Source organism: Hibiscus syriacus, unplaced genomic scaffold (genome assembly GCF_006381635.1).
Source record: "Hibiscus syriacus cultivar Baekdansim isolate YM2019G1 unplaced genomic scaffold, ASM638163v2 tig00016004_pilon, whole genome shotgun sequence".
Lineage (NCBI taxonomy): Eukaryota > Viridiplantae > Streptophyta > Magnoliopsida > Malvales > Malvaceae > Hibiscus > Hibiscus syriacus.
In genome coordinates, this window is record NW_024062379.1 from 279,604 (window position 1) to 351,692 (window position 72,089).

Sequence of the window (72,089 nt, forward strand, 5' to 3'; positions counted from 1 at the left end):
GTTATTGTTGGTCTTCTAAGAAGGATTGAAACCATGGAACAAGAAATGAAGAAACAAAAATTTACTTGGATTTTAACCTTTTTTTCTTTTGGTTCTTTGTGGAATTGATAGTAGAAATTATCATCTCTTAACTTAGCAAAAAGAATCAATGACTGAAGTTTTAGAGATATTTGTGTTTAGGATATTGTGTGGTGTTGAAATTGAAGATTTAGAGAAGTATTAAGTTACTTAATGTAATGTGTTTAGGATGTTGTGTCATCTGGATGTAGACACTCATTTTCATTTTACCGTCTCAAATTTTATTTCAATTTTATATTATATTAGTATTAATTTATTATTACTATTTTTATTTTGTTATTTATTATATTAATTAGGTTTTTTATTGTAATTGTTATAAAGGTTTGTTATTGTTCATATTATAATACACGTATAAGTTTAGTTAAAATTATAAATTAAAGATATATATATTAAAATCAATTAAGCTTTATTATACTATAGCTATTATAAATATTATATACATATTAGATATTTAAATAAAACAGTAACACTATCCTTTTTTTTAATTTACAAACCCAAACCAAATTACATCCTATTTTACAAGTGGATTCAACCTAAATATTTAGGGTTTTTTGAAACCCTAGGAAGCCAACATTTCAGCGTCGCCAGCATCAGGAGGCCAGCAGTCAGCAAGCTGCCACCGGTGGTCCCCGTTCCGCCTCAGATGCCCTTATCGTTCGCCACATCGTTCGAAGACAAAACAAACGAGCATGGACCACTTTCGGCCAACATCTTTGGCACCATCTCACGATGCTTGATATATTACATGCATCATCAACACAACAGAAGCATGAGGATTCATCAACAAAAATCACCAAACGATAATCACAAAAGAATGAAAACAGAAGAGAAAAAGAATCATTTTTTCTCATCATCCACAAACAAAAAACGGGAGGAAAAAAGGAACGATTTTTAGAAAAGCAACCATTATCCTCCAAAAAACGCAGCAAATCACAAAAAGAAAAGAGCTTTCTTTCGAATAAAGGAGTAACCAAAATAGGGGTTCAACAGCCACGAAAAAAGAAAAAAGAAACCATCATAGTACTAAATTGCGCCCGCAACGCCACACCATAACGTTTTTTAAGGTTACAACGTAATATTGGCGCAACGCGATAAGAGAACCGCATCACGATTGTTGCGGTCAAAAAACGTTACGTAACACTGCAACACACTATAAATTGCGCCGCAACACCGCAACAAACTTTAAATTATCTGAAATATAAAATTACATAGATGAATAGTTTTAATTTAATTCTTAAAACTGAATTATAAATATATATCATTAAAAATATCATAATAGTTACGTTTAAAATTAATTACTTAAATTTGAATTAATTAAATTATTTATTAACATTATTTTAAAATTAAATTAATTTAAATTTAAATTAAATTTTTCTCATATCTAAAATTAACGTGATTACTTTTAAATTAATTTTTTTATATTAACATTAGGTATCATAATTATATGTTTATTTATTATTATATAAATTTTTTATAAAAGAAGAATTCACTTTATAATACTATAATAGTATATGTATTTTATCTATTTACAATGAAACTATAAGATTTTATCTAATCTATAATATAAAGAATATATAAATAAATAATATTATAAATAAAATAAAAAAGAATATATTCCTTGACAGAATAAAAAAGTGATAGTGTGTGTGTACAGAGACAGAGACTCAGAAAAGTAAATTATTGATAGGCATTGTTACATAATTTAAGATCAGACAAATGCAAATAAATAAATAAATAAATAAATAATATTATAAATAAAATAAAAATATATATATTCTTTGATGTGTGTAAAAGACATGAATAAGTAATTGTGTGTGTGATGATGATGACGACGAAAACGATGATGATTGTGATGATCATAGTGGTGAATGGTGATAATAAAGGTACGTACCAATCAGAATATGAACACATTTATTCTACTGTTTTTCATGGAGATTAAAGTACATCCATATATCCTTACGATGATAATTCATGTTTGTATAGAACAAATGCATCACAAAATAGAAGAGATGATGATGATAAAACTCATAAGAGGATGGGAGAACACTTTTATGATTATTTGCAGGTTCATCATCATATAATTCAGCTACAAATAATAATGAAATTAGTGAATCGTCTCATGGTTCTCATTCTTACCAGTCAAATTCATGTAAGTTATCCACCTTACCTTAAACAAAATCCAAGTTATGAATTTTTTAGTTATTATTTATTATACATGTTTTCTACCAATGATGCATATTATGATGCACATAATGTGATGTATTCTTCACATGAAATAAGAATGAATTAAAACTAAAACAATGACAAATATAAAAATGCTTTAAATCTGTCACGCCATTTATTTTGGTAGTAAATTGTAAGATATATTTTTTTTATTTTTAGTTATGTATTTTTTTTCTTTCTAAATTATATAAAATAAATATTTTTATGTTACAATATAAAAATTTTGATATGATTTTAGTGATATTGTTTATATGTTATTCATTAACATTATAATTGTTATTACCCATTATCCAATATGACATCACTTCTATAGTTTAAATTTATTTTTAATAATTTTTTATTTAAGAAATTAAATTTTTATTTTTAAAATAAAATATTATAAGAGTATATTAATATTAATATATTAAAAGATAACTGTAAAATATATAAATATAGTATTTTAGATGTATTGTAGTTTTTAAGGAAGAGTTCACGCCTGCGATAGTTACAACACTTACGTAACATCCGCAGCATCTGCAACCACGACACCACAACCGTATCTGCAACAAAATTCCCAATCGCAATTTGATATTATGACAACTACTAAAAAATAGAGAGAGAGAACGATACTTAAAAAGCGTATATTTTTTTCTTTAAGAACCATCTCTGTCGCTTCATCGGAGCCGAAACTGTCACCCCTTTCGTCGGAAGTTGAAACCATTGAAAACCAAAGATTTCCCTTTCAAAACCTTTAGATCTTGAGCTGTGGGGATTCTTTTAGATTTTTTGAAGGCCATTTTCAGGTTGTGGGTAAGGAGAGGGTTCATTTGAGGTAGATCTTCCCTAGTCAGCGTCGGTTCACGGTGGCAGAAGAGGGTCTTCACCGTAGCGTTTGAGATTTGAGGGGGAGAGTTCTCTTAGAACTCTTATTGTTCTTTTACCGAGCGGCAGTGGGAAATTATAAGGAAAAATGCGTTTAGGTTACAAATGCGTTAATCACCTTTTAAGGGCTTGATTTCTTGTTTCCTTGTGTTGTAGTCAACTACTATTAATGAAGTTCTGACTTTGCCTTTTCATTTTACCCATATTATGTTTTAGTCCTTTTTCTTGTTTATTTATATTTTGTGTTGTTTATACATTTGGTGCATGATTTTAATAATTTATGTTTTAGTCCTAAATATTATTTGTGGCTTTATTTCCATTCCAGTGCTCCTGCTATATGGTATTTGTATCTTTATCATGATTCTTGCTATGTTAATTGTTACGCTTTTAAAGTTTTCATTTTCTCTATTTAGTCACATGTTTATAAAGCTTACTTAGTTTGTGTTATTTTCATTATGATCTACCATGTTTGTATATTTACATTTCAATCTATGTTATAATATTATGTATATATTATATTATAAATTGTACATACATATATATAATAATTATTTTTTTATTTTCTATTTGTTTCATTACATGTATACATTAGATCATATATATTTATTAAATCTATTTTACCCTTGTTATATTTGTGTTTATATTTTTTTCTACTTTTTAATTAATATTTGTAAGATTATGAATATTTTTATATTTAATGCTCTTTACTCGAATATTTCAAGAATATTTTTTTGTAGAATGAGGGTGAAAAGAGCTACTTGATAGAAGTAGTGCGATTCGATAAAACATTCGAACGAAAAGTGAATTTGAAATAAATCGAATCTATTTTGAGTAAAACTTGTATATTTGCATATTCTTTTGATGATTCTTTTTCAAATTTACTTTAAATAAAATAAATTTATTTTTTTAATTTTTCTACCTTCTTTGATTAGACCGATAATGTAAATTTCTTAGGGTTGTTCAAATAAGTTGGTAATTAATTATTCCTTTCTTTGAGTTTAAATAATAACAACGCGTATGATTTCTTTAATCACATGTTTTGTTATTTTATTCGATATTTTATTGCATTTATATTCGATTTGAGTAATTTTGTGATTATAAATAAAGAGGGGACATTCTAGAGCAGAGAAGAAATAGATAGGATAGACTTCCTATTGGTGGATGTGTAAATCCCGTGGTTCCTTCTTAAAATAGGGAATGTCTCTTAACAAATAATTTAAAATAAATTAATCAATTTGCAAAGGAAAAGAATCATATTTTAAATATCGATTCGAGTCTTTAAATTCCACTACTAACAATGTATAAGTGACTAAGTACCAAATTTAGGCATCGTGGGGTGCTTACCCTTCCCCATGCGTAATTGACTCCCGAACTCTTTAAAATGAATCTTTGGTAAACGAATACCAACTTTTGTCTTTTAAATGATTTTTTCTTAAAATTGTTTTTAAAAGATGTTTTTAGACATTTGACTCATCTAATCCAAAGGTCAACGGCGACTCCAAATCAACTTAATCCAAAATCCAAAATTTCTAAAATAAGTCATAATTTAGTGTATTCTTTTAAAATTGAAACCTTTCGTTTTAAAAAACGTTACGACATCTTGACGACTTCACTTGGGACCTTAGAAAGTCAAGCTTTCAATCGCTTATATATTGTCATAGTGGTGGAAATTATGAGTTCGTGATAAGGAAGCGGTGGCGGATTGATGAACGTTGCTCTTGTTGAAGAATCAAACCTAGAAAAGCTCTAGACTCGATGAAGAACAATAAGGAATGAATGAGGAAGGTGGCTGCAATAGCTAGGGTTCTTTAGGGTTTCAAGAAAAGAAACAAGATTAAAATAAGAAAACAAAAGATAAAGGAATTAAGAATAGAGAAAATAACCAAGAAATCAAAGATCTCCCTTATGAAAGTGAACGGTAAAGATGATTGATGGCGTGGATGGATGTGGAAAATCGATGGATAATGTCCTATCGAGCCCTCCTAGTCGCAATGAAAAGGCAAACACGATAATATGGCTCTAACCAACCCTCCTAGTCGCGATGAAAAGGCAAATTGGAGTGTGAAGATTAATCTCCCTCACAAGAACTTGAAAGAACTCTAGGAGAAGAAGCTTCGAAGGCACAAGGCAATCAGCACTTGCAAAAACAAACTCTTGTTGTATTATTGATCAAAGAAATCTGATTTACAAAGTTGAATGAAGCCTCCTTTATATAGGGGCTGAATTCTAAAGGTTCTAAATAACTAAAGAATAAAATATTAATAAACTAAACATGTTTTAACTCTAATTCCTAATAAAATAATAATAACTAAAAATATTGTTTTAACCCAACCTTAATTCCTAATAAAATAATAAATCTGATCCTAAAAGATAATTTATCATCCTATATTAAATTATATTACAAATAATCAATATAAATATTGAAAATTCGTAATATTTACAAAATAACGTATTAATCCCGTATAAGATTTCCTGCATGCATCGTCTTCAGTAAAATGACTATATCTTGAGTTCTCGATATGGATTGATGCGATTCAAGAACCGTTGGAAAGATAAGAGACAGACGGTTGTATCTCCAGAAGACATGTCGACCGGATAACAACTGGATCCCCTTCAAAAAGTTGTTGCAAATCTGCTGCTATTAGACCCTTCCGGATGAATGCTTGAACTGCGATTTGAAGCTTGTCTTTAAGAAGTTTGGTCCGGCCTCGTGTGATAGGGCCAAGTGGTATAGTAAATTCATCATCCTTAGCTTTAGGGCATGTGGTGCATGTATCAGTTCGAGTCTATAATTAGCTTATCATCTTTTTATTGAATTTTTCATTATTATACATTCTTTATGTAAATAGTTATATTGATGTTTAAATTCATGTTTTCAGCTTCGTTGATTTTTTTTCTTTTTTTGAAAGTGCTTCTATCTTTATTTTGTTTTGTCGAAGGTTTGCAAGCTTCTACTCACACGTATCACATGTATTCGAATGACATAAGCTTTAAACCCAATCTTCTTCTCGAACGCTTTGCTCTCGTAAGAATTTATTCTTCGTGTGAGCCTTAACAAATAACCTCTGGGGTACACATGTCTTATACTTTTGTGGGAATTTATTCCTCGTATGGGTATAGAGAAATGAATCCCCTTGGATTGAACTCGATTCATTTAAGCCTAAAATGGGTGAGGATTGAGGGTTTGGCAGCCCAAAAGGACACTGATATGAAGGACAATTCGAGTACCCTTCCAAATAGAGTTGAAACCATGTATATAGTGAACCATAGAATGGTCACCCTAGATAGAGCCATACTGAACATCTATCCATTAGTAGGTACCTAAATAAGTGTACACGAAGAAGGAACGAATCTGAACCTTTACATTTTGCTTTAAATTTATAGAATAATTTTTTTCCAAATGAAAGCATGTGAACTAAATATCATGCGGTTAGGATTAATTTATTGAAATAAATCATGTTGGGTAGAAAGAATGTCTGGGTAGGATTGCCATTTAATAAAAGTATGTTTGTGTAGATATCATGATTGGATACGTGTTATATTTATCTTTAAATAGCATTTTTTTATCTCTATCGATTATCTCACTTTTACTAACTCATTTCTTCTTATTTTTGTGTCATTTCTTGCCTTTTGCATTGCATTTTCATGACATAATACAAAAATGGTTGATCTATAATTGACTATCTAATTGAAATTTTTCATAAAGGGAGAAAAACGTTTTCAATCAAGTAGTTGCTTGAAAATCATGCACCAAAGTTGACTGCTATAATACGTTCACTGTTGGCTAAGGGAAGTTTAAAGAAAACAAGGAAGAAGCTCACTTGAAAATCATGCACCAGAGTTTACTAATAAAATGACATCCAAGATTTGAAATATGACCCCTTGATCTAAGAAATGGTGTAGTTGCAGAATCTTACCTACGACTATTCCACATTTAATCCTCAAGGCTTGAAGTACAACTTTGACGTCATAGGGGCATAGAGATCATATATGAATGGAGCCTCTACACAATCCAAAGGAGTCATGGAGCACTTGAAAGACAAAGTGTATGAAGACGAAACCCAAAGATAAAACATCAACCTACTTTAGACCAAGAGAGAGCATGTCTGTAAAGATGAACTATATTATAATATTGAAAACTTATATCTAATGAAACTTGTTCTTTGATATTCATCTTTAGGATTAAAATCTTTTGCATTTACATTTGCATCTTTCATTCTGTATTGAATTTAGTTAAGCATTTTTGCATGCATTAATTATGGAAACATGGATTTAATTCGTTGATGACTCTATGGAAATGTTTCTAACTGAGTAACTTCATTCACACAATACTAAGAATGGAAGCAAAATTTGAACAATTGAAGAAAGAACTGCAAGAGAATTTGCGAATAATTTAAACAAATTGGGAAGCCAAAATGGAGCAAACGCAAAAGACCACCGTGGATCGCATCCTACAAAACCAGGACAATGTGATTGGCCAGGATTGTAGCAAAATTGACTAAGCTTAACCAATAAAAATGAAAAGAGAAGATTTTCTCGACCATTGAGACCTCCGTGTTGTGGCACAAACTAATCCACCATTAATTATTTCACCCGAGAGGCTTCCAAACCACCAAGTAGGTTTCTCCGTCATTAAGAATCAAGAGGTCATGACAAATGATCAACATCCCTACTGACTACAACATGCTTGATCCTGAGATCCATGAGAACTTAAAAGACTGGTGAAAAAACTACTTCAAAGGAATGAGATGACAGAGCTCTCAAGATGAAATGGATGCAAGTGAGTTAGTATTGGTTCTTGACTTGGTGCTCCCACCCAAATTCAAAATGTCCATTTTGAAAAATACAATGAAATCAGTTACCCTACCGCCCATCTCACGATGTGTATTCAAATAATGATTGGTTACACCAACAATGATCAAATGTTGATCCGCTACTTCCAAGACAATTTGATTAGACTCGCTTCTAAGTGACATAGTCAAATGAGCCATACTCAAATCCGCTCCTTGTAACACCCCCAACCCGTATCCGACCCGGATTCGAGTCCGAGGTATCACATTAACTTTTCAAAACTTTTGCTTGTACAAAATTAATGAATAATTTAAAACTTTTATAACATATAACTTATTCAAAATGTTTACAAAACTATTCAGAGCTTATACAATACATTATTTTGAATACATGCCAACTAAAACTTTAGTTGTTAACATACATATTATTCATCTTTCTTCAGATCTGACCTTCGGTAAGGAGAACTGACATGTCTTGCATCACATTGCTCTTTACACTTCTCACTTCTATAACCTACGTGTGAAACAATCACACGCTAAGTCTATGACTTAGTGAGACAATAAACATATACTGTAAACATTTACTAGTAATCATTTCTTACAACTCATATACTGTTATATGTAACAAATACATACATACATATATGTCATTATCATTCATATCTCTGTCTCCTGTTCCTATGATCTTTTATGTCCATATTATATATCTGATATACTTGTTATTATAGCATCATGTATCACACATAACATTTTATAAGGAAACAAACATATCATCATATCCAGTTTATTAATATTATCTCTTTATTAGCCCATGGTACACATGTGAGAATTGTAGATACGTGAGTCTATTGAGGTTGTGCACCACTATGCTGTCACCACAGCTCGTATAAATGTCCTGAATGACCTATCCAGAGGTCACAAAGACCCCGAAAACTATCCAGAGGTCATAAAGAACCTCGACAACTATTCATAGGTCTCGAAAAATCTAGGTAAACTGTCCATATATCTCGAAATACATAGGTAAACCCTCGACTCTTGACATGTCAACTATACCCCTAACTCTCATATCACATAACATGGGCATTATCATTTATAACATTTCATATCACTTGTTATTTCTCTTCTGTCACATACCACATGTATGTGTAACCATATATCTCATATCATATCACATGTATCACAAGTGCATATATTCACGTAGATCGTTTCATATGATTATATCATTTCTAATTTGTTCATGTAACTCGCATGTCATATCATGTAACATATAACACATAATCATATAGGCTTACGGTTTTATCACCTATCATGTTATTTCACATATACAATTTTATTACATTAAAAGATGGACATGTAGTCTTATGTGCCCTATCAATACTATTTGTTCATATAATCTCCTTTTACCTTATAAGTAAATATTACTTATTTTATCTCACCTTTCCATTTATTCTCCTAATTATTTATATTAATTCACATGGTTTATTACACAACTTATATCACCTTTTCATGTACTACAGATATCTCGTCACATATCTTATATCTTGTCATCATATCATTACATATAAATAAAATGTTAACACATATAATTAAACATACATACATTTCATGTCATTCACATACTTATAATCAAGACTTCATGCACTATAACTATCGGAAATAGACTTATCACAAGTCCAATTTCCATATAATTCTATAAAATAAGATGCACTCATCTTGGCCTCACTAAGTTTCAATCCACTTTATAATTTCCTCTCTTTCGATCGAATCTTAACTTGATACACAACCCAGAACTTGTTCGTGTTCGATATCTACATAATTATACATTGATACATATCAGTATCCATTGTTATAATCTAATCTATCATTTCTTAGACCAGAAGAAATGTCTATTTCAATTTCCTCTTGAAGTGCATCGATGAACTACCCATGTATCGATACACAAATTACCTTCGATGTTTTCATTTTAAAGGGATGCATCGATGCACTCCTTATGCATCGATGCACCATTTGCATTCGATGTTTCTTCTTTAAAGAGTGCATCGATGCACATTGAATATGCATCGATACACCTTGCCCAGAATTTGCATTTTAAGCCCGAAAATCCATTTAATTCAACTCAAATGCTTAATATTTCATCCCCTTTCGTATTCCTTACTTACATATACATATTTTCCCTTATTTCTACTCAATAATCACTTCTTTAACCTCCATATCCTATTCTCCTTAAGAAATTCAAGAATCATACCCAAATTTTAACATGTTACAAATTCAATTCTAATACTTCATACATATTAATTAGATTGATGACAAGTCAAATTCACTCTAAAACCTCATTAAAGAACCCTCTTTCAAGATTTCACTTATTCCTCTCTTATCTTTAATCCCCTCTATTCTCTTCATCTTATTGCTTCAAGATAATTTAAGCTCTTCTTATGCTTAATTATTACCTAATAATCAAAACTCAACCTTAAATTTCAGATAATAATCAACAAATAAAGAAACTCACCTTTACCTAACTTGGGCACGTTGGAGAAGAAGAAAACAAGTGAAGAAGAAAAGAGTTTTCATCTTCCTCTCCCCCACGTGTTAATCTCCTATTAAAGGGGAAAAATATATTTCCTTGTCAATTGACTATTTTACCCTTTACTTCATTTAATAATTACCAATAACTTTTATGATTTATTTCCAAATAAATCATTGAACTAATCCACGGTTCTACTCTAGTCACCAAATTCTAAAACTTTACAATTTGATCACTAACCCAGTATTGAGGATGTTACAAATCTCCCCTCCTTTAAAGAAAATTCGTCCTCGAATTTCACTGAACATATCAGTAAGAACATATCTTCTAATGTTCTCATGCTACTTCCTTTACTTAATCTTTCCTTCCTTTATTCCATTATTCCTTTATTTGTTCCAAATTGAAATCTCCTTATACATAAATCATATATTTCCTTTCATATTCATATACTCTCGTCTTATCACCTATACTCATCTCTATGTACCAATATCCATTGCATCTTCATAACTTTGATCACCCATTTCTTATACAGAGCTTCATTCTTTATCATTTCTTATACTTGTATTTTTTCTTCCCTAAGGTTTCATGCAAATACTTATCTCCTTTCTACATCATAGTGATCTGATCAGAATACACAACTATATTCAGTTTCACATCATAATTGATTAACTCAACTTTATCTTTTCCTCCAATCTGATAACTCTATCACTTTTACTCTAATATATAGTCAATAACATGTTCAATCTAGGGCACAAACCCTAGTCAACCAATCATATACATCCTACCTTTCATCATTTCTTAATCATTATATGTACTTTAATACACATGATCTTTTCATATTACTTTATACTTCTCTTTCAATCCTTACTTTCCCGCAACCATAATATCGTTATTTCCTTCACTATATCTCATTCATATGATGTATTTTGCAGCATGTAATCTCGCCAACGCTAACTCTTCTTCTAGAGTACAAACCCTTATCATATCCACACTCTTGCTTATACACTATATTATTTCTTTGTTTCAAATCCATAACTCTGATTTCATTCATTTTATAAACATATCATTGATGCACTTATTGTTAAACTCTTCTATAATTCTAACCACATCATTTGATCTTTTAACGTTCTTATGGTGACATTTGTCCACCATACTCTAGTTTTCTCTCATAATAACAAAACTTCTCAATTTAACTTCTCCACTTTGGAGAAATAACAATCATCTAACATTATCTTCAGGTCTATCGCCTTGTGCTTCACTTTGGAAGCTCTCATATATTCATGTGCTCATATTATTTCTTCTATCACATATCACGTGTGCATATGATCATCCAATTCATATCATATAACATATATATCTCCTAAATCATTCTCAAGTATTCACTTATCTTATATAACATAACAATTTAACTCTCTTAACAAGACAACACACTCCTTACACTATCAGATCAGAAATTTTCACTCTATGTTGACATGTACACATTTTTAAAACTCATTTGACTTCGGTTTAAGCCTAGAATCGGCTAAACCTTAGCTCTGATACCATTAAATGTAACACCCCCAACCCGTATCCGACCCGGATCCGAGTCCGAGGTATCACATTGACTTTTCAAAACTTTTGCTTGTACAAAATTAATGAATAATTTAAAACTTTTATAACATATAACTTATTTAAAACATTTACAAAACTATTCAGAGCTTATACAATACATTATTTTGAATACATGCCAACTAAAACTTTAGTTGTTAACATACATATTATTCATCTTTCTTCTGATCTGACCTTCGGTAAGGAGAACTGACTTGTCTTGCTCCACATTGCTCTTTACTCTTCTCACTTCTTAACCTACGTGTGAAACAATCACACGCTAAGTCTATGAATTAGTGAGGCAATAAACATATAATGTAAACATTTACTAGTAATCATTTCTTACAACTCATATACTGTATATGTAACCAAATACATACATACATACATACATACATACATACATACATACATACATACATACATACATACATACATACATACATACATACATACATACATACATACATACATACATATATGTCATTATCATTTATATCTCTTATCTCCTGTTGCTATGATCTTTTATGTCCATATTATATATCTGATAGACTTGTTAATATATCATAATGTATCACACATAACATTTTATAAGGAAACAAACATATCATCATATCCAGTTTATTAATATTATCTCTTTATTAGCCTATGGTACACATGTGAGAACTGTAGATACGTGAGTCTATTGAGGTTGTGCACCACTATGATGTCACCACAGCTCGTATAAATGTCCAGAAAGACCTATCCAGAGGTCACAAAGACCCCGGCAACTATCCAGAGGTCATAAAGAACCTCGGCAACTGTCCATAGGTCCCGAAAAACCTAGGTAAACTGTCCATATGTCTCGAAAGACATAGGTAAACCCTCGACTTTTGGCATGCCAACTATACCCCTAACTCTAATATCACATAACATGGGCATTATCATTTATAACATTTCATATCACTTGTTATTTCTCTTCTGTCACATACCACATGTATGTGTAACCATATATCTCATATCATATCACATGTATCACAAGTGCATATATTCACGTAGATCGTTTCATATGATTATACCATTTCTCATTTGTTCATGTAACTCGCATGTCATATCATGTAACATATAACACATAATCATATAGGCTTACGATTTTATCACCTATCATGTTATTTCACATATAAACTTTTATTACATTAAAAGATGAACATGTAGTCTTATGTGCCCTATCAATACTATCTGTTCATATAATCTCATTTTACCTTATAAGTAAATACTACTTATTTTATCTCACCTTTCCATTATTCTCCTAATATTTATATTAATTCACATGGTTTATTACACAACTTATATCACCTTTTCATGTATTACAAATTTCGTCACATATCTTATATCTTGTCATCATATCATTACATATAAATAAAATGTCAACACATATAATCAAGCATACATACATTTCATGTCATTCACATACTTATAATCAAGACTTCATGCACTATAACTATCAGAAATAGACTTATCACAAGTCCAATTTCCATATAATTCTATAAAATAAGATGCACTCACCTTGGTCTCACTAAGTTTCAATCCACTTTATGATTTTCTCTCTTTCGATCGAATCTTAACTTGATATACAACCCGGAACTTGTTCGTGTTCGATATCTACATAATTATACATTGATACATATCAGTATCCCATTTTTATAATCTAATCTATCATTTCTTAGACCAGAAGAAATGTCTATTTCAATTTCCCCTTGAAGTGCATCAATGCATGCTAAAGTGCATCGATGCATTCGTTAACGTGTGCATCGATGCACTACCCATGTATCGATACACAAATTACCTTCGATGTTTTCATTTTAAAGGGATGCAACGATGTACTCTTTATGCATCGATGCACCATTTGCATTCGATGTTTCTTCTTTAAAGAGTGCATCGATGCACATTCAATGTGCATCGATACACCTTGCCCAGAATTTGCATTTTAAGCCCGAAAATCCATTTAATTCAACTCAAATGATTAATATTTCATCCCCTTTTGTATTCCTTACTTACATATACATATTTGCCCTTATTTCTACTCAATAATCACTTCTTTAACCTCCATATCCTATTCTCCTTAAGAAATTCAAGAATCATACCCAAATTTTAACATGTTACAAATTCAATTCTAATACTTCATACATATTAATTAGATTGATGACAAGTCAAATTCACTCTAAAATCTCATTAAAGAACCCTCTTTCAAGATTTCACTTATTTCTCTCTTATCTTTAATCCTCTATTCTCTTCATCTTATTGCTCAAGATAATTTAAGCTCTTCTTATGCTTAATTATCACCTAATAATCAAAACTCAACCTTAAATTTCAACTAATAATCAATAAATAAAGAAACTCACCTTTGCCTAGCTTGGGCACGTTGGAGAAGAAGAAAACAAGTGAAGAAGAAGAGAGTTTTCATCTTCCTCTCCCCTAGTGTTAATCTCCTAATAAAGGGGAGAAAATATATTTCCTTATCAATTGACTATTTTACCCTTTACTTCATTTAATAATTACCAATAACTTTTATGATTTATTTCCAAATAAATCATTGAACTAATCCATGGTTCTACTCTAGTCACCAAATTCTGAAACTTTACAATTTGATCACTAACCCGGTATTGAGGATGTTACATTCCTAGAAGGATTTGACTCATACCTTTTTGGGTCAATACAAGCACATGACTAATATAGTCCCTGACCAAATAACATTGCAAAATTTCAAGATGAAACGTAATGAGAGCTTTCAACAATATGCATACTGATGAGAGATGTTGCATCATAAGTACGTCCACCGATGATTGAAAGAGAGTTCACTACTTTGTTCATCGATACACTAAAATCTCTATGTATTAACCATACGTTAAGGGTTGCCACTTAGAGTTTCTCTGACATCGTCATGTGTAGAGAGATGATTGAAAGAGGTATCAAGAATGGAAAGATAAAGGACATAAATAGTATTGATTTTGAGAAAAGAGATGAGACTAATACAATGGGGTCTTATTCAGCTAATCATGGGACCAACCATCATAAGGTGATCTGAGAAAAGGCTCACATCAATCCAATTCCAATGACATATGAGGAATTGCTCCCAACGCTGGTTGATAAGAACCTTGTGACTCCAGTTCTGTCCAAGCCAAAATGCACCATATCCAAAAAGGCTATGACGTTAACACCATATGTAACTACCATATAGAAAGCTCAGGGCACACTACTGAAAACTGTGGGATATTGAAGCGCAAGGTTCAAAATTTGATTGATTTAGGAGCATGAACCTTTGAATAATGGGGTATTCTTATTTGAATCAAGAAGTCGTTGTATCCATCATAAAGCTTTGTTTCACTTGCATCAGAAAACATTTCATCTTGTTTGAACCTATTTTTTCTTTCTTCCTATGTTTAAAGGTTTGTAAGTCATTTGACATTCGAACATATTAAATAAAACATTACCTTATGAGGTTATGAGCATTGCATAATTTTTAATCTTTAATTTAAATAATTGGGGTTATAAATCTTTGACAAATGACAAGATTAAACCCTTTTAAAACAAGGACCCTTAATCTTACTCCAAAAGATACACCCGAACATCACACCCTTTTCTTGAAGGGACAAAGATAACCTTCTCCTCCCACAAAGAGACAATCAAAGGTCTTGACATTCTGTATGTATTAGGAGCGGACAAAATAGGGCATCTCTTGTATGATATTGCAAAACTGGTTAGAGTATACTTATGTTGATGACGTTCAATGATGATCATGATCTTCACAGATGGAATGGTGGAGCTTATGAATTTAGTTTAGGTCAGTTACTTGGAAATTAAACTCCAAAGATAAAAATTTTATGACTTTTAACGACACCGAGACTATACCAGGTTCTTCTCAATAAGCTTAAAAAATCTTAAATCTGAATACCCAAGAAATTAATTAAGTATCAACACAGTTAACTACAATAAAGCTAGAGCTATTACACTAAAGCAATTGGTTCGAGAGGTAACTCAAGTGCCCTGACTTTATGAATATGTTACATTCAAAACGTGACATTGATTAGAGACCTGACAATTCAGTGTTTGCTCCACTGTGGTTATCATGTTGAAGACTTTGTGACGAGATGAATCCCTAAACTAAGCCCAAATAAAGGTAAACTAAATTAAAACAATAAAATTTAAGGAAACGACAAAGTTCAATGTTGAATTAATAAGTGTCGATGGACGATGGACTAAGAGAGTTGAGAACATTTATTATAGTCAACTTTATACATGCACTCAGAAATTTTATCTTTAGATTGATATTTCTACTCTACATTTTCTAAAAGAGTCTATGAAACATGAACAAATGGAAGATTTAAAAGAACCGAACTAGAAATGTTCTAAAGGCCTAACAATTGAATACGCTAGTTGCATCATTTTTTTCGCATCCATTTGGATTATCCAGCCCAGAAAGAAGGGCATGTCACAATGTTCACACGAACAAAGAAAAGAATGACAACACAACAAATCATAACTTAGAAAATTTAGGAAACTAACTCAAAACTAACCTGTCAACCTAACACTTGTCAAAGAGTTATAATTTTGAAAGATTAAAAGAGCAGTTGATTCTTTTGATAATTAATAAACTCATGTTTTACGATTTGATTTAATTGTGAGCCCAAAGAAGGGGATTATTTGGTTTTTAAAAAATCTATTTTTCAAAATTTCTTCATCAAACCTTTTAAAGGAAAAACATTTTAAGAAAAGATAATCTCTCTGAAATGTATCTTGAAATTCAACAAATGTCTATCATACTCAAAAGCTCAAAATCATAGGTAGGGCAAGAAATGGTGAAATTTTATGGGCAAAATTTGTTGGGGCAAGAAGAACAAATTGTCCACATGTTTCCATTCACTTGCATACTATATGATATTCATGCATAACCTATGTCTACATCTTTACTTAGCTTAATTCATGCATATGTTATATTACACATTCCTTACTTATGTTATCATATCATTTAAGGATTATATAGGCATGGGAAACATGTGTTGCATTAGAATATTGTTTATTTTATTAAGTGCTACATAGTTAAAGAACTTGTGCATGTGTGGCATTCTGATCATAAAACTTATATACATATGCATTTAGTGCAAGGTACACTTCAAAAGACATCAGTTAGATTGTCCACCATTTTCGAATAGGATCCAAGCATATTTGGGTTCTGAAGTCTTCTTGAAATTTAATCCCTTATCTCTTAACTTTCCAACTCACTTTAAATTGCTTCAATCTGATATCGAGAGCAAGAGATATGCCCAGATTACCAAAGACAGTGCATACTGAAAATTCATACGAGATTTGCAACCATTCATCACTTTCCTTGAATTTATTAATGGGTGACATTGATGAAGATGCACAAACCAAAAGTGACCATCCAAATAGCATCACATTCAGCCATATAAGGTGTACATTCTTTCAAGGCAACCCAAGAGTCTTGTTCACACCCAAGAGAGATGAATGTCATCATTCATGAACTACCATTCAAGAACCAAGCATGAATGGTGTGTACATTAAAAGAACGAGGATTAATCCATTTAATTTAAGAACATTCATCAAACATATGCATTCATCCAAAACGTGTGGAGCCAAGTTCATGCAAGGAAGCCAAACCATCTTATTTACACCAAGGAGAATGGATTTGGCTAAGAGATGCATTCACATTAAAAAATGAATATTGATTCATCTAATTCTCCATACATTCACCCTAGGCCATGAATTGTACTTCATTAAGGAGTGAACATTCATTTATTCTTTAAAGTTCACACTATTCGTACAATGTATTTTATGTCAATTGTAATTCAATTTTTGTTCAACCAATATACTTGTGAGATTTTCTCTCTTCCATAGTTCTTTGAGAACTTTATCGACTTATCAAGTGCTCTTTTGTTTGTGGCTTCACCTATCTCTATTCCACATGATACTTTTGTTTCTTATCTCATTATAGGCAATAGGGAAAAGTCCTAAACACCAATCTGCATAATATATATATACATATATATATATATACCATAAATAAAATACCTTCATTTCTTCCATGGAAGATTGAAACTCCATGACATATATTGTTCTGACAGCTTTCTATGGTTGATTCTTTAATGTTTTCCTTTTGTGATGATCATTGGGGTTAAAGTTAGTTTTTTAAGTGTCTGGTACTTGTTCTATGTTTTGTATTGGAGTACATTTATGCCACAACTTCCATAAGCCTCTATACACAACGAAATAAAAAATTAGAAAAAAAATTGAACTAATTTTTAAAAAAATATATAAATATTTTTTTCTATCAATCATGAATGTAAATATGTGAGAATTGTTCATCTCCAAATCATTCCTCAATACTTCTAGAAACCAACACCAATATGACTAATTCTCACTCTCCACATTAAATGCTAATGGATAAATAAATCATCTGCATCCCAACATCAGATAGCAGATGACTCCCAAAGTATCCATTTTAATGACACCCATTAAGACTTATAATGGGCCTACACCATTCATTGTTTGCATATAAACATAAAACCTCTTGAATAATATGTTATCCAAGTGAAAAACCATAGTTGTCCCTGGATTTGAGTGCCTAAGCTCACCTAGGTAATAATACAACCTATTGTATTGTTCTTTGTAGTTACCATGTAGCTTTTAAAGGGCCAACCACTTTTCCCTATAACACTTAGATGATGAGACCACAATGTTATAATCATTATGCACAACTTACTTAAAAGTTAACAGAGTAGTTGGGATCAACATGAAATGCATCTAAGTATTGATTTACCAGCCATTGAGCAGTAATATTATGATACTTAAAATCCTTAAGACATGTATGTTCATTTTTCAGAGATTTAATTTGCCAAGTACCATCATAAGGATCTTTTGAGTCAATCAAGCTACCCATAAAACCCAAGGACACTTTACTTTACAAATACTTGGATTCATTTATTGCAATTTCTTTAACTTGACATTGTACCTATTTTTAATACCATAGGTTCTAACTTTCTTTCTAATATTTTCTTGTCAACAGAGATCAATCCTACCTTTAATATAGGTTTCAAAATGTTTGTAGAACTGTTCAATTTAGGGTATCTTTTCTTCTTATATAGACCACCAGAATTTGACTCATCAACACTATATAATAAGTTAGATTGTACACTTTCAAATCTCATTTGATCACTGTCCAACCCCACATTAACATCACAATCCTTATTTTCTGAATTTACAAAATCAATAAAAGTTGACTGATTACTACTTGACTCTGAAGCTTCATACTCAGATCCTTCTTACTTTATCCTAACCTCAGATGGTTCAACAACATTAACTTCACTTCATTCTGAAACTAATTAGATCTATTTACTTCTTCCAAATACAAGTGAACATAATGATTACTAGGTAATTTTCTAGGCATTTTAACTAGAGTAATTTAAACTTGGTTTCCTAATAAAGATACGAACATGATGTATAACAACTGTAAATTTATTGAGTTCATATGTTAATAAAAATAAAATAAATTGTTATTGTGATTAATTGTCACAAGACAATATAATTACTAAAACAAATAATTACTTAATATGTAAACTAAAACAAAATTAATAAACAATATAAGAAGACGTAACCACAACATATAACTAAAACAATATAACTAAATAATGTATCCATATGTAAATTTCTTAACAAATAATTACTTAATAGGTAACTAAAATAAAATTAACAAACATAGTAACCATATTAGGGTTGTTCATTCGATTTAATTCGATGGCCAACCGAAAACCATATAACCAAATTAACTTTTTTTTCTTTAACCGTTAACCGAACCGAACCTTTTTCGAAAATTAACCGAACCGAATAAATTTCGGTTAATTTTGAATTAACCGAAAATTTTTAAAATTTTCTAATTATATAAAAAAATTAATTCAAAAAATTTCTAATTAATTTAAAAATATAAATTATAAAATAAAATTTTATATTAAAATTTTAATTAATTATATTGATTTAGATTTAAAAGTTATTGAATCTTAAATATTAATTGGGTTTTAAATGATTTGGGCTGAGCCCATATGTTATATATAATATATTTATTTTTTAATCACAAAAACATTTACAATTAATTTAAATATATAATTATAAATAAAATTTTATATAAATTTTTTAATTAATTAATATTGATTAGGTTTAAAAGTTATTGGATCTTAAATTATTATTGGATTTTAAATGGTTTGGACTGAACCCATATTATATATAATATATTTGATATTTAAAATTTAATTTCGGTTAATTAACCGATTTCGAACCGATTAACCGTTAACTGAATTCTAAAATTTTCTTAACCATTAACCGACCAACTAATTCGGTGGTCGAACTAATTCGGTTCGTCGAACTAATTCGGTTCGGTCGGTTAACCGAATTAGTTCAAAAATTTGAATACTCCTAAACCATATTAGAAGACATTAATAGCAAACATTAATCATAATAGAAGACAATAATAAAGTATTCCATTTTTTTACAGCAATACAAAACATGTTAACCCAAAGTTAAACTAACAAACATGTGGAGGGCACAAGCATGTGAAGGACAACACAGTTAAATAAGTGAACAAGTGGAGGCAAGTGAGAACATGTGGATATCACAAGCATTGAATAATCAAAATACTTTCCACAAGTATTTTTCTATTTGACTATACAGAACATACGAAAAAGCAGTAAAGTTCAACTGTTCTAAACATACATAAACAATAATTTTTCTCTATCATACAAATAAAAAATCTTAGTTTTTGTTGTTTTTTTTTCAATTTGTAGCATAACAAATACAAACAAAAATAGTCATATTTATATTCAATTTTTTCTTTTAATAATCAAACAACCCAATCATTAATCGAACAAAAGATATCCCTTAACCATAGCATCACAGTACAAAATAATTCACATACATCAGAAATCTTAAACCCCAAATTTTTTTTGTTCATGTCCAAAACCCTAGAACAAAGAAAACTATAACATAATAACTTTAGAACATAAATCCTAGACATCAGAATCCCAAAACCCAAAATTTTTCATGTCCCTAAATCCATAAACCCTAAAACAAAATAAAACCTTAAAATAATGAATCGTGTCCAAATCAATTAAAAAATAATTGTTTTTTTCAAACACTATAACGGAATAGCAACATAAATCCATAAACAAACATATTTGTTTAAAAAAATACCATTTTTTTTTACTTACCATATCTCACACTTGTATCTATTCCATGTCGATGATTTCTACTAACCATTTTAGTCTGAAAGACCAAACCTCTGAATGAGAACTCCCTTAAGCAAAAGTGCATAATGACTATAACATTGTGGTCTCTTCATCTAGTGTTATAGAGCAAAGTGATTGGCCCTTAAAAGGTTACATAATATTACAAAGAAGAATACAATAGGTTATATGATTACCTAGTAAGCTTAGGCACTCAAATCCAGATACAACATTTTTCACTTAGATAACAGATTGTTCAAGAAGCTTTGTGTTTGTATGCAAGCAATGAAAGATGACTTCAATGTAGGGTGCAGGCCCATTATAGTTTGATGGGTACCATTTAAAGGGATACATTGGGGGTCATTTACTATCTGCTGTTGAGATTGATTGTATATGACTATTTATCCATTAGCATTTATTATTGTGGACAATGAGACTATCATCTTGTGTTGGTTTCTAGAAGTATGAGGAATGATTTGGAGTTATCACATATTGACATTCATAACTGATATGCAAACAAATTTACATTGTATTAAATTTTTAGTGTAATTTAATTTATTAGTTTTCTAATTTTCTATTTTTGTGTGTCTAGGGACTGATGGAAGTGTACCCCAATGCAAAATATAGAACATGGTGTCAAGCACTTATACACTAACTTTTCCAATGATCATCATAAAGGAAAGCATTGAAGGACCGACTATAGAAAGCTATCAATGCAACATATGTCAAGGAGTTACTTATACACTAACTTTAAGTCCAATGATCATCATAAAGGGAAAGCATTGAAGGACCGACTATAGAAAGCTATCAAGGCAACATATGTCAAGGAGTTCTAATCTACCATAGAAGAAATGAACAACACAACAACACAAAACCCAATTCCCATATGCAATGGGGTAAGGGGGAGGTAGGGTAGTAGGCTGCCCCCAACGCTAGGTTGAGAGTAACTTCCGTGGAAGACCTCCGGCAGTCAGAAAATTAAAAATATAGATAAAATGCAAAGCATTTATAAATAAATACATAAATACATAGTTGAACAATATTCATATACAGTCATAAATATTAATATTATACGCGTTTGAAATAGGAAGTAATCCCTGCAAATAAATCCCTGGAAAAAAATATCTGCATATAGACAGAAAACGTAAGACCCGACTAAATTTAAAAGTGAAGAGAATATTACACAGAAGTCCACGATAGTAAGCCCAGTTCTAAGCCTTCATAAATATCAATAACAAAACGTTAAAAAGTAGAATTCATGAAAATTACTACAAAGACATTAAAAGAAGACAGAGATGATACACCCTAGAGATGTGACCCACACTACTCGACTACCCTAGTCTTTAGTCTCCATACTTCCTATCAGAGGTCATGTCCTCGGTAAGGGCTAAATTCATCAAATCAGATCTCAAGCAGTCTTCCCACTTCCGCCTTGGTCGTTCTCTCCTTCTGGCACCGTCGACTGTAATCGACTCTACCCTCCTAACCGCATCCGACGGTAGTCGCCTAAGGACATGCCCAAACCACCGTAGTCTTCCCTCCCTCAATTTTCAGAAACAGGCACCACCCCTAAGGACATCCTAATAGTAGAGTTGTTGTCATATCCCACAGAGTCCTACCGCATGTCCACGAAGCATTCTCATTTCTGTAGCCTCTATCCTCCTTACATGATCCTTCTTGGTTGCCCAACCTTCTGATCCTACAACAACGCTGATCTTATTGCCATTCTATAAATTTTCCCTTAAGTTTAGAGGCACCTTCTTGTCACACAAAACTCCATAGAGCCCTCCACTTTAGCCATCCCGCCTTATACGGTGTGTTACATCATCATCTACACCCCCATCTTTATGTATCATAGACCCTAAGTACTTGAAACAATCTTTTGAGGGGAGAACGTGTCCTTCTATTTTACTTCTACATCTTCATCGTTTTGGTCCCCACTGAAGTTTGAACATAAATACTCTGTCTTTTCAATATTGATCCTTAGACCTTTTCTTCCAAAGCAGTCTTCCAGGTAGTCAGTCTATTATTCAACTCAGATTTTTTTTTTAGCAACTAGGACAATGTCGTCAGCGAAAAGCATACACCATGGTACCACGTCTGGTGTCGCACAATAGATGTCGTCCATAATCAAGGCGAAGATGTAAGGACTAAGAGCCGACCCCTGGTGGAGTCTGATTTCCACCGGGAATGCCTCGGTGTCGCCAACTGTAGTCCTGACGTGTGTAGTAGATCTACAATACATATCACGAATCGCCCGGATATAAGCAGATATGCTACTGAATAATCTTGCGAGTGCTTCATTGCGAGTGTTTCAATAAGGTAAATCTATCAAAAATAAATATATAAATAAACAATGCTTTATAAATGTACATTTGTTTAATTAAAGCTAATAACTTTCTTTTGGTTAGTTAATACTTGAAGTTAAAGACAAACCAATCATTACATTAGTGAAATCAATTAGATCAAGATTGATACACGACTTGCAAAAAGGAAAAATCAAATTGAAAAGTTTTGTGAGTCTTTGTGCCCTAAAATTAAGAAGTTAGACCATGCAATATCACAAGGAAATATGTATTATTTATTTAAAGTGTTAATCAACATGATTTTTTGTTATAGTTATTGTTTATTTGTCAGTTGTTTGGCCTATTTCTGCTGGTGGACCACATGATGTGGACCAACATATCAGGTTTCAAGTGGTCCTTCAAACCAACATTGTGTCAATGGAAACTAAGACTTGCTTCTGTAGAAAATGGGAACTACATATCAATTTAATTTTTGTTGTACTACTGGGTTATTAAGTGGGTTTATTTTTTAATATTTTCATTATTTTTTTGATAAGATTTGAAGGCCTCATTAAAAACCTCATTCTTGATTAATGAAGCTTGAAAACGGCTCCTTAATCAACAAATCTATCCTACCACCTCAACTAAAAAAAGCCACCATACCACATAAGAAAGAAAGAAAGGAGGCTGATGAATCACCCCTCAATCTGATAAGATGACAAAAAGGGGAGTCAAACTTTTCTGTAAAAAATGTGGATGGACATAATGCAAGAATATGTAGGGGTCATGTTAGTGGCAATACTAAACCCTTCCAACAAACATATACATCTGCTGCAAGAACTACCAATGTAAAACTGTATGTATGTTCTACTTGATACATTTTAGTTCTTTGCAGATTAGCTTATCATTGATGTTCTTTGTTGTAGTTTAGAAGAAATGTAACAAGTTTGAACCGCCATCAACAACAACACCTTCTCGGGGCCATACTATTAGATGAATGCCCACCCCTACTATACCTTTGAGCCAAGCTAATTCTTTAAGTCATAATCGTTAACAAGCTCCAACACCAAACCAAGGTTCAATAAGCCTTAATGCTAAATGGATGTCCAACCCCACTGTACCCTTGAGTTAAGATAGTTGTGACAGTCATTCATCTCCAATGATACATGGGGATAATGCTTGATTATGTTTGCACCAGAAACCTTTTGTTTATTTTGTGTAGTAACTTTAGATGGTTGACCAAGTGTTGCACCAAATTTTTATTTATTTATTTTGTGTAGTTCATAACTTTGACCACGTGTTGTGATTAGAAACATCATAACTTTTTTGTTAACCTTAGTTAGGTTGGTTTAAATATTTTTTGACCGTTAGAAAGGAGCCTAGCATTGGTCAGATACATTAATTGTCAAACATTTGATATATGAAATGTTTTTCAAATTTATTTGAATTATGAAATGAATTATGTTTTTTTTTATTTGTCAAACATTACGTTGGCGGTCATTTGAATTATGTTTTGTATGAAAATGTCTTAAATATGTTTTCTTTTTTTCATGCATTTTATCCCACAATTTCAACAATAACAATGTTACAACATCCCAATTTCTAACACAAGCATCCTCAATCGCTACAATTTCAACATTACGTTAATAAGATATTTCCACATTACACAACATCCTAAAACACATTACATTAAGTAACATAATACTTTTCTAAATCTTCAATTTCAACATCACACAATATCCTAAACACAATCATCTTTAAAACTTCAGTCACCGATTCTCTTTACTAAGTTGAGAGATGATAATTCCCTCTATCAATCCCATAAAGAACAAAAAAAATCCAATAAGTTTTGTTTCTTCCTTCTTGTTCCATGGCTCCAATCCTTTTTAGAATACCAACAATTACAACCTTACCGACAACTCACTGGTGGATTATACCAGCAATAGAACTTGTAACCTTAATCCCTTTTCTATAATTTCCACAATCCCAAAATCTCCTACTAGGATTTTCGTCAATCTAGTCGATAGTTATCATTGAATGAGCTCCACAGAAACACACCCGATTTGTGTTTTCTACATCCATAATATCATTGAACAAACTCCTTCACTTGGTTGTTTTTTTTTTTTGCAACTTTTTTAGGGTTTAGAAAGGAGTAAAGGTTGGAATAAGTTAGTTAGGGTTTCTTTAAATAAGACCTTGCCTAAAGTTATTTTTTACGTGGCATTGTGAGGTGGCATTATGTATATCCAACATGGCAAAAGAAAATCATGAAAAATACACATCAGACACGCCGTTAATTTTTTAATGACACATGACCTTGATTCAATGCATTTAAATACTTGGGTGACCCTTAATAGAAATTCAAAAATAATGGTCAAAATGAAAAAGGAAAATAGTTAGATAGTCACTAATATAATTTACCCTAAATATTTCAGTAAAATTGGGTCACAAAAATCAATAAAAAGAACAAATTAATTACAAATCTTATCTCAATCAAATAAATAAACAAGTTTACCCTTAAATCTTGACAGATATCAATTAAAATAAATAATATAATACCAACCTTCAATACCCAGGAAAATATGATGGTAAATTTACCTCCCTACCATATATAAAAAGGTACCCTTGTAAAAGTATGTCCCAAAAACCAAATTAGGGATATAACCGGTCGGATTATGTCAAATTTTAGTCCACCCAAATTTGACCTAATCTAGGTTTAGGAGGATCCCCACCCGACCTGAATTTTAGGTTAAAATCCGACCTAATCTAACCGACCTAAATATATAAAAAAATAAAAAGAAATATTATTGCAATTATCCCTAAATATATAAATGATAATTATATTATATCGAGTTGGATCGAAAAAAAATTCACAATAAATTTGAACCCAACCACATCCTAAAAAAACAGACCCAATCCAAATTTGAATTTTCAAAATAAAAACTGAACCAACCCAATTATAACTACCTCAAGAGTTCACTAAAAGAAACTACTAATTTTTATTTGCAGGTCTCACTAGAAATAAAACATTTATGTTCGGTTATGATTCCATCGTTATCTTTATGCCTACACACAGCAGCTAAGCCACATACAAGCTAAAGGGCAACACACCCTTTACATATCTCTACATAATACCATGAAAAGTTGATATTCTACAATATCTCTACATAATACCATGAAAAGTTGATATTCTTACAAGTTAGAACCATATTCGGGTACATACCATAACTGAACTTGCTTACAATCCCAACTATATAGTTATGGAAAGTAAATCCATAAAATAAAATAAAAATTAGTAGCAGTACCAGATCAACATATTTTTACTCCTAGCACCATAACAATAATGCATACGTACGTATATGTCACTGCAAGAGGTAATAACTTACATCTCTGGTTATTGCTACTGCATCAAGTTGCTTAGTCCCACTCCAATAGAGGATGAATATTCTTGGAACTGCACTCACATCATCATTTAGACCACTTTCAGCTTGAGTTTAAAATTTCAAGCCTTCTTATATTAACTAAACAAAAGAATGTTCAATATAGTGAACTTAGCATGAGATAACACAGATGTGGAAAGCTGAACAGCAACAGCAATAAAAACCAATGAACAATAAAAAGAAAATATTATATGCAGACACGTTAAAGTTAATATAGTGATATAATACCTGTTTTACAAGCTCTTCACACTTACTAATCAACTGTTGAACTTGAGCAGCTCCAGATTCTCTTACCATACTGGTCTTGAATGTAATGGAGTCCACCTATTATTCAAGAAAAACAAAAGGGGAGTTTAGAGGTTGAGCAACTTCTGATAGAAAGTACAGACATCTTCGTACTGTGCAGTAAGGCATGAGGATTACCTCTGTCACCACATCTTCAACCTTCTTTGCCTTGCTTCCAGCTCACGCCGCTTAGACAACACCTCTGACTTCACACTGTTCAAATGTTTAGTAGATTCCTCAAACTTGAGATCTCTTTCTTTCTGTAACTGCCTTAGGTGTTCTTCCAACTGTCCAACTGGTGAAAGAATAAGTAAAGGTTTAAGCATCTATGAAGTGGTTTAAAATGAACCATAATAACAAGACATAGCTTTAATAAGAACCTGCCTTTTCCTTGCCGTTCAATCAGTTTAGCCTCGAGTGACTTGTCTAACACTGCATCATCACCTAACTTAGCTTTCATACTCTTGCATTCTTTTTCAACCGATTTTGCGGAATTCACCTATTAAAATGAACAATGTGATAAAAAAGATACTTAGCATATTCAGTAGTTCCCATGCAAGGTAAAATGGCTATCATTCAAAAATCAAAACCTTTCCTTTTAAGAAGTTATTCAATAATTCAAAGAGTGGCAACTTTATTGCAAGCTAAAACAACTGATATTTAACTAAAAATCCTGGTTTGGGGGGGTGGATTTTGTTCCAAAAGACAAGCCATAGAAAACATAAAAGTAGAGGCCAGAGGGTAGTGGAACCGTATCACATTATTACACAATTTTAGAGAATAGGCACATACGGGGATCTGGTCCATGATCACTCTACCTGTTCATGTATAGCTTGCATCAAGGCAAAGTGCTTTGACATTTTCTTAAGAGCCTGTAGCAACACCCAATATCAAGAATTAGTTATAATCTTCTTCTACCATATAAAGCTCATAATGTATGCATGTTGAATAGATGCCCGTGCATTTCAATGCTTTTCCAGATATTTAGCTTTCTGAATATACATGTATAATTGGCTCTTCTGATTTTTAATTAACTAGTAGTGTTTCTTTCTGATATTCAAGATAAAAAAGAAAAGTGTTGACTGTCTTTCTTCTCATCATGTCAACCAATTATTGTTGAAACGTGAGAAGGAAAAATGTACTTACTTTGATTGCTAATAGAATCACAAAATTCAGATTTAATCACATGAAAGAATACAGAAGCAATCTTTCTAGCGGAAAAATAAAGTTTGATAGCCCAATGATAGATCAATCTGTTCATAACTCAAATGCATGCATGTGGATAAGCGTACATCTCTGTGGAGAACTGACGAGATTAGCAAATCTATTAAGATAAGGAATTTCAGTTTAACCTAAATTTTATTTTCTAATTGTAATTTATTTACATTGTATAATTACTTTATCATTTTAAGAAGATAAAATAAGTTTTTTAGGAGATAAAGATTAGGAAAAGATACCTAGTTGCTTCTACTGTTATTTTCATCCTATTAAAAACTAATTTCTTCTTTTCAGTTTGCAATTAAAACAGATTCTCTTCACACATCTCTTTCTGATTCCTTAGTAATTCTACATGGTACTAGCTAGGTTATCACTATCAATACATCATGGAAAACCAAGCCTCTCCTATTGTAAAGACCCAAATTTTGGGTCAACGTTCTTGTGTTGACTTGAGCGCTTATTAGATTAAAGATTAGGCCTCATTACATGGAAAATGGCCCAAAAGTGTATAAAAAAGAAACTTTTGAATTGCATTGTAAAGTCCAAGGATATAGGGATTAATTTGACCATCTATGCAAGACAAATCTGATTTAAGGTTGTTTATGTGGAAAAACAGGTATAAAAGCTAAGCCATAATTTGGCATCAACCCTTTGCATGCTTATTGTCCCCCCTTAGGCTCTTCTTCTTCCTCTCTTTAAACCCATTTCCCCCCACTTTTCCAAGCCAAAAATCCTCTACCAAAATTTACATCTTTCTACTATAAATTAATTATCCGAGATAGATGTTAATAAGAACCATCTTTCCCAACCTTAGAGCCCCAAGATAAGCTCCCCAACTCCATGGATAATGGTATGAAATTATTTGAGGGTTTTAGTGAGTTTTGGGAGGAGATGCCTCATGATTTTTTTTTTCATTTCTTTCTTAATTACTAAGCATATTTTTTCTCTTTCCTTAACCATTTGATTAAGTTGGAATCATTTTCCATGTGTTGTTGATAGCCAAGAAGAAAGGGGAGACCTCCAAAGCTAAAAGTAAGAGTTTGACCATTAAGAGTTGAGGAAGGAGCATAATTTGCTGAATTTTCTAAACTTGGAAGAAAATACCCATCTATCTCAAAGTTCTTCATAATTTGGCCATTGTGTTTTGTGTTTTCTTGATGCTACAATATGCTTGGAGTCTTTTAATGGTGATTGTGATCTTAAAGTTTCTAAAGTTCGTTCAAAGCCACTAATCTGTGTTTTTTGTGTATGGAGTGTTTGGAGGCATCTTCGTTCTCAACTTTTGAGTTTTTGAGCCTCAGTTTTGAAACCGAGGCTTCTAGTTTCAAATTGATGTTCCAATAGCCCATAATGTAGTCCTAGTTGTGATACACACCCTACTGGTTTCAAAACCGAGGGTTCTGGTTAGGCTTTTCGAGCCATTTTGTGCCCTTACAATCCAAAAGACCCTTTTGGACCTAAAATAGATTATCCAACCCCCTAGAATGATCTTTTAAGTCTAGTTTGAAGTTTTAAGTGCAAATATGTCTAAGATACTCATAAGTTTAATTTAATAGGTCACGAACTTGAAACTTTAAAAAATGACCAAAATACTCCTAATGCTAAATAGTTCGATTAGACTCACTAAAATGTATGAAAACATATGTGATGGCCTCCTATGGACTATTAACTGTATAAAATTTTCTAAAATGACCTTTAAAGCTTAATTTGAAAATTATTTTATAAAAAAACCAAAAATACTTCTAATGCTTAATAAATGGGCTTGAGCCTTGAAGCCTTAAAATTTTAGAATGACTAAAATACTCTTAAGATTAATTAGTAAGAATCAAGACCTTGATTTTTGAGAAATAGTTAAACTTAGAACCCGAACTTTGTAATTTACTAAAATAATTGCAATGCTTAATAAATGAATTTGAAGCCTTAAAAACCTTGTAATTTATCAAAATGATCAAATTGCTCTTAAGTGCAAAAATGACTAAAATACTCATATATTTTAGAAACAACTAAAATCGTCCTAAGACTAATAAGTTCAACTATGAGTACCTGATTCGATTTCCTAAGTATGTTTTAACTTGTGTTTATAGTATTTATAACTGTAAGTAATCATTCAGTGATTATTTTATTGTGTCAACTACTACATGTACTTTGTGTGTTCAAGCAAACAACAAATTCAAACCACTGCAATCAACACAATAATTGGCCCTCTTGGCACAAGACTATGTCGATTCCCGACTTTGATATAGATTGACTACGAGTGTGAGCGTAAATATTCGACTTGATATGGATTGAGGCAATGAGAATGGGTGTGAGTACCAGGGTATCAAATAGCGTTCCGAAAACTATAACGACCGTGATATTGCAGTCGTGCCACCGTCCGAAACCGCTATTCATGGTTTTTGCAGTGGGTCACGAATTCACACCGATATTCAACCGTGATTTGCCACTGCAAGCCTGTAAGACGACTAGCTTCAGTTAAAACACTGCCGTGACTTTCTTTGCTGCAGTTGTAATGGAAGAAGAAGGAAGGAAGGAAGGAAGGAAGGAGAAGAAATAGAAAAAGAGAAACAGTCATTGCTGAACCCACCTTCTGGATCCTTCTGTTTTGAAACCAAAACTTGATCTGCTTGGGTGCCAATCCCAGCTCCCTACTCAACTGTAACATTTGCTTCTCATCTGGGTGTGGGCACTCCTTGAACATTCTTCACGTTTTAACCAACAAAACAAGACGACCAAAATAACAAGAAGCAAAGAAAGTCACGGCAGTGTTCTTAGTAAGGAGAGAAGCAACACACAAAGCTTAAAGGAAGAAAAAAAGGGAAATAGATGAAACATGTGACCGCTCGATTGAAAGCAAAGAAAGAAAAAATAGAGTGAAACAAGATCCAATATAGGAGAAATAGGGCTAGAATTCTTGATAAAATAAAAATGGGTAATTCACATAATAAGTCCATGTATTCTCTAGGATTTTTTTTAAAATGTCCAACACTTTTGCTTTTTTTACAAAATAGTCGCCAAAATTTCTGTAAGTTTCAATCTTGTGACTCGACATGCAGCTTTGCTTTACCTCGATTCACTACACTATCGACCGTGAGATAAACCCAACTGCGTGGAAATATTCTGGAGTTGCCGATTCTAGTGTTTTTGTTATACTTATAATTAGGATTCTGCCTTTATATTTTAATTTGATATAATTTAATTCATCTATTTTATAAAGTAAGTTCAAATAGTTAATATAGTTCATTATTCAAATTAAAATTTTTACTTCATCTTTTCGCTTAGAAAACATTTTAAAGTCTATTTGGTTAAACTATATATATATATATATATATATATATATATATATATATATATATATATCAATTTTGCTTAGAAAATATTTTAAAAATCATTAAAAATGATTCCTTATAATTATAATTATTTTATTATGTTTTAAGATAAGTTGTGCAAAATTTAAAAAATTCACGATCGCGACACTCGCAGTGACTGCGATGGCATCCATTATGTCTGCAACCGCAATAAACGCGACACGACCGAAAACGAGACCGCGAATGCTATTTAAAACCCTGGTGAGTACCTAACTTCTTATATGTACATGCAATCATTTGTCAACTACAACTTGTGCTTATACAACTCTCCATCAAACAACTATTGTGTGAATAACTCAATTTGGTGTGTGATAATTCATTCAACTTGATTTGTTAATAACTTATCAAACTTGTGGTTAACAATATGGAGCTATTAAGCTCATTTGTATACGAATTCAAAAATCAATTTAGGAAGCCTTGAAAATTACAGAATGAATAAAGGCAATTAATATAGAAATCAAAGCCAGTGGGATGCAAGTGGATTTTCACAATCAAATACAAGACAAATTGAAGCATTGAAAGGTTGAAAACAAGATTAGTGACAAAAGGGTTCACTCAATCATATGGGATTGATTATCAGGAGACATTTGCACCTATTGTCAAACTGAACACAATTCAAGTATTACTTTCATTAGCAAAAATTGAATGGCTTTTATATCAACTAGACACCAAGAATGTCTTTCTAAATAATAATCTAGAAGAAAATGTGTCCATATGGAGATACCTCAAGGATTAGAAGTCAGTTGAATGGTTACAAAATGCAAACTGAAGAAATCAATATATTGTCTAAAATTGTCTAAAACAGACTCCAAGTGCATGGTTTGATAGGTTTTCCAAGGTACTGGTTACCTATGAATACAATCAGTGTCAACCTAATCATTCCTTGTTCATGAAAATCTTTTCCAAAGATAAAAAGACCATTCTTATTGTCTATGTTGATATTATTATAACAAGAGATGACACAAACAAATAATCATGCAAAAAGTTTACTTGTTGCTAACTTTGAAATCAAAGACCTTGATGCTCTTAAGTTCTTTCTAGGGATGGAGATTGCTCAATTCAAAGTAGGAAGTGTGGTCTCTCATAAAAAAGTATGTTCTAGACTTGTTAAAAGAGGCAGACATGCTTAATGGTAAACTGACAACATCTCTCATGGATCATAATCTAAAATCAAGGAAGAATAAAGGAATATTGGTTGACAAAGAGCAATACCAAAGATTAGTTGGCCAGCTAATATACCTCACATACAAGATCGGACATTGCATACTCAACAAGCATTGTCAGTTAACATATTAATGATCCAAGCAAAAAACATCTAGATGCTATTAACCGAATTTTAAGATACCCAAATATGACTGCATGACAAAGATTACTCTTTAAAAAGTGTGAAAACCATAAGATAGAAGTACACACTGATGCAAGCTGGAGTGGAGAATTAACTAAAAGAAAATCTACGAATGCCTATTGCTCTATTGTTTGGGGCAATTTAATAATATGGAGAAGCAAGAAACAATATGTAGTCTCAAGTAGTACGGAGGCTAAATTTCGAGCACTTGCTTCAAAAATTTGTGAAGGAATTTGGATACAAATATTGTTGAAAGAGTTAAAGGTTGATTCAAATGATCACTTCATGATTCAAATGATCACTTCAAGATTCAAAGTGACATTTAACCAGCCATAAGTATTGCCAAAAATCATGTTCATCATGATCGGACAATGCATATGGAGATTGACAAACATTTTATTTTTAGAAAAAGTCAACAATGGGACCGTGGAACTAAACTATATTCCTACTCAATAGCACCTTGCCAATATTCTGACCAAAGCCCTTCCAAGGATGAGCTTTTATAGATTCAAGTCTAAGCTAGATTGGCATAACATATACAACCCAACTTGAGGGGAGTGTGGAAAACTGTCGAGACTAGCAAATCTATCAAGATAAGAATTCTAGTTTATCCTAAATTCTATTTTCTACTTGTAATTTACTTATATTTTATGATTAGGTTTTATCTTCTTAAGAAGATGAAAAAACCTTTTTCAGGAGATAAAGATCAGGAAAAAAATACCAAGTTGTATTCTACCATTGTAATTTTCAGCCTACTAAAAATAAGTTGCTTTCTTCTTTTCAATAAGAAATTCAAACAGATTCTCTGCTCTTTCTTCGCATGACATATCTCTTTCTCATTCCTTAGTAATTCTACAATCTCAACTCATATTGTATCAGTATAAAGCTCCAAACAGAATCCATGCTTATGAGAGCAATACATGATTCCAGATGTTTCCAACATCACATGGTACAAAAGCCAAAGAGTAAAGCAAGAAGCGCAGCGAAAACATATGATTGAACACTTTGAGGATGGAGATACAAACAAGTGCTAGATCTTGCACAAAAGGAGGGGTATGCAATTGTTGAATTCCTACATGAAACAGATAGATATAGGTGCATTCTACAAACATTAAGATTAACAAATTATGAACCTTCTCGTGATGCATTCTATACCATAAGTAGGAATGCATTTAATTGAATTCCATCAAGCAAATTAAACTCTCATTCAGTTAGCTTTCAGATGAATGACAATAATTCTAAAGGCAACTGATACTATAGTTTATGAAAGCATACCTTACTATAGACCTCAATAGTAGCAGTTTTCTGTTGAAAAGACTCCATAGCTGACCTTTCTGCATTTTTTGCCTCATCTCGAGCTAATTTCTTCTCCTCTAAAGCCCTCTTTCAATAAAAAAAGAAAGAAAGAAAATACAAAGAACAAAACATAGAGAATAATGTTTTAGTGAAAAGGGCAACCATACCATCCACAGACTGACTAACAAATCAATTCAAACCAACATTAAATACCCCAATCAACAAGGCAAACTAATAGAGAAAAGTGATTGGCATTATATTTACTATGTCAAATAAAGAGATCATGGCACTTTCCTATGCCTGTAAGACTAAAACCAAACTTGAACCAGAATTGAATTTTTGCATAATAGGACATTTAAAAGTATAGACACCTCGACTGATGTATAAAAAATGAAAGGTGCCAAATTTGATATGTAGGTAATTCCATGGTTTTACCAAAGATGAAAATAATGAGTAAATAAAAAGTGTGTGAGGAAACTAATAGCTAATAATAGAGCTTGATAAAAAGTCACCTACAACCAAACAAGGAAAAGAAAATCAAATAAAGTTTAAGAATGGCATCTAAATTTTGATGGCAATAATGCTAAAGTAATATAAAGGTGGTTTTAGGTCTAAAAATTTACAAGTAGGGACTTGATAGGAAACACATAAATAGGGGTACACAACATACATATGGTAGCAGGATAATTAAGTTATGGTGGAACATGGTTCTGTTTTATGGCCTTCTATACAAGATGCCCTAGTAATGCATGTCAAGTACAATTTAGGCCACAGCAAAGAAGATTGATATGCGTAATGTGCATAAGTGCAAGCTAGCTGCCTTAGACAAAGCATATCCATGGGCATAACTAGAGGATTACAGGCCAAACAAATTCACATTCACTTTTCCAAGCAATTCTGTCTCAAGCTTCAACAATTTATGAATGTTAGTGAGAGGCTAAGAGATATTTAGCCTTTAAACATGCTGCCACCTTACTCTGGTTTTAAACATAACCACTAAAAGTAGTTAAGGAATGATTTAAACATAACAGTTTCTCATAAGAAAAAAAGTATTAAAATATGGAAGAAAAAAATGTTTTTAACTAGTAAACTTTCCTGCACCTTTTCAACCTTACTATTTAGCGTCAAATCTCTAAAATGAAAGTCAATTTAATGGTTTTTAAAACCACCTAACTGAACATTAGAATACAAAAGAACTGTTTCCAATATAGAAGTCCAAAAATACTTAGAATTTTCCAAGTTAGTTTAATAGTTTTAAACCACCAACTGATCATTTAAAAAGAAAGAAAAAAAACTGCTTAAACTATAGCAGTCAATAACTAGGTAGAATTTCAATATACCAAGACTGAAACTGTAATTGCATAATACCACCGGTACAAAATTAAATATTTAAATCATGTTTTATCTATTCTAAATACATACATAAAAACAGAAACCACAATAATGAACTCTCCATCTATTTACGAGAATCCGATTTGGAATGGTATCATTAGCATATAGACTAGGTTTGAGAATCAATAACAGCAATGCTTTACATATCCAAACCATAATTATCAAAGTTAATAAGGGCTATGCACCTGTATTTTATCTGGTGACTGAACTATTTTTGAACGTAGATTTGCATTTTCTTGGACACTCTGAACCAGGTCAAACTCCGCCTTGGAAATCTGTAAAGAGGAGGCATGTCAATATAAAAAGCAATATTCGATATCACTAACGCTTAAAGAGGGGAAGCTTTAATGCACACAAAAAGTAAAAGTCAAAGTGAACCTAAAACTTTAAAACGGTTATTTGGAAAACGGAAATAATGGTGGTGTAACCACAAAAGAAAGAAGATCCTCCATGCAAATGAAAAGTATGTATCTCATCATTTTAATAGGAACCAAGAACAAACACTACTATGAAAAATCCTTTAGGTTCGAAGACACAAGGCAATTAGGTGAAAATACAGCAAAAACCTTTGGTTAACCAAAATTTATATTTTATACACAGATGACAGTTAAAATATAAGCATGTATGATGATCAAGTTTGAGTATAAGCATTCTCTTCAATGTCGACCAAAAAACATAGATAGGTTAACTCTCCATACAAAGTTGAGCACTTGTCAGTCATGCCTAAATCAGTGAAAGAAAGGCAAGAAGTGATAAGAATCTAACCTTCTCATCCATTTGCCCATTCTTCTCTTTCAAATTCCGAATAGAAGTTCTCAGTGACATCTGATTACTGTTGAAGACAGCAATTGTCTCATGCAATTCTTTAACTTTTGACTCTACCTCTTGAACTAGGGGTAGCTCCCTTTCTCTTGCTTCACCATAGCCTGCAATCTCTGCATTCAACTGCATGGCAGAGATACGGTGAAAATTGATCTTTACGGTAAAGTATCACAAGTCATTCTTCAAATACCTGAGAAATCTTAGTCTCCTGCTCCTTCCGCTGATCATCTAGAAGGGCCAGTTCCTCTACGATCGGTCTTAGAAGATTCATTTTTGTTTCTCTAAGATAGAAACCAACAGACAGAATAACTTAACGAGTGAAAAGGTTGGAAAAGATTGGAGAACTGATTAAAGGAAATTTCTGTTATACACTGTTGGTTGGGAACCAGAATTTCTAATAAATAACTGTCTGAGAAGAGGACTAATCTGAGAAAATTGGGAGTAGAACTATACATATACAAAAGTAAAGGTGTTAACCCGCTTCCATTTTCTCATGTCTACATCTACTCCATGCCCTCAATTTAACCAATTTACAACTTTCATGCCAGAGAGCATTAGTACTAAAAAATAAAAACATAGGAAAAGTTGTTATATGAATCATCATGGAACTGTCCACAACTTTTCTCTAAAACTGCAGCTTGATAATGTTCTAATAATCACCAAAGATGTCTGCTCTAACATAAAGATCATTATGCAGGTTAGACCATAACAAGAGTAATGTATATGTGGGGAGAAAACCCTGCATTGATTAGGCTGAGGTTTTATAAAGCAAAGGTCACCATCCACTTCAATGCACCTTTTCAAGAAAGACAAAAAAAAAAGGCATATTTTAGACTCCAAAGCTGATAACACCTTATAAATAACAGGCACAACCCAGCAATCCTTGCATCAGCATCAAATTTGGATCCGTACTAGCTCTTCCCAGAAACATGATCTACACCCTTGTCTAAGGGGCTAGTGTTATAAAGTAATCCAACATCTACTGGTTAAAGAATGGGGTTCCGTAAACAGGGGCCACTCTTTCATGCAGGAGTATCAAATTTAGTTTAATTATTTTTGCGGTTTACATTATTTTTATTTGAGTCTATGTTTTGTATATTTTTTAATTAAATATTTAATGTGTCATGTGATTAAGCATAGAATGCTTAGAAAGAGTTCTATTTTAAGGACGAAGCCATAATAACAATCCTTAGACCCTCAAAGCAGACAATATCTCATAGTGGGAACAACCCTGCCATCTTGGCATTGACAACCAAGAAAAGACTTCAGAAACCAATATGTTATTGTATAGTGGAACGATATATCGATCATCCCAAAATACCACAACGTGACACATCATTTAAGTTTTTCCCTCCAATTACAAGGATCCAAAACTTGATAATAACATTTCAGATCATTGGAAATTATGAAACCATCTATGTTCTACGCTGACATAGTAAACTTAAATAAACATTTCACCTCCCGAGTACTTGAACCTACAACTGACCTGTTTAAAGAGGGCTATGTAACAATTTCTCGTTTCTAAACCTGACCGTTAAATGGCATAACAATGTAATGCCACATGTTCCCGTTTTTTACGCAATTAAATTGAAGTGAATCAAAATCAAAACTTTTAAAGTCAGAACATACGTACTTGTAAAGACAAAAATTGAGGATTGCGCTGAGGAAATGCTCGGTCCTACGCGGTCAGGTTTAACCAAATCCCTAAGGTTAAATAGCATCGGACATTTAAGAGACTCCAACACCTCTCTTAGCCTGCAATATAAATTCATAACCTGGAATGATCCAATTAGAAGATCCGGGTTCTCGATTTGTTCCAGTGCTGAAAACTCAACTTGCCCTTGGTCTTCCCTGAAAAAAAAAATAAAGTTAATTTTAAGAAAGGGGAAAAAAAGAAGGAATATGCTTTTGTGGGGGAAATGAACGGACTCGTTGAGAGCGTCGAGGTAGATAAGGAGGCGCATGTAGAGATTAGAGACGAAATCGGGTTTGATGTTCTTGAAATCGTTGTCGGTGACGGCGGCGATCTGTGACTCCGCCAGGATTGATATAATGTCAGCACGTGAGAGCACGGGGTAATCGAATGTCGACATGCTTCCTTTTCCTGGGTGCGAATTCCAGTGTTTGGTCGCCGACAAAGTGAGGGATATATGTATAGGTGGACTGAGAGTTGGGGAAATAGTACAATATTTTTCCCGCCAAAGAGATATTTGAGATTTTAAGATGCTTCGCTTCATAAACCGTGGGTATATAAAATGGTTGTCTCTTGTTCTTATATGTAATTGGGTAAGGGAAGCTAAGATAGTAGGCTGCCTCCAACACCAGGTTGAGAGCAATTTTCGTAGAAGACCTCCGAATTATGAAATGCCCTCCGTGGAACTCGATCACACGACCTCAAGGTTAAAAATCTTGTACTCTACCAACTGAGTTGGTATATATATAGATTACGAGTTCGGATGTATTTTGTTCGGTTCAATTTTTTTTAATGTTAATTGAATTACATTATGTGGGTTTTAAAAATTTGAAACTAAAATTGAATGATACAAAACCTAATATTTTTTATTTGGTTAACTGACCGAACCGAATTATCCAAAATTTATTAATCCAATTTTTTTTTTCCTTTAATTGTTAACTGAATTGAATTTTTTTCAAAAATATTTAATCGAACTGAACTAAGTTCGGTTAATTGGTCGATTAATCAAATTAATCAAAATTTATAAATAACATATAAATATTATATTTAATATTTTTGATTTATTCGTTAAATTTGGTTGGTTAATTCTATTAATTAAATGATTTCAAATCAAATTAATCAAATTCGGTTTGATTTTGGAAAAATTGAAACCAAACCAATTTGTAAATTATATTTTAAACCGAACAGAACCACATAGCTTGATTTGAATCATTTTTATAGTTTTCTTGATTTCGTTGCTTACCCCTAATTACGAGAAGAGATAAGGCGGTCAGATTTTGATTTTAATATCTAAAATTATGTATAATTATAGATGTTGTCTATATATTCTAATTTTTTTGGTGAAGAAGGTATGATATTTGTCGAAACAGTCCTTAATCTCGAAACGAATCTCGACTATTGGTGAAAAATTGGTATTTCTAAAAAGTAATGTTTTGGAGTCACCATAAATTTTTTGGGTTAGGTAAGTCGAATATTTAAAAATCGCCTTTTAAAAGAAGTTTAAGAAAACGTCACTTTAAAAGATAAAATCAGTCTACGTAACTAGAAATCCATTTTATTTAAAAAGGGGTTCGGGAGTCGATTACTCGTGGGGAAGGATAAGCCCCCCAAAGCCCAAAATTAGTACCTCGTCGATTATAAATTGTCTCTAATAGCGAAAATCTAAGAATTCAAATATAATTTAAATTTTGATCCTCTTATTCCAAATTCAATCACACAATTTTATTTAATGAAAAATTCTAAGGAGAAAGAAAAAATATCCATTATTTCTAATCGAAGAGAAAATAATCTCTAAAGTGCTTTGGGACAAATATTTCTCTTTCCAACTGAAACTAAATAATATAGTAATTTCTCCCAAGAACTTTACACGAAATAATTTGACCCGACCAAAATAAAAATTTTAAGCCAATTAATCCAAGTTACCTATCTAATTAGAAAATATAAGGGATGTTCAATTATTTAAAAAGATCGAGACCAAATCCCTAATAAAAATTAGATGAATTGTCTCGACAAGTTTAAATAAAAAACAATTTTTTCCCTTTTATCTTGATTAATTTTAAACATACTTTATTTTTTTAGGTTTTTCTAGTAGGGTATTTATTTATTTTAAAATATTGGAATATGACATCTAATTACCTTAAGATGATCATTTCTTAATATTTTAAAATAAATAAATATTACCTTTAATCCAATTATAAAATCGGCCAAGTTATGCTTATGAGGCTAGCGTGCATATTCGAGATATCTAGACCTAAATGCACAAACAAACATAAAAAGGGAAAAATTAAACCTCGATAAATTAAAGGAAACGTTACAACCTATTTAATGTGAAATTAACTAAAGTAGACATGGACATACATCTAACGATTTTAGAACCTAAATATGCTAGATAGGATGAAGAAGTATTTAAACAATTTTAATTAAGCATGCTAAATGATAAAAATTTCAACTTTAGTGGTGAAAATATAAACATGATAAAAGCAAAGAACAAAAAATATCATATAATATAGGTATTTAAATGGAATAACATCATAACTAGCATTGAGACCAAAATGCAAGATAGAAAAATAAGGCATTCAATGTGATAAAAATATGAAACATGTGTATATATATTCATGGGGCTAAAATAAAAAAACATAAAAAAGTGTAATAATTAAAGGACTGAAATTAAATTACTGAAAAGCAAAGGGTAGAAATAAAAGGCAGAGAATTAAAATTATGAAAGTTAAGGACTGAACTTAAAATAAAGGAAAATAAAGGGGCACAAATTTAAAAGAGCATAAAATTAAATAACAGAATTTAAAGGAAATGCAATGAAAATAAAATGTTAGTGGAAATCTTAATATTTAACATGGATCGTAAATAATGTGAGTCATACCCCGGGGGGTCGTCGCAAGGTCATACCATAATTCGAACATAAAATTAAAAATTAGTGTTTTGTAGTTAGAGGTTAGGAAAGTTAGTTGTTAGAAGTTAATTGAGTCCAAAACCATAATAATGCGGATCATACCCCGGATCGGATTACCACAAGGTCAATTCGAATGTTAGTACAATGAATAAATTAAATAAGCAGTGCAAATAAAATATAAAAATGCCAAAAAAGAGTGCATTAAGTTCAAAATAAATGAAAAATGATTTCAATGACCACTTTGAGAGAGTTCCTTGAGCAGGAGTGACCAAAGAAGGTTACCAAAGATATGTGGATGGATGCATTTAGAAATCTGCAAGATAATAAAATTGTTTTTCGTGTCCCTTGGCAAATACAAAGTAAGTTCCTCTACAAGTGTGGTAACTACAACTGGGTCATGTTGCTCAGTTTATGGGGAGGAAATGGGTATGCTCCACTATTGGTTTTAAGGCAATATGATAGCCATCAATTTGTCCCAATCAATGCTGGATTGCATTCACCTGAGTTCGTTTTTCATGAAAACAATTACAAGAAGAATATCATCTATGCAGCTAAGGCAAAATAAGACTTTTCGTACTAGAGCAGAGGCAACCAAAGTGATGTTGACACCAAATTACGAGGAGTGGAGGTTTATTAAGAAGAATGAAAATATTCCTCTACCAAACCAAAACGAGGATGTCACTATGGAAGAACGAATTAGGTTAGTCCCATCAGAGGTAAAGATCCTAAGAGTTAAGTTTGAAGTCGAGAAAGTGGGTTGGGCAAAAGAGCTAGAGAAGATGCGACGAGATAAAACCATGTTGGGTCTCGTACGTTGACTTTTATGCAGCGTAGTTTGCATTGCTGAGAAAAAGCAAAGAAATAGTTTATTTCAAGCTAAAAGATCTAAGGAAGGGTTATTATGAGCTAAAAAAAGAAAGGACAGTGTCCGGATCAAACAGGACGCTGGCGTAGTTGACTAAAGAGATAGACATTGAAAGACGCCGAGTTAAAGATTTGAAGACAAAAAATGAGTGTTTGCTGAAGAGCTTAAAGAATGGAAAGCAAAAAATATAAGAGCTGGAGGTTCATAGCAGGGAGTGGATCATAACCAAGGCTGAGAGCCGCGAAGCTATGGAAGAGATGAAAAGAATAGCATTCTTGAAGGGTTCGAGGCTGAGAAGAACATTATGTTCAGAGGATTTGAAGCTGAAATGAATAATATGCTCGTCGAACTTGATGTTAGAGGACAAAGAATTGAAGAGTTTGAAACTGAAAGGAATATGTGGGAGTTAGAAAGGAAGCACTTCAACACTGTGCTCTAAGGAAGACAAAACATAACAAACACTTGGATACAAAGGTGTAAAGACAAGAATGTGCAAGTGCAAAGTCTCAATCGAAGGATACAAGAAGCACAAACAATAATTGAAGAAGATCTGGCTCAGTGTCGAGCTAAGAACACAGAATTCAATGATTACATTTTGCAGATCGAAGAATCCTTGTTCTAAGAGAAGGATTGGCTTGGACCGAGTGACCTTAGGGATAGCCAGGAGGAGAATGTCTCAATGAGAAAGTGAATTAAAGGTCTGGAAAGTGCTTTGTAGGGTTGTCAAATGTGAATCACTGAGTTAGAGCTAACTATCCAAGGAACCAATGAGCAGTGGCAGAATGCGACTGATTTCTATGAAGAGCGAAGTGCAGATAAAAGAGCATGGTAGTCGAAGCCATGATGCAAGTGAGCGAAGTTTCTAGGTACATGGGGGAGTTTGTTGTCGAAGTAAAGGTCATCAAGCACCACACTAATCTAGCTTTTGAGTATGGGAAGAAAGTGTCGTGGTTGATCAATGAAATTGTAGAGCTTAATAAGAAAGCCAAGCCATAGACATGAACTATTGTGTAATGAAAACTTTGTATTTCGATGGAAGTTGTTTAATGATAATTAACTTTGAGATCAGTACCTCTTACATACATTCATTCTTTATTGCATTTATTTTGTTTGTGTTTATAAATTTTAAATATCTCGCATTAAGACATTCATTCATTAAACAAAACACCAAAAAAATATGATAAGGTTTCCAATTGCAGCTACCCTGGCCCCTATTAGTGATAAAGAGACCCAACATCTCTACGGTACTTGAAAAATAACTAAAAAATGGATGAGAGATTAGCACACATCGAGTAAGAACAAAAGAAATACAGGAAGAAATGATAAGCAGGTTGGCTAATATCGAAGCTAACATCTCAAGCTTACAGTTCGACATGCTGAAGAAGATAGAGGACATGTTTAGGAAACAAGCAACTGCTGAGAAAGCCCCTACTAAAATCCCTGTATCATCTAGTCAAGAGCCCAGACATCTTTCAGGTTTCACACCAGAACCCGTTCATCCTATAGTTTTCACACCAATTCACATCCCTTCTAGTTCTTTAGTACCCTAGGAGGCCCGACCTCATGTCTACTTCACTAATGATAACCAACAACACCACATGGTGTCTACATTCCCAAACAACTATCCACATACACCAAGTGCAAGGCCAAGAGAGTTTGGTATTGAGAACCTAACTCCAGACCTAAATAAGCTAGATGAGAAGGAGAAGGCCAATGATGAACTTACTCAACAGCTCAATAACCTATAAGAAATTGTGAAGTCAGTAAAGGTGATTGAACCATTCTATGGGTTCGATGCAAAGGAGCTAAGTCTGGTCCTAGACCTGAGCATGCCCAAGAAGTTCAAGATTCATGACTTTGAAAAATACGATGGGACCACATACCCTTCATCTTATATCACTGTGTTCTATCGAAGGATGACCGATCATATGGAAAATGAAAAGCTACTGATTCACTATTTTCAGAATAGTTTGACAAGATCTGCCTCCAAGTGGTATAATCAATTGACCAGAGCTCATATCAGGTCTTGGAAAGGCATTTTTGGAGCAATATCATCATGTTACAAATATGGTTCCCGACAGGTGGACTCTCTAGAACATGGATAAAAAGAACAATGAGACATTTAGACAATATGCCTAAAGATGGCGTGATATAGCTAAACAAGTTCAACCCCTACTGTTTAGAAAAGGAGGCTATTGTAATATTTGTGAACACATTGAGGGCCCCATACCTAGGCCATCTACTTGGAAATGCCACCAAGAACTTTGCTGATTTGGTTATTTCTGGTAAGCTTATTGAGAATGCCATAAAAAGTGGTAAGATTGAGGGAGTTGATGGATCTAGTTCCAAGAAACATATATATTAAAAAAAGGAAAATGAAGTTAACAAAGCAAGCGTCTATAGCAAGAACACTGCAAAGAGTGTCACAATAACCTAGCTAAGAGTAGAGAGGAATGACACAATGCCAATAGAAATGAATCTAGGGACCTCGAAGAGAGACTGAGATATTATCATTCACGCCTCTACCGGTACCATATTATGAAATATATGCATCATTACTAAAGGCAGATGTGGTATGCCCCTATTGTCTGACTCCTCTACAGCCTTCTTACCCTCGCGGGTATGACGTAAACGCACATTGTGACTACCACGATGGAATTGCTAGTCACTCCATTAAAACTACTTAGCCTTCAAGTATGTATAAAACTTGATCAATACTAGGGGTTTGGAGTTCAGCTCACTAATGTGTCGACTCATCCATTGCCAAATCATGGAGGTAAAGGGGTAAACATAATCCATAAGGATAATAGGAGGTGTGAAGGTGGACGTTTCTAAATTCAAGTCTCCCTTTAGTTGGGTATTCCAACAGCTCTCTGAGGCTGGTCTGATCAGGCAAAATCCCAAACCAAAGCCCAATGAATGTGGAACTTATTGTGAATTTCACCAGGAATAGGGACATAAAATTCAGCTTTGCCTTGTGTTTGGGGGCCTAATTCAAAATCTGATGAATAATAAGGAGATATAATTCTTTGAGAAAGATGAAGGAAGAGGAGAAGAGAATGTTTGCACATCAGAAAGCTCCAAGCCCATGTATAGAACAAACAAGCCTGTGGTCATCATTGTGAGACCACACGCAGTAATCCTGATTTAGCAACGCTGAATATTGTTATTACATCCCCTTCACCATTTACGTTTAAGGATACCCGCAAGGTGCCTTAGATATATTGTCAATGTTTCAATGGAAGGAGGATATGGTTCACTAGAAAAAGCAAAGATAGCTGAGGAAAATGAGAAAGCACCAGGAGTTGAGTGGACGATTGAAACAATGAGTGAAGTAGGGTACTTCACAAGAAGTGGGAGATACTACACTCCCGAAACCTTAAAAGAAGCAGGCAAAACAAATGCAAAAGGGAAAGTCGCAGTTGTGCCATAAAATATATTCAATGATGAGCCCCCACCAACAATTAATGAGCAGTAACTGAAACACAAGAATAAGAGTTCTTGAAATTCTTAAAACACAGTGAATATAGTGTTGTTGAGCAGCTACACAAACAACAAGGACAAATTTCAATTTTGGACTTGTTTATGAATTCATAGGTGAATCGAAATGCTCTGTTGAAAGTGCTTAACCAAACATTTGTGCCTGATGACATACCTATAAACAAGCTGGATCAAATTGTGAGATACATATTTGTCGACAACTACATCACTTTCACCGATCATGAGATTCCTGATGAAGGAATGGGATCTGTAAAAGCTCTGAATATCATAACACACTGCAATGGTCATGTCTTGCTAGATGTTTCGATTAACATCGATTCTATACTTAATGTTATGCTCATGGCCACACTGTAAATTTACCTATGGATAGCTTACACATGAAGGCATACCAAAGCATTGTTAGAGCTTTTGATGGAACCCAACAAATACATACTTGGAAAGATGGAGGTGTCGTTATTGAATGGGCCTACTATCTATAATGTTGAGTTCGTAATAATGGACATCAACCCATCTTATAACTGTCTACTTGGGAGACCATGGATCCATTTTGCAAGGGCAGTCCATTCCTCCTTGCATCAAAAGCTGAAATTTGTGATAGATGGCCAGTTAATTAGTCTTGGAGCTGAGGAATAAATCATTGATTCCGTGAAAACTGATTCTCCATATATCGAGACGAATGATGATGCCTTAGTGTGTTTCTTACGAGCCTTAGAGTTTGTCAATATAACTTTCATTATCGAAAGATATAAAATTCCTTACCCACGGTTATTCAATTGCACTAAGATGATTGTGTGAGAGACTCTAAGAAGAGGAGCCAAGACAGGAAAGGGTCTCGATATGTGCTTACAGGGGATCTTGCATCCCAAGTCTGTCATGCTGAAGAGGGACCGTTTTGAGCTTGGGTTCAAGTTTGATTTTTAGCAAAGAAGGAAGAAATTAAATAAGAGGGACAAATCAAGAAGAACTAGACTGAGAGGAAAAAATATTCATTGGGAACACATGTCATTGCCTTCTTGAGGAGATCTTTCGAGTTTGGAGGAGAGTACAATATGGAGAAATAATTGGCTAAAGCAATTGATGAATGAGAGCATATGAAAGATAAGGGCATGTTCGATGAAGCCATGAAAGGCTTGTTCATCAACATGATAACTGGTGCTCTTGAAAAGCTTCATAATTAGACTACAGAGGATCTCCCTGTAGTTTTTAAAATTAATTCAGAGTAATACCAAGAACTAACCCTTATGCTTATGCTCGTGAGCATTAAGGGATCTTTTGTAAGGGCAACTATGTTAACCTTACTTGCTTTTTAATGAAAGATGTTTTCTTATATTTCCCCAAATGGCAATCATTATCTATATTTTTGTTCTTCATTCTTAATTTTCCATTATTTACATTTATTTCATAAATTTTGATCTCTCATCCCAAGTATATATTCGATTCAATTTTCCTCTGCAGGTGTCACAATATCAATAGTATGAACGTTTCAGAATCTTATCCTAAGATAAATTTTGAGTGGCCCATGTGTCTAGAAGAAATTAATGAATATCAAGATGAGGTAGAATATGATATTGCTAACAAATTATTAAGGTTGGTGGAAAATGAGGACAACATATCTTACCTCACAAATAAGAGATTGAGGTTGTGAACTTGGGGACTGATGCTGAAAAAAGAGAAGTAAAGATCGACATTGCTCTTTCAATTGAGATAAGACGAGATTTGGTATATATGCTCTAAGAATTCAAGGACATATTTACATGGTTTTTCCAAGACATATCGGGACTGAGTACAGATATAGTAGTGCACAAGCTTCCGCTAAAGCTTGAGTGTAAGCTAGTTCAACAAAAGCTTAGAAGAATGAAGCCAGAAATGCTGTTAAAATAAAAGAGGAGGTGATGAAGCACATTGATGCAAGATTTCTTTAGGTGGTAAAGTATCCAAAATGGGTCGCCAACATATTTTTCGTACCAAAGAAAGAAGGGAAAGTTTGCATGTGTGTTAATTATAGAGATCTCAACAGAGCAAGCCCAAAAGACAATTTTTCTCCGCCTTATATAGATACTTTGGTTGATAGCACTGCAGGCCATTCTTTGTTTTCTTCTATGGATGGATTCTCGGGGTATAACCAAATAAAATTAAATATCGACACATGAAAAAAACCACATTTGTGACTATGTAGGGCACATTATGTTATAAAGTGATATTGTTTGGTTTGAAAAACGCTAGAGCAACTTATCAAAGGGCTATGGTGACTCTTTTCCATGATATGATGCACAAAGAGATCAAAGTGTACGTGGATGACATGATTTCCAAATCTAGAACTGAAAAAGAGCACATTCAAAATTTAAGAAAACTTTTCCAAAGATTGAGAAAATACCAATTGAAACTCAACCCAACTAAATGCACTTTTGGGTAATGTTAGGGAAGCTCTTGGGCTTCATGGTTAGTCAAAGAAGAATTGAGATTAAAGTAAGAGTCATTCAAGATTTTTCACCACCTCGTATGAAAAAAGAAGTTTGAGGTTTCCTAAGGAGGTTGAATTATATATCTCGATTCATTTCATAATTAACTGACAAATGTGATAATTTTCAAATTACTTCGAAAGAACAACCTCGAAGTTTGGAACGATGAGTGCCAAAATACTTTGAAGATAATCAAGAAATATGTCCAATGCTTCAATTATGATATAACCTTTTCAATAAACTGTTAATTCTCTACCTAACAGTCTTTCAAAATTCGATGGGATATGTGATGGGGCAACATAACGAGCCAGGAAGGAAAGAGATAGTCATCTATTATCTGAGCAAAAATTTCACTGATTATGAAATCCAGTACCCACTACTACAAAAGCTATGTTGCTCTTTGGTTTAGGATACCCGAAGGCTTAGACAGTACATGTTATACCATACTACTTGGTTGATATCTAAACTTGATCCATTGAAGTTTTTGATAGAATCACCAACTTTGATTGATAGATTGGCTCGGTGGTAAATGTTGTTATCAGAATTTGACATCGTATATGTAAGCTAAACGGCAATCAAGGGGAGCGCCATAGCAGATTTCCTTGCAAGTCGTGCCTCATATGGTTTCGAGTCCCTAAACTTTAATTTTCCAGATAAGGCTTTACAACCGAGGAAGAAATTATTTCATATGATAAATCTTGGAAGCTTTATTTTGATGGGCCATCAAATGGTTTAGGACGAGGAATTTGACGCAGTGTTAATTTCTCTAGAAAATGTCTATTATCCTTTTACAAGTAGATTGGAGTTCTTTTGCACCAATATATGGCAGAATATAAGGCTTGTTCTATGGGATTAAGAGCAACCATGGAAAAAAGTTAAAGTGCTCAAATTATATGGAGATTCCTAGCTAGTGATATATCAACTATGAGAAGAATGAGAGACAAAGGACCCAAAGTTAGTTGAATACCAAAATTGATCCTTGAATTGGTAAAAGAATTTAAAGAAATCACCTTCAATTATCTCCCTCGATAAGATAACAAGATGGCAGATGCTTTGGCCACTTTGGCAGCAATGTTTCAAGAAAATAAGAGAGCTAACATGATACCAATTAAAAGCAAGTATATGAAACCCCATGACATTTTTATAGTGTAGAAGAAGAGGTAGATGGTCAGCCATGGTACTATGACATCCTGTAGTACATCAAACATCAAACTTACCCGCAACAGGCATATGAGATTGATAAAATAAAAATAAGAATGACTGTTGGATATGTCTTTGATGGGGAAATTTTGTACATAAAGAGTAGTGATCATGTTTTGTTGAGATGCGTGGATGCTCAAGAAGAAAGAAGTATACTTGAAGAGGTGGATGGTGAAATATGTGGAACACATGTAAATGGGCTCTATATGGCCAAGAAGTTCATGAAATATGGATACTATTGAGCCACCATGCAATCAGAATGTATTGATTACCGAAGAAGATGTCATAAGTGTCAAATCTATGCGGACAAGATCTGTACACCTCCGTTACCTTTGCATATGATGATCGTACCATGGTCGTTCTCTATGTGGGGCATGGATGTTGTAACCCCCTCAGACCGATGCGGGTAGCCCGATCTAATCAGGAATGTCATATTAGGATCACCGGAGCGACCCACTGTAAAATCTCGGAAAATTTAAAACTTTTTATCAGAACATGTAAACACATAAAATCATTTATCAGCATTAAAAAATAAAACAGATTTTCAGAATCATATATAAAACAAAATATAATTACATGCCCCCTAATTATATGTACCATACTCTGCAAACAACGCCAGAAGAACTCCCGTACTGAAGTCGATAGTTGCACTGGTATAATTCTTTTAACCTGCAATGGTGAGTAATAGAGTGAGCTTCGGAAAGCTCAGCAATACAGAACTACCAGATAATGCTGAAGAATGTGCAGATACAGATAGACATATATTTTTCCTTATTGGTTCAGACGTCTACAGATTTTTATGTTGAACGAAAATCATAATGATATTTCAGGTAGTAACAGACAATGAGCTTTCAGTTCAGAGAAATATTTTAGATGACTGAGTTCAGGAGATCAGAATAAGTTATCTAGTGTGTTCCCGTAAAACCAATAAAAATATACAAATCTTTTTAAAACATTTTTTAAAAAAATTCCTAATAATCCCTCCAATCGCTACACATCATAATGCGTAGGCTCCCCAGAACCATACACCCAACCGCACAGCCAGTAAGGCCCTGAGCACAAAGCCGAGGAACCTGCATATATACTTCCTCTAACAATAATCCGCCAAATAAAGCATTTTCCGTCAGTAAATGGAGATATCAGAAATCAAAATAGAATTCATATCAGATATCATAATAGAATCCAAGTCAGAAATCAGAATAGAATTCAAATAAGAAATCATATAAAACATTAATGATTAATGTGGTTAGAGAACACACCAGAGTTTCCAAATTTATTCAGAGATAATGGATAATCTTATCAGGCAGAGTAACACAGATCTTCAATATGTCGATAGAATACCGGAAGTTAGAATCACTATTGGAAGAGTTCATTAACTGACGAAATCATCAGTTTTTAGAATGTGATTTATCAAGATCATATCTTATTCATACATTTTTCGGAAGCTCTACGTAATTAGAAGGGTATTAAAAAATCCTTTACATTTGAGTTACTTGTGTTTTCATACATGACTAGAGTGATTTGAACTGATAAGGAAGAACGAAGATTCAAGACCTTTACAATCTATGTCGATTGATCAGATTATCGAAAAACTCTTAGATGAATAGTTCCCAGAACTAATGCTTGTCGATTGGTCAATTCATTGTTCTTCCAGGGTATTTACTTAATTCAGACGTTTTCTGAATTTCAGATACATATTGTACTTTCGTTCAATTCAGTTTAGTTCGGTCTTCGTGGTTGATTTGTCAAACAATATCCAATTCTTAGTACTGAATGTGATCTAGAGTTGAGTTGAGTTGAATACTTCCAAAATTGTCATCGAGCCAAATTTGAGTAGACGAACATGCATTCAAGTAATATCTATGCAGTTCAGGCACTGACATATCAATAACGTTGATTAACTCACTTAAGTTGTATTCCATAACTTTTAAGGGTAGTACAACACCCATATTTACTTGGATTCCTTATTTAATCCAAGACATTTACTTAATCTAGTCCATAAGGGTATTTTGGTCATTTTGGTGCTTAATGTTTTTTCCATTCATTTCAGAGCTTGAGGATAACCATTCATTCCTGGGCTTGGTGATATTCTTGGGTCATTTCCATTCAAGGGGTATTTTAGTCATTTTATAGATTCAAGGTATTTAAATCATTTCATTCCGTCCGATCTTATTACTTAATTTAAACTTATCATGTATTCCAGTCATTTTGAACAATTCTTATAAAGAAACACCCCTCAATAATTTATTCTTCAAGTATATACTCTTAACTCGGAGATTTTTAGGTCAATTGCCTTCTCAGAAGTTACAAACAGGTTATCAGGAATTTTTCTGTACAAAGACAGGATCTTAACAATTAAATCCGTAATTTATCGAGTTAAGTACAAATCCTCAGAGTACTTTCTCATTCAGGGTCAACTCAGACTATTTTTACCTCTCAAGGGCATTTTTGTAATTTCTTAACCAGATAACTTCAGCATTAACTCTTAATGAAAATAATTATAATTTAGAAATCCTAAGGTTAATTACTTTCCCGAACATTATTTGATCTTGAACTGATTCCTTAACAGACTTCTAGTATCTTGCATAAACCCTCTTGGGGTTAAAAACCGATTATCCACATTTTCTAAGCAAACTAGCATTTCTTATGCACATCTATAGTTTTATCAGATCAATAAGTCTTTTCAGAGTTATTAATCAACTTCCAGGGATAATTCTTGTCATTCTACAACATAGGGGTATTTTTATAATTTTATCTAATCGAAGTATTCTCATAATTTATCATCTAGGTACCTTTAATGAGATAAATTATAATTCACATATTCAGGACTGATTCCTTTATCACTCAATCACAGAACTTATAATTCAATAGTCTTAACTAATTTATCACTTAAACCATATTCGGTTCGAATCCATCCATAATCAAACAGACATAATAGACCAATCATATATATGTCCATGCATTTATCCATTCTCAACATGTTCCATGAAGCATAAAGAGGTAGTAATGTATTACCTCAATTTCCGTGCCATATTGATCGATCATAAAAATTTCATTCGAACACCCTCAATCTTGAAATCAACTTCCAATAATTCCTCAGATACATATCAATAGAAATTACATTAGAAATGGAGCTTAATTGCGAAAAACAGATCAAATCGGGTAATAAATAAGTGAAAACCAGCTTACCGGGTTCGAATTTGGCGAAACAGACCCTAAAACTGATTCAAGACGTCGAAAAACATCAAGATATGTATACCCAGAAAAAGTCAACGGTCGTTTAATGGCCGGTCAACGCCAGTCAAAGTTATGGTCAACGGTCAACAGTTTTACACAAATATCACCCTAACATAAATTAATTACATATTAGGCACCATTTTAAAAATATTTATAAAACTAGCACCCGAGTTCTTTTTTTTTCTATTAATCGGTACAGAACAATCCCCAAGCGTAGGGGGCGACGCGTGGGGCACGCGCGTCGTCCTCAGAGCCCCTACAAATCTCTAAAAAATATTTAAGAATTATTTTATGGCATTTTGAGACACTTACCAAGCTCGGTTCACAATTTTAAATGGCGGATAGCTCGATTCCAAAACATCGAAAACTTTGGCTTTCTCACCCCTCCACGCACCGGCGACGATGGAGACACGGAGATCACCGGTGGACTCGGAATGATGCAAGGAACACAATGGTGTGGGAGGTGTCAAAAGATGGCTGGATCGATGTGAATTGATGAAAAACCAACGAAAATTGAGTTAAAATCGACGATACTTCCGATTGAAATTAATGACGAACGACGATGATTCACGACGAAAGGTTTGAGGGTTTTTGTTCATCGGTCGACAGCGAATACGATGGTGGTTTTGGTTCGTCAAACGGAGGCCGGACGGTGAGTAATCAGATATCAAAGTGAGTTGAGTGGAGGAGAGAAAATGAAGATTTTTGCAGAAAAAACATACAGGTATGGGGTTTATAATTCTCTCCAAAATAAAAAATGGTTAAACTATGAGTTTAGCCATTGAATTTTTTGTACTTTATAAAACGGTTTGACAACTTTGAAATATTACAATTTAATCCTCAATTTCTTCCAAATTTTCGATTAAATCCAACACTTTATAATTAAAAATTTAGCCCCTAAATTAGGGTGTTACAGATGTCATTACAGATATTAGACCGAAAGCCTCAATTGAACATCGCTTCATTTTTTTAGCAATTGATTACTTCACTAAGTGGGTTGAGGTTTATTCATATGCTAATATCACGAGGTCTAAGTTTGAAAGTTTATAAAAAGAGATAATTTGTCGGTATGGGTTGCCAAAGATCTCAGATAACGCCACCAATTTGAACAACAAAATGATGGTAGAACTTTGTGCTTAGATCAAGATAAAACATTCTAATTCAGTGATCTACCGTCCAATGATGAATGGGGTAGTGGAAACAACAAATAAAAACATTAAAAGGATCACCACAAAGACCACTGACACTTACAAGGATTGGCATGACAAATTACCCTTTGCTTTGTATGCATATCGAACTACAATACGAACTTCGACAGGGGCAATTCATAAAACAACTTAGAAATTCATAAAATTGAAAATTACAATAAATTATAACAAATTTTTTAAAGTTCTACAAAATTTGAAAAGTGTTTAATATATTAAAATAAAAAAAAATATTTTTTTAAAAATAACTATTAATCATTTATAAGTAGAACCTCTATAAATTAATACTCGATAAATTAATAACCTCTCTACAATAATAATTTTTCTCAGTCCCGACTTGGGCCCAAGGTCTAAATTAATAAATTCGATAAATTAATAAGATAATAATTTTTCAAAAGGCCATTGTATACAATTATGGTCCCTTCATTATTAAAATTAATAATTATATAAAATTACAAATATAAATAGGACAACTCAGTAAAATATGATTCTATTGTTGTTTGTTTCTTCATAAAATTTAAAACTAGTTGTATTTAATCACTAACTTTTCTTATTGCAACCCCCTCAGACCGATGCGGATAACCCGATCTGATTTAGAGTGTCACATTAGGGCCACCGGAGCGATCCACTGTAAAAATAGCAAAAAATTTAAAACTTTTTATCAAAACGTAAACTTATAAAATTATTTATCAGTATTCATAAATAAAATAGTTTTCCAGACTCGTATAAAAACAAAATACAATTACATGCCCCCTAATCACATGTACCGTACTCTGCAAACAGCACCGGAAGAACTCCCTTACTGAATTCGATAGCTGCATTGGTACAATTCTTTTAACATGCAATGGTGAGTAATAGAGTGAGCTTTGGAAAGCTCAGTAATACAAAACTACCAGATGATGCTGAAGAACGTGCAAATATAGATAAATATACATTTCTTTATTGGTTCAAATATCTATAGATTTTTAGACTGAGCTGAGGTCCATTGATATCGCAGGTAGTAACATATAGTATTCAGTTCAGATGGAAATATTTCAGATGTCTAAGTTCAGGAGATCAGAATAGGTTTTCTAATGTGTTCCCATAAAACCAGTAAAAAGATACAGATCTTTTAAAACATATATATATATACCCCCATCCGTTCACATCATAAATGTGTAGGTTCCCCAGAACCATACACCCAACCGCAGATGCCATTTAGACCCTGAGCACAAAGTCAAAGAGTCTGCAGATAATCTTCCTCCAATAATAAACCCCTCAGATAAAACATTTCTTCATCGATAAACAGAGATATCATAAATCAAAACATAATTTAGATCAGATATCATAACAGAATCCAGGTTAAGAATCAGAACAGATTTCAGATCAGATGTCAAAACAGAATTCAAATCAGAAATCAGATAAAATATTCATATAAGTAGGGAACACACTAGAGTTTCCAGATATTATTTAGAGATACAGGATAATCTTATTGGGCAGAGAAACACAATTCTTCAGTTTACCGATGGAATGCCAGAAATTAGAATTACTATTAGAAGAGTTCGTTAATTGACAAAATCATCAGTTATTCATAATATGCTTATCATGATCATCTTATTTGGACATTTATCGGAAGCTCTACGTAATCAAAAGGGTATTCAAAATCCTTGACATATGAGTTACTTATGTTTTCATACATGACCAGAGTGATTTGAGCTGATAAGGAAGAACGAAGATTCAGGACTTTTACAATCTATGCCGATTGATCAGATTATCGAACAACTCTAGATGAATAGTTCCCAGAATTAATGCTTGTCGACTGGTCAATTCATTGTCCTTCCAGGTTTTACTTTTAAATACCAAAAATTCTTATCCATAGATCATCTTTGGAATCATCGCTGAATAGATCTTAAGGATACTAACAGATATTCCAATGTTCTTTATTTCATTTTCTGCTTCCACAATATCATAAAACTGAAATGCTTGATTTGTAGTTCATGACCCAGAAGTACAATACATCATGTAAGTTCATTAGCATTCCCAGACACATCCAAATCAATTATTTAAATCCTCAGTCCTTGAGATTACTTAGTTCATTAGCATTCAAATTCATTCCGGTTACTTTGGGATTTTCCAGAGTAATACAGACGTTTCTGAATATCATATACATATTGTACTTTCGTTCAATTTAATTTGGTCTTCGTGGTTGATTTGTCTAACGAATATCCATTTCTTATTACCGAATGGTACCTAGAGTTGAGCTGAGTACTTTCCAAAATTATCATCGAACCACACTTGAGAAGACGAACACGCATTCAAGTAACATCTATGTCGTTCAGGTACTAACATATAACACTAGCATTGATTGCTCGGCTTAATATGCGATCCATAACTTTTAAGAGCAGTACACATCCATGTTTATTTGGATTCCTTAATTAATGCAACATCTACTTAGTCTAGATCATAAGGGTATTTTGGTCATTCTAGTACTCAGTTTCATTCCATTCTTTTCAGAGCTCGAGGATATCCAATCATTCCTGAGCTTGGTGATATTCTTAAGTCATTTCCATTACAAGGGTATTTTGGTCATTTTACAGATAACGGTATTTAAATTTTTTTTCTTCCATCCGGTCTTATTATTTAATTCTAATTTATCATCTATTCAGTCCCTTCAAACAATTATGAAAGAGCACCCTCCGATAAATAGTTCTTCAGGTATTTACTCATAACTCGGATATTTTCGGGTCAAGTGCATTCTCAGATTTTACAAACGGAATATCATAAATTTTTCTGTACAAAGACATGATCTTAACAATTAAATTCGTACTTAATCGAGTTAAGTACAAATCCTCAAAGTACTTTCTCATTCAAGGTCAACTCATATTATTTTTACCTCTCAAGGCATTTTCGTAATTTCTTAACCAGATAATTTCGATATTAGCTCTTAACGAAAATAATTATAATTTAAAGATCCTATGGTTAATTGCTTTCACGAATATTCTCTGATCTTGAAATGATCCTTAACGGACTTCTAGCATCTTGCAAACCCTCTTGGGGTTAAAACCGTCATCCACATTTCCTAAGTAAAACTAACATTTCTTATGCACATCAGTAATTTTTACCGGATCAATATGTCTTTCAGAGTTATTAACCAACTTTCAGGGACAATTTTTGTCATCTTACAACATAAGAGTATTTTCATAATTTTACCCAACCAGAGTATTCTCATAATTTCTCATCTGAGTATCTTTCGTATTTAACCTTTGTTGATATAAAATAAGCTACAACTCAAAGGTTGATTCCTTTATCACTAATCACAAAACTTGTAATTTAATTCTAACAATCTCTTAATCTCTTATAAAAGTCATCTGAACCATAATCAATTACTGAACCTTTTTACCGTATTCAGATCGAGTATAGAAATTAATCAACTCTACAAAAGTGACCAACATTATTTTATTCATGCATTTACCAATATTCACATGTTCCATAAAGCATAAGAGTAGTAAAGTATTACCTCGATTTATGTGCCATACTGATTGACCATATAATTTCCATTCGAGTGTCCTCGATCTTGAAATCAACTTTCAATATTTTCCTCACGATCCAGGCCATCAAAATTACTAACTCGTATCCAAATAATTTCCCTTGCCATAAAGATAGCTTATTAAAATTTAAATTAATAATCGAGGGACCTAATTGACAAAATTAGAATTTATGGGGTCAATTTAATACTTAGTTACCAAAGTTAGTGACCAAAATAATCTTATTAAAATCATTAAGCAATATTCATAACCCTATAGAAACTAGGAGGCAAAGTTAAGTACTCACCAACATTGGAGGATTATGCTATGATTTACCCTTCATCCTTTATCACCATTTCCTAAAACACTGCTCTCTAACATTCCTATCTTTCTCACCATTTTTTATCCTTAACATAATGCTCTGAAGTAAAGCAAGAAAGCTTCTTCAGTAGAAATCAAACGCCGGTGACTACCGTGTTGGCCACCTCTCCGACCGTCGTTCAGAACAAACAAACACTTCCTGAAGCACCTTATCTTCCTCATCAAGAATATAACCTTCGTTTAGTTTGAAACTTTATAGATGGTTGTAGATCTACCAAAAACCCTTTAATTTTCTCTAAACAAAAGGCTTTTGTTCTCTACTAGCACCATTCGATGGTGCCAATACGAGAAATATTGTTCCTCGCTTCTCTTAAATGCTTCACCATTGGAATCTCCAAGACAAATCCTTTAATGCTAAGAACAAAACTCCGTCCTGTCTCCGGCGTTTATCTTCCTATTTATAGTATTTTACGCTGTTATGAGTCGATCGGTTTCTGTTTACAATTTTATCGTATTGCTCACGATCGATCGTCGTCCCTCCGTACTAAAACCACTTTGGCTTTGGGCAGCTAGACAAGGGATGGCTCGATGTTTTGATGGTCAACGAAAGTTGTCCCTCTGGTGGCCGAAAACAAAGCTTGGTGAAGGTTTGCTACCCATTGTTGGTGCTTTTGAGTACTGGTTTGTCCCCCCAATGGAGAATATGATTTCTTCCACCTATAGTTATAAAATATTTTAATAGTTTAGTATAGCATAGTACCCTCCACTAGTTAACAAAGGCATGCTCCATTATTGCATAACACGTTTCAATCCCACTAAGCACTTGTTTATTATATTTTTTTCATTATTATCTAAAAGAGAGATAATATCATGCTTATATCTTTGAACTTCAGGAATTTCAAAAATTACCATAAAATTTTGAGAATCATACAATTTGGTCTCTAAAAATTATTTACCCCAACTTCAGGGTGTGACACTTATTGCATTCAAAAGTTTGGTATTGCATTCTCATATTGCAACAAAAAATTGTGAAGAGTTATTGCCGTTATGAGTGTTCCGACAATTGGTTGTACATTGCATCTTTTGATTACAAAATCACTGAATGAATCATGTCTTGAAGAATAATATAGCAAAGGCATTTAATAGTTGAAACCTTGCATTAGAGTAACGATATTTTATGAGATTCCCTCCTATTATTTAAAAATGATAAAACATAATAGCATCAAATTTATGATCGTTAATTTTTAGTTTCATAAAAGTAATGAACAATATTAAAATCGGATAATACTTATAAATATTCATCTTTCATTAAACCATAATAATATGCAATATTTATTTACAAAGTATCTTCCTAATAATTACTTTGTATAAAAATGATAAAAAATAATAGCATCAAATTTATGATCGTTAATTTTTAGTTTCATAAAAGTAATGAACATATATTAAAATCGGATAATACTTATAAAATATTCATCTTTTCATTAAACCATAATAATATGCAATATTTATTTACAAAGTATCTTCCTAATAATTACTTTGTAACTAATAACTGAATCTAAATAAACCGAAGTCTGTTTCGTCAAATACAAACCCGGTAAACTGTTTTTTTCATTGATTTATCACTTGATTCGATCCGTTTTTAGGAATTAAGCTCCGTTTTTATGAAATTTATATTGTTATGTATTTGAGGAATTATGGAAGTTGAATTAAAGATCGAGGGCGTTCGAATGGAATTTATGGTTGATAAGTATGACACGGAAATCGAGGTAATACGTTACTACCTCTTTATGCTTTATGGAACATGTTGATAATGAATAAATGCTTGAATGTATATGATTGGATTATTATGCATGTTTGAGTATGGATGGATTCAAACTGAATACGGTTTAAGTGATAAATTAGTTAAGACTCGATAGAATTACAAGTTATGTGATTGAGTGATAAAGGAATCAGTCCTTAACATGTGAATTATAATTTATCTTATTAAAGGTACTTGGATGATAAATTATATGAATACTTCGATTAGGTAAAATTATGAAAATACCCTGATATTGTAAAAAGACAAGAATTGACCCTGAAAGTTGGATAAGAAGTGTAAATACATATTGATCTAATGAAACTACTGATGTATATGGAAATACTAGTTTTTCATAGGAAATCTGAATAACCGATTTCTAAACCCAAGATGGCTTGTACAATATACTAGAAGTTTGATAGGAATATTTTAAAGTTTAAAGATTATCCGGAAAAAGAGATAAACCCTAAAATCTCTTAATTATAGTTATTTTGTTAAGAATTTTAATACTGAATTAAATGGTTAAGAAATTACCCTTGAGATGAAAAAATAGCCTGAATTGACCCTGAATGGAAAAGTACTCAAGAAGTCATGCTTAATCGATGAATTGCTAGTTTCATCGTTAATATACGTTTATACAGAAAATTTATGATAATCTGAAAATCTCCTAGTTATGAGTAAACACCTGAAGAATAAATTATCGAGGGTGCTCTTTTGTCAGAATTGTTTGAAATGACTGAAATAGATGATAAGTTCAAATTAAGTGATAAGATCGGACGAAATGAAAAGATTGAAATATCATGGATCTGTAAAATAAGCAAAATACATCTGGAATGGAAATGACTCTAGAATATCATCAAGCCCAAGAATGAATGGATATCCTCAAGCTCTGAAATAAATGGAAAAACATTGAGCACCAAAATGACCAAAATGCCCTTATGGTATAGACTAAATAAATGTTGAGTTAATTAATGAATTCAAATAAACATAGGGTTGTATTACTCTTAAAAGTAATGAAACTCAATTTAAGTGAGTAGATCAACTCTAATGTTATGTCAGTACCTGAATGGCATTGATATCACTTGAATGCGTGTTCGTCTTCTCAAGTTTGGATCGATGATAATTCTGGAAGTACTTGGCTCAGCTCAACTCTAGAGCGTCTTCGATACTAAGAAGTGGATATTCGTGAGACAAATCAACCACGAATACATGAATGACTTTATTATATGATTAAATTGAACTGAAAGGAAGTACAATATGTATCTGAAATTCAGAAACGTCTGAATTACTCTGAAAAACTCTGAAGTAACCGGGATAGCATTAATTGCTAAATTAACCAAGCAACCTTAATGACAGAGAATTTAAGTAATTAGATGAGTCTGGAATTACAATAAACTTGTATGATGTACGGTCCCCATGGTTATGAACTAAGAATCAAATACGTCATCAATTCTTGATATTGTTGTAATGTGGAAAGAAAATAAAGATTATAAGGATGCATGTTCGATTTTTTAAGGTATATTTAGCGATGATTCTGAAGATGAACTATGGACAAGAATTGTTGGTATTATAGAGTGAATACCAGGAAGGTTAATAAATTGATCAGTCGACAGGCATCAGTTCTGAGAGTTGTTCAGTTTAAGTTATTTGATAATCTGATCGATCGACATAAATTGTAAGTGTCTTGAATTTTCGTTTTCTACAGTTTCATCTCAAATCACTTCGGTAATGTCTGAACACGTAAGTAATGTAGAAGGAAAGATTCTGAATACTCCATTTGTTTCAATTGGGTTGAAATCATATGAATTCAAAGTATATCCCTGAATATGACTGATTATTTGGGTAATAGAATCACTCTAATTAAATCTGAATCTAGAATTCATTCGGTATAAAGGTTCCTGAACACTTTCATGATGCTCCTGAATCATAGTGGGATTCTAAAGTATCGATTTTAATGTCTGATTTGAACGACTAGCAATTGACTCATTTTCAATAAGACCTCGTTCATTGAATCTGATCAAAAGACATCTGTTTCATGTTATGCTGATAACTGCAAAATGCTTCTGATAAATATTAGGATTTCTCTAGTGTTCCTTATTTTTTTATAAATATTTTTGTTGTTTTAACATAAGGTACACTGAAATCTATTGTTATTGTTTTATGGATGCACCGACTTAATGGTGATGGCTTATGGATTTGTATCATGGTATAAATTGTATCTTGGAGATAGATTTGTAAAGTACATCTCTGATCAAGCTGGAATATTTTTATGGACCTAATGTGACTCTTAGGTAGGCTCTGCGGCCCTGAGATCATTCTCGGGTAGGCCCTGCGACCCTAAGATATATTCTTAGGTAGGCCCCGTGGCCCCAAACTTTCTTGGGTAGGCTCTCAGGCCCTAAGATATTCCCTTAGGTTAACTCTTTGTAAGATGGTTTTAAAATACGAGTTTTAAAGCTCCACTACAATATGGTTTATGGGATTTTACTGAACTATCATTTGATTAGTGTACCTATTATGATTTTATCGTACTGATGGAACACACTAGATATCCTATTCAACCTCATGAAAACGTGATAGTATGAAAGGTTTCTATGAACCGAGATTCATGACTTCTACTCGATGAACTACTAATGGAATCCCAGATTATTCCGCAATTGGTATACGTTTGATTCAATAAGGAAATTATGGCTTCCCATTTATCTGTATTTCATGTAGTATCATCTGGTAGTTCTGTGTTACTGAGCTTTTCGAAGCTCACTCTATTACTAATCATTGCAGGTTAAAAGAATTGTACCAATGCAACTATCGATTTTCAATATGGGAGTTCTTCTGGCGTGCTTGCAGAGGATGGTACTTGTGATTAGGGGGCATGTATTTGTATTTTGTTTTATATACGAGTCTGAAAAATATGTTTTATTTCTGAATGTTGTTAAGGCAATTATGAATTACATGTTTTAATAAAAGTTTTAAATTTTTCACTATTTTTATATAGGGTCGCTCCGGTGACCTTAATGTGACGCTCCGAATCGGATCGGATATCCGCATCGGTCTGAGGGTGTTACAATGTGGGGAATATTCGAACAAGAAAAAAGAGAGAATAAGAAAAACTCTATCAAAATGTAAAATCTTTTCTTTGGGTTTAGTTTAGATCGAAAAAGAGAGGATTTAGGGGTTTTTACCTTTCATCATTGAGATGATTCAGGGCAAACAAGAGTTTGGTTCATCCCCCTCTTTATTGCTTCGGTCGTCAAGGATACGATGGACAGAGAAAGTTGCCGATGAAAGACCATAGGAGGAGCTGCGACGACACTGTGAAATCCATGGAGAGAAATCTCTTGTATTTAGGTGGTTGCCAAGTAAAAAAAAAGGGTTAAAAATCCTAAAATAAGCCATATGTAAGGCTTTTAAAAACCAAATCATTCGAGACGAGATTTTTAAAAAAATCAATTTAAAAATTAAGATTGTTTTTAAGGAAAAACCGTTTCGATAACTTGGCGACTCTACTGGGACTTTTTTAGTGTCGAGTCGCTAGTCTATTAATTAATTGTCTTTGCAATGAAAATTACAAGTTTGTTCTATTTTAATTTTTTATCCCTTGTTTGGTTTAAATAAATTTTATGTTTATAATTTGATTAACCCCTAAATAGTTATACTGCTTGTTTGCTAATGTTTTCAAATTAAATATGTCATAAAGGGATTTGAGAACTCTGTTTTGTATTGGTTGTGTGTTTTTCGCTTTTCCTCACACATTGCATATATGCATTTGCATAACATGAGCTAAAATCCCGCTCCATCCTATTAGGTAGAAGTGAGAAACTACTCCCTCTTATGGTTTTTACCTCAATATGGGATAGTGGATCACTCTTCGAGCTCACGCCTTATTGCCCTTGTGATGGTTTTAACCTCTGTATGGACATAAGGAGGTGTGTCCTCTTAAATTGAACTCGATCCAAAAGCCTGTGATGGGCCAGGATTAAGGGTCTACCAGCACACGGGGCACCGACAAGGACAATTCGAGAACCTTTATTCTAGATCCGAACCCAACATATAATGAACATATAACCTGAACCTAGGTAGAGCCTAACCTAAACCTTAAGAGTCTCGTGAGAATATTACACAATGAAAAGCTCTTACGAGTCTTTAATTTTTTAGTTTAATTTTGTTTTTCAAATAAATGTATGTGAACTAGAGATCATACGATTAGGTTTATTTTTTTGAATAAGTATGCAAACTAGACGGCATGAGGTTAGGTTTTTTTATGTCAAACACGCATGGGAGTAGAACCCAACATGTGGGGTAGGTTTTATTGACAAACTATGTTATGCCCGATTGATTTCTTTATGATTACTGACTAATTTTATTTTTTTCTTTTCTATTTATTATGTTTTCATTTTTGCATTGCCCTATTCATTCCATGGTGTTGATCCATGATTGATGTCTATATAGAAGGCTAGTAATATGGAACGAAGAATCCAAAAAGAGGTAGAAGATAATACAGATGTTCAGAGATGGTTCGAGCAGTTCCAACTAACCAATGGAGATACTTACAGCCTGGATATGGGTCAAATCTGATTGGGTACACCCATATTAATGTCAGTCAAAATGACTTGACGAGCTAAAAGAGATATGGGGAAAATGGGAAACAGCGGATAAACATTGTTTTATCAACTCTATGGTGACATCTCCTATCTCTTGGATGTTTTTATTGACCGAAATTTGTTTAGGGATCTGGTGCAGTTATGGAATCTCGCCTACGGTTACTTTACTTTGGACGAGTGGATATGACGCCTACTATAGAGGATTACCATGCCTTGATTCGTTGTCTGAGATTCCAAGTCAACAAGGTGTACACCAAGCACCAAACACTTCTTCTTTCAAGAATAAATTACTTTTGATGACTGGAATGAGTGAAGATTGGGTTGTTAGAAGAAAAAGAAAAAAGAAGGTAATGCATCACCTGGACTATTTTGAGAGAAGTAATGTTCGTAATCCCGACAAGAGAAAAAATTAACCTGTTTGCTTTAGGTATTTATGGGCTATTCATATTCCCGAAGGTCGTGGGTAAGTTGATGTCTCAGTGGTTGATTTGTTCGAGAGATTGGACAGATATGTAGATGCCATTCCAGTTATTTGATAGAGGCATTTGTTCCTTAATTCTTACAAACGAGAAGGAGAATGACACTTCATAGGGTGCACACCATTGTTTCTAGTTTGGATCCTTACTCCCTTCAAACACGTTGAGAGGACACCTGGTCTAGTGTTTCTAGAAGGGTTTTCTCCCTTGAAAGATTTCCGTTCTCAATGGCCTAGGGGTTTTTACTGAAGAGAAATGGATGGTCATATTCAAGGATATTAGATATGGTGTTATATTATGGCGCGCTTCGTGGAACATCTCTTCAGATATATTGTATAGGTGTGGAGAACAAGATTTGTTCCATTGCCAGACATATGGGGCTTTGTAGGATAGCTCGTTTATGGTTTCCATGTAATGGGTCAAGACAGTTTATTCCTGTAACTTGGGATTTATTTGGGTCAGAGTTCACGTTAAAAAAAGAGCAGTATAAGAGTAAAGTTAAAAGGGTTGCTGATGCATGAAAGTAGACTCGTAAAGTAAATCTCTTAACCTTTGACTTGAGTTGTCACAAGAATACGAGGAAGGAAACAGAGTTAAAGATAATATTCCAATAGTCAATCCTGAAAAATACTTAGCCTTTGGAAGACATCTTAAAGTGATGTTATCTCTGTTAGAACTAGCCAAGCATGATTTTGAGGCTGAAAAGAAATAATGGAAGGAAACGTTACAAAAGATGAAGGATGAAGTTTACCAAAAAGGACTAGAAATTGATATCCAAAAAGGTCGAGCTGACCAAATTGAAAAAGTAGAAAAGAAACTCATATTAGATTTTGATATCCAGTTATCATACCAACGAATGGTAAAAACACAGATGGCTACTAGCTCAAGTAAATCACATGCTGAATGGAGGCAAAAAGTGACAAGTTTAAAAAGAGAAGCTGAGGAAAGTAAAGAAGAGCTCAAGAGTAGACATTAGGTGAAGCTACTTTCAAGAGAAAAGAGTGCATTAAAGAAACAACTGTAAGAGAATTGGGCCTAAAACGGGAAATTGAAGGGTAACATCTTGAGTTTAGAGTCAGCTTTAATGATACCGAAGTCGAGAAGCCAGTTTTAAACCATGCAAAAATTGAAAACTTGATGAAGCGTGTGAATGAACTTGAGGCTATAGTTTAAGATTTTAGGGAAGAGCAAGTGAATTATCGATAGTTCCCTATGAAGGAGTTATACAATGGTGCCATTGTTGAGAACAACTCAGTGAAGAATTAAGGAAAGGATTACCTCATCGCAAGCTACCTAAAACATGTTCAAGGAGTAGCTCAGTACTTAGTTGACTTAGCACATGAAATTGCTACTGTAAGCGAAGGATTGGAACCCGAGACTGAAGAAGCTCAGAGGGTTTTAGATTTACTTGGGCACATGCCGCAATTAGGGGAGATAGCTCAGATCTATCTATCTTATATGTTTAATCCTTGTAACCAAACTTTGTTTCTAATATAAAATTTTATAAGGAATTGTTCCAAATCAACACCTTGCATTTTTTCATCTATATTGCATTTTATTCAGTAATAGTCATATTTTTCATATTTATTAATAAAAAAGATCAATATTAATAAAAAAGATTGTATGGTAGAATACTGGAAACTTCTAAGCATCCATACAATACTCCAAAAAAAGGCAATGAACGAGAGAATTCCCAAATTGAGAGAACCTAGCTCGAAATGTAGGAGAGTTTTTAGGAAAGCTCAAGAAGAGGTGCGTGAACAAACGTTGAAATCTCAGATGATCTGATGGAAAAACTCACAAGCATATTAAGGAAGGAATACAAATCGAGAAGAGACTCCAATTATCGGTGCTACTACCGAAACCCTTTGTACCATCGGGTTTGAACTACGGGCAGAGCGTGGAAAGGCTCCAACTGTGGTGTTGCCACTGAAGAACCCTATAGCCTCATAGGTTTACACTACCACATGTTCGAATACACAAGGAAGGATTACTTAGCGAGAAGAGTGCAAATAAACTTACACAGACCTTTGTAAACCCACACCCAGTTGAAGATGTCCCAGATTTTGATGAGGAAAGTAGAAAAGAGCAAAACAAGAAGCTAGAAGAGAAATAGAAATAACTATAAGTTAAAAATCAGGGCTATGAAAAGGACATTATCTTGTATGGGATCGATACCAAAGAGCTAAGTTTGGTTCCTGATTTAGTACTACCTCCCATGTTCAAAGTTCTGGATTTTAAAAAATTTGATGGAACGAGGTGTCCCTCTACTCACATCCCTATGTTATGTAGGAAAATGACCGACTATGTAGGTGATGATCAACTATCATTCATTGTTTCAGGAAAGCTTCACAGGTTCATCAATCCGTTGGTACAATCAGTTGAGCAGGCTCACATAAGTCATGAAGGATTTGGCTAAAGCTTTTCTATAACAATAAACACGTGAAGGATATGAGCCTAATCAAATCATGCTACAAAGCATAGAGAAAAGATCTAATGAAAGCTTAAGAAATTATGCTTAGAGGGTGGAGGGATGTCGCTGTACAGATTCATACATCGCTTGAGGAAAGAGGAACCAACATGCACTTTATAAACACTTTAAGAGATCCTTTTATTGGCCACCTTATAGGAAACTCATTCAAGAGTTTGTTGACTTGGTTACAGTAGGGGAGATGATCGAAATGGCAATCAAGAGTGGGAGGCTTGATGGAGGTGAGTCTAGTAAGAACCATTAGCGAAAAGAAGGATAACGAAGTCAAGAATGTCAAGTATGACTCCAATAACACATTGTGTCTCAACCTCAAGACACATGATCATCCATATAGAATTATACCAACAAAGGGTAAGAGAGCCAATACAGAGAGAGAGAATCTTTAATTTGACCCATCCCCATGTCCTAAAAAGAATTATACCAGACAAAGGGTAAGAGAGCCAATACAAGAGAGAGAGAATCTTTAATTTGACCCGATCCCCATGTCCTAAAAAGAATTATTTCAGATTTTATATGATAGAATGTGGTGTCACCTTACCATACGTCACCACTACAAGCTCTCTACCCTAAATAGTATGAGGCTAATGTCCAATATGAATATCACGTAGGGATTCTGGGACATCCAATAGAGAATTTCATTACCTTTAAGAAGATTGTCCAAAGGTTAACGCAATAGAACGTCATCAACTTTGGTAATGGTCAGCAACCAAATATGGCTCAGAACCCACTGCCAAACCATGCAGGTACATGGGTAAATGCAATTGCTGAGCAAAGACAAAAGAAATATAACAAGGGTGAGTGAGGTAAAATCACTTATGTATTGGATATGGGGTCAGATGATCAAGGTAGACATGTTGGTCTTTAACGAGGTCGTTAAACAAGTTGAGAGCAAGTATGCACACCAGTATCATAACGGTGAGGGTCACACCATACAAGATTATTCTGAGTTTCGAGATCTGGTGCAAAGACTGATGGATGAAAAGGAAATGGAATTTTACAAAGAATCTGTTGAGGAAAAAGAATCAGAGATTTGTGCACCTGAGGGTTCTTCTATGAGAGCTTATAATGCCAATTATCCTTTAGTTATCACATCAAAAACTCACATGGTAAATAAAATAACTCCTATGGTGGTAATCACACTCTATCTCTATTCCCTTACAAGGACAATAAACAAGTCCCTTGGAGATACGAGTACAAGATGGATAATACAGGTTCTTCAGAGATCGCCAAAGAAGAAGTGGATGAAGTATGCCATTTTACTAGGAATAAGAGATGTTACTCTCCCAATTATACCAAAGAACCTGAGAAAATAAATGCCACCAATAAAGGGAAGAAGGTTTACTTACTGATGAAAGATGATGAGCCAGTCATTAACGAGCTTGTGACAGAAAATGAGGCTATGGAATTTCTGAAACATAGAGAATATAGTATTGTTGAACAGCTGCACAAGCTACATGCTCGCATCTTGATACTTGCTCTTCTATTGAGCTCTGAGGAACATCGAGATGCTTTGTTGAAAGTCTTGAATCAGACTTTTATGCCAAAGGACTTTCCCGTGGACAAGCTAGATAGATTGGTTGCGAATATTCAAGCTGATAACTTTATCTCTTTTCGATGATGAGATATCGTCTTGGATGATTAGCAGCCACAATACTCTATATCACTATTAGGTGCAAGGGGCATGTATTATCTTGAGTACTAGTTAACAATGGCTCTACGTTGAATGTAACGCCATTGGTAACCTTGAAGAAGTTTTCTGTCGATAGTAAACATATGAGGAATTACCAGAGTGTTGTTCGTGCATTTAATGGAACGAAAAGTGAAGTGCTAGGAAAGATTGACATCCTTTCACTATTGGCCCATCTATTTATGAGGTTGAGTTCCTTGTCATAGATCATGCCTACCTACAATTGCCTATTGGGAAGGCCTTGGATCCATCAGGCAAGGGCAGTTCCATCCACGCTGCATCAAAAACTCAATTCGTGATTGAGTGGAAATTGATATGTATCAATGCTTAGGAAGTCATTATTGCTTCTGTGTCTACTACTGCTCCACATGTTGAAATAGAGGAGAAAGTTGTTGAATGTTCCTTCAGATCCCTAGAGTATGTTAATGCCATATTCGGGTGAGAGGAGAAAGATATCAAATCCTAGACTGTCCAATTGTACCAGGAGTGAACTAAAACCGACTATGGGAAGGGGAGCCAAGGCTAAAAAGGGCTAAGGAGCCGCCTACAGGGATTTGTTAATCCAGTTTTCCCATTACTAAAATAGATTGATTTGGCTTGGGATATTAGCCACCTTGAAAGGAAAATTAAAAGGAATCCAAAAAAGCCAGGAAAGGAGAATAACATTGTTAGCTTGAGATGACCTTAAGTGAGAGCCAATGACTTTCCTACAACTGCATGATACTTTGTATCTGGAGGTCATATGTTTCAAGGAATCCAACCAACTAAGGAACCAATTGTTGAGGATGCCTTAGGAGATCTGGGCATTAATGGGATACTGGATGAAGCTAGGGAAGGGAGCTCCAAGCATCTATCCCGCACCACTAGGCTTCGTGCCGAACAATTGGACTACAAGGAGTTACTTGTAGTTTACAAAATTGTTTCAAAGTAATACATAAAAACTTTCCCTGTTGTCTAAACCTGAGGCAATAGGTGATCTTTTGTAAAGGGTTAATGTTTTTAATTCTTAATGAAAGATGTATTCCTATAATTCCCAAAGTGGCAAACATTCTTCCGTGCATTTTTTTTATTATTATTTATGTATAGATTATTTCATTATATTTATCTTGATATCGGATAGATCCTCTTGTATGTATATATATATATATCCTCTAATTCATTATTTTTTCAGGACCTCATGTATCAATAGTATGAATGCTAATGACACTAACCCGAAGATTGATTTCGAGCTGCCCATATGTCAAGGGGAAATCGAGGGTTGTGATAACGATAAGGAATGATCCCTACCTTCTGAACTGCTAAAAATGGTAGAAAGGGAAGATAAACAAATTATGCCTCACAAAGATCCCACTGAAACTTGAATATGGAATCAGATGAAAATAAGAAAGAAGTAAATATTGGCACCACCTTATATATTGAGGGATGACAGAGTTTGATTGGATTACTTCAAGAGTACAAGGACGTGTTTTCTTGGTCATATGAGGACATGTCGGGTTTAGATACTGAGTTGGTGGTACACAAACTACCGATAAAGCCAGAGTGTAAACATGTGTAACAAAAGCTCAGAAGGATGAGACCTGAAATACTACTAAAAATTAAAAAAGAACTAAAAAAGTAATTCGATACTAGATTCCTTAAAGTAACCAAGTATCTGGAAGAGGTGGAAAATATTGTCCCAGTACCAAAAAAGGATGAGAAGGTTCATATGTGTATTGTCTATAGAGATCTCAATAGGGCGAGTCCAAAAGATAATTTTCCTTTGCCGCAAATAGACATTATAGTAGAAAATACTGTTGGAATTTCCTTGTTTTCATTCATGGATGGGTTCTCTGGTTATAATCAAATAAACATGTGCCCTGAAGATATGAAAAAAACTACATTTGTCACCAAGTGGGGCACATTTTGCTACAAGGTGATGCTGTTTGGGCTAAAGAATGTAGGGACAATATACCAGAGAGCCATATAATATTGTTTCATGACATGATGCATAAAGAAATAGAAGTTTATGTCAATGATATGATTGTTGAGGCCAAGACAGAGAAAGAACACGTAGAGAATTTAAGGAACTCTTCCAAAGGTTATGAAAATGCCAGTTAAAACTCAATCCAAGTAAGTGTGCCTTTAGGGTGATTTCTGGGAAGCTCTTAGGGTTTGTAGTGGGCAAAAAAAGGATTAAAATAGATCCAGACAAAGTCAAAGCTATTCAAAATTTACCACTTCCATAAATATAAAAAGAAGTTTAGGGATTCATAGGGAGGTTGAACTACATTGCTCGGTTTATTTCACAATTGATAGAGAAATGTGATCATATTTTTCACCTTCTCCGTAAAAATAACCAAGGGGTATGAGGTGATAATTGTCAATAAGCATTTGAAGCAATTAAGTGATATTTGTCAAATACCCCAGCCTTAGTGCCACTTATCTCAGGCAAACCATTAATTCTCCACTTGTCAGTCTTTGAGAATTCAATGGGGTGTGTATTAGAGCATCATGACAAAACTGAAAGAGAGAGAGAGGGCAATTTACTACCTCAACAAAAGTTTATGGATTGCATTACCAAATTTATCGATTGAAAATTTGTGTTGGGCTTTGGTTTGGACTACTCGAAGGCTCAACCAATATATGTTGTATCTCACCACTGGTTGATCTCTAAAATTGACCCTCTAAAATCTATGATGGGTGTACTTTCTTTATTTGGAAGATTGCCTCATTGACATATTTTATTGTCTGATTTGACATCCAATATGCGAGCCAAAAGTAGTTAAAGGGAGTGCTATAGCAGATTTCATTGCAAGTAGGGCTTTTGAAGAATATGACCCGTTGAGTTTTGATTTCTAATGAAGTTTGAAGGCTATTTCAGTTAAAGAGGCTTTCACTTCTACCGAGAACGTTGGAAGTTAAACATTGATGGTGCTTCGAATACCTTGGGGTAAGAAATTAAGGGATTTTTGGTCTCACCAAATGGAGAACACTATCCTTTTACTAGTTGGATGAATTTTAATTGCACAAACAACATGGATAAGTATGAAGCGTGCATTTTGGGTCTCAAAGCTTCCATTGAGCGCAAGGTAAAGAAACTCAAAATATATGAGGATTCAACTCTGGTAATTTATAAACTTAGAGGTGAATGGGAAATGAAATATGCCAAGTTAGTGGAATGTTGTAAATTGGTCATGGAGCTTATCAAAGAATTTGAAGAAGTGACGTTAAACTACCTCCGAGAGAAGATAATCAAATGGATGACACCCTATCCACTCTGGCAGTAACCTTTAAAGTGAATGAACATTCAAATATAATGCCCATTAAGATGAAAGCTTATGATATCCTTCAATACATCAGATATCAAAGTTATCCTGAATAGGCAACCGAGAAT

At 33.3% G+C, this 72,089-nt stretch overlaps 1 pseudogene; it reads right to left on the minus strand.

Annotated features, from left to right (window-relative positions):
* Positions 1–26,831: 26,831 nt before the first annotated feature.
* LOC120208161 lies at positions 26,832–38,874 on the minus strand (annotated as a pseudogene).
* Positions 38,875–72,089: the final 33,215 nt, after the last annotated feature.